Source organism: Heptranchias perlo, chromosome 20, assembly GCF_035084215.1.
Source record: "Heptranchias perlo isolate sHepPer1 chromosome 20, sHepPer1.hap1, whole genome shotgun sequence".
NCBI classification, from domain to species: Eukaryota; Metazoa; Chordata; class Chondrichthyes; order Hexanchiformes; family Hexanchidae; genus Heptranchias; species Heptranchias perlo.
The window spans coordinates 29,046,891-29,118,979 of record NC_090344.1 but is presented as its reverse complement, the minus strand read 5'-3'; the positions used below and the strand labels follow the sequence as shown (position 1 = coordinate 29,118,979).

The window sequence follows — 72,089 nt, the reverse complement described above, 5'->3', positions numbered from 1 at the left end:
TTTAAAAAGTACCTGGACCTGCACCTAAAGTGCTATAAGCTGCATGGCTACGGACCGGGTGCTGGAAGGTGGGATTAGAATGTGCACCTGGTTGTTCTTCGAGCCGACGTGGACACAATGGGCCAAATGGCCTCCTTCTGTGCTGTATCTTTTCTATGGTTCTCTGGTTACCTTATACCCAGTAATACCAGGTTTTGGCTGTTGTCAGAAATAGACCCTTCGTGGTCGTCAATTGTAGGATTTAAACCACTATTTTCAGGATTATAATCTAATCCAATCTAAGAACTGGTTCCTGACAACAAGACCACCACGGTACTGGTATTATGGTTGAAGGCAAAACAGATTTATTAAGCACATCATAATTAGTACAAAAAAGGTGATACTTAAAAAAGAGAAAAAGTCACAGTCTGTTCCTTGAAACCTCGGAAGTATCCCTCCAAGTGACTGCGGCGCGGTCTCTCTCTCTCTCTCTCGCTGTGATCTATTGACTGAAGAGTTCTTTTTTTTCTTGCCAGAATCTTGTGCGCCTTCCTCAGATTTTGAGGTCTCTTCTTATCCCCTTTTTCAGTTTATGAGCAGTTCACTATCACATCCACATCTCTCAGCCTCACCATTATTCATGTCTCTCAACCTTCAGAAGTTACATTCCAAGCATAACTCCTGGTACCATCCGTGCCTTGTTGTTACAGACTGAACAGAACCTTATCTTAGAGTTTACATTGTCAGCCTTCACAGAACCGTTTGTATAAACAGACTTCTATTCACTAGCTTGCGGAGGCTCGAGATAGAGAGGCCTAAGCCGGCGTGACTCCTTGATTTAATTAACCTTCAGTCCCAGTTATCGACATGTCTTTTGGACATTATGCTATTCCAGCACATCCTCCCTTAGTGCCTGTGATTTCCCCATCGTCTGTTACTTCACACTTTAATGTTGTCAGCATTCTATTAGTTTTAACTGCAAACTTGACTATAATAACCATCATGCATCCTTCTCGGCCCACCAGCACTTTCTCATTGAATACACATTGCATGGTTCATACTGTATTAATACACAGTACAGTTTACATTTATAGATACATAGATTCATAGTACATTTCATTCCACTTCTCCTATTGATTATAATTATACTAAATTATATCTGTTAATGGGTTAATCCTTACACATTGTTCTTGTTCTTCCTGACTCTGAACACCATTGTAAAGGAGCCTTCTGTTCCATTCCGAGGAGCTCTGAACCATGGAAGAGAGCAGCTGGGACACATTTCTTACACGCCTCAAGATTAACCCGCATGGTGACTTTGCTGTCAGTGAAGAGAGACGAGAAAGACCAAAGTGCCGTTTGCCCCTCTCAGTGTGGCCCTGAAGGACTGTGTCCAGGCTGAAGTTCAGTTCCCACCGGACGATCCTCCCCCCAGATTGTCCTTTCTGAGTTCCAGCAGGTGATGCGAAACACTCAGGTGGGAAAAACCAAAATCTACAACAAGGTGTTTGAAACTAAGCTGATTTATTTAACATGTATCCAGAAAATTAAACTCCAGCCCAGTTATAGAGGTTATTAACATCAGCAGAAACAAACCCCAACTGTCAGAATGAACATGGTTCAGTCCTGGATGGGATTAACAGCAGAATCCAACCCCTGCAGTCATATGTGAACTCGCTGGTGTCTCAGCACGTGTGATGACTGAGTGAATCCCTTCCCACACACGGAGCAGGTGAACAGTCTCTTCACAATTTGCATGTGTTGAGGTGTCAGCAGTTCATTTCTGCTTTTAAAGCTCTTCTCACAGTCAGTGAATTAACAGGTCACTCAATAGTGTGAACAAGTTGATATCTCAGAAGGTGGGATGAATTAGTGAATCCCTTCCCACACACGGAGCAGGTGAACAGTCTCTCCCCAGTGTGAGTGTGTTGGTGTTTCAGGAGATCATTTGTGCTTTTAAAGCCATTCTCACAGTCAGAACATTTAAAAAAGTCTCTCCCCAGGGTGAGTACGTTGGTGTGTCAGCAGATTCCTTTTGCTTTTAAACCTCAGCTCACAGTCAGAACATTTAAAAGGTCTCTTATCAGTGTGAACTCGCTGGTGTTTCAGCAGGGTGTATGACCGAGTAAATCTCTTCTTACACACAGAGCAGGAGAACGGACTCTCCCCAGTGTGAGTGCGTTGGTGTGTCAGCAGATTAATTTTGCTTTTAAACCTCTTCTCAGACGGAACATTTTAAAGGTGTCTCATCTGAGTGAAGTCGCTGGTGTATCCGCAGGCTGGATGACTGAGTGAATCTCTTCTTACACACGGAGCAGGAGAACGGTCTCTCCCCAGTGTGAACTCGCTGGTGTATCAGCAGGTTGGATGACAGAGTAAATCTCTTCTTACACATGGAGCAGGAGAACGGCCTCTCCCCAGTGTGAACTCGCTGGTGTATCCGCAGGCTGGATGACTGAGTGAATCTCTTCCCACACACAGAGCAAGAGAACGGCCTCTCCCCAGTGTGAACTCGCTGGTGTACCAGCAGGTTGGATGACTGAATGAATCTCTTCCCACACACAGAGCAAGAGAACGGCCTCTCCCCAGTGTGAACTCGCTGGTGTTTCAGCAGGTGGGATGACAGAGTAAATCTCTTCTTACACACAGAGCAAGAGAACGGCCTCTCCCCAGTGTGAGTGTGTTTGTGCGTCAGCAGATTAATTTTGCTATTAAATCTCTTCTCACTGTCAGAACAATTAAAAGGTCTCTCGTCGGAGTGAAGTCGCTGGTGCATCATCAGGTTGGGTGACTGAGTGAATCTCTTCCCACACACAGAGCAGGAGAATGGCCTCTCGCCAGTGTGAACTCGCTGGTGTGCCATCAGGTGGGATGACCTATTAAATCTCTTCTTACACAAGGAACAGGAGAACGGCCTCTCCCCAGTGTGAGCGCTTTGATGTCTCAGCAGATGAGCTTTTCTTTTAAAGCTCCTCTCACAGTCAGAACATTTAAAAGGTCTCTCATCAGTGTGAACTCGCTGATGTCTCAGCAGGTGTGATGACTGAGTGAATCTCTTCCCACACACGGAGCAGGTGAACGGCCTCTCCCCAGTGTGACTGTGTCGATGAGTTTGCAGCTGTGAAGGGGAATTGAATCCCTTCCCACAGTCCCCACATTTCCACGGTTTCTCCGTGGTCCGGGTGTCCTTGTGTCTCTCCAGGTTGGACGATCAGTTGAAGCCTCGTCCACACAGAGAACACGTGTACGGTTTCTCCCCGCTGTGAATTGTGTGATGTTTTTTCAGGCTGTGTAACTGGTTAAAGCTCTTTCCACAGTCAGTGCACTGGAACACTCTCACTCGGGTGTGTGTGTCTTGGTGCTTTTCCACTCACACTGATGTTTGAAATCTTCTCCCAGAGATAGAACAGACAAACATTTCTCCTTCCACATTCAAAGGCCGATGATAGTCATGTCCTGATGAATCGAATGACTCTGTCGGATTTGACGTGATCTTTGGTTTGAGTTTCCCTCTGCAAATCCTCCCGTTCTCATACCCTGTAAAAGGAGGTTATAAATGTTATCACTGTCAGTAGAGGATAGAAATTCAGAACAGACAATTCGAGTTTCTATGGAACATTCTTTCCTCTCTTGTTCCTCCAAAGATGTAAATCCCCATCCCACACACTCTCCCTCCTCCCTGTGCTGAAATCCAAACCCATTGCATCACCTTTCAGTGTCCCTAAACCATGAGCAAAAGGGTGAGAGAGCGTGAGCGAGTGAATGTGAAAGAGGGTGAATGTGAAAGAGGGTGAATGTGAAAGAGGGTGAATGTGAAAGAGGGTGAATGTGAGAGAGTGAATGTGAGAGAGTGAATGAGAGTACAGCAGTGGGCTCGGTGTGTAGAATGAAGTGGGGCAGGTGGAGCATGTTTCAGTGGGGCAGCAGTGATCATAATCTAATTAGGTTTAGAATAGCTACGGAAAAGGACAAGGAACAAACAAATGTGAAAATAATTAAATAGAGGAGGGATAATTTCAGTGAGTTGAAAAGGGATCTTGTCCAGGTGGATTGGAATCAAAAATTGGCAGACAGAACAGTAATTGAATAATGGGAGACCTTCAAGGAGGAGTTGCTTTGGGTACAGCATGGACAGATTCCCACGAGGAGGAATCGAACGGCCTCCAAAGCTGGAGCTCCCTGGATGACGAAAGACATCGAGATCACCATTTCCCCTTCATTTACAGACTCCCCCTGACCGATCACCAGTTCTCCTTCATTTACAGACTCTCCCTGACCGATCACCATTTCTGATTCATTTACAGACGCTCCCTGACCTATTTCCCCATCATTAACAGACTCCCCCTGACCGATCACCAGTTCTCCTTCATTTACAGACTCTCCCTGACCGATCACCAGTTCTCCTACATTTACAGACGCTCCCTGACCTATCACCATTTCTCCTTCATTTACAGACGCTCCCTGCCTCCCTGAGAATTCCCAGTTTACACCGCGCATGCGCGGGGCCGCGGCCTTTTGTTGAGAGTTGGTCCTGAGCGAAACGGGAGAAACCGGAAACCGGCGGGTAGTGAGGGGGGGATAATGTTCACTGTTTTATATTCGGGTCTGGGGCCGCACTCGGGGTTTGTGAAGCCTGAGCCTGGGCCTGAGCCCGGACCCGGGCCCCGGGGTTTATTGATCCTCTTGCTCCGATCCTCTCACCTGCACCGAACGCGCTCCTCCCGCAGCCTCGACTGGCCGCGCATGCTCAGGACACACTGACCAATAATGAGTCAGACTGCACCTGCGCAATGAGATCCACTGATTCAGATAGGACACAATCTGTACCGCGCTGCATGCTGGGCCGTGCAGTCGCCATTGATGATCTTAATATCTGGCCGAAAAGCAAATCGATTGGAAGCAGAGAGAGCGCGTTTGGACCAAGGATTCGAAAATGAACTGAAACCCCAGCCCTTCGTGCCATTCCAACCGGCACAAACACACAGCGTTGACGCGCCCACCCACCCCCCACTTTGGTGAACTCCAGAAATTATTTTTTTCGGTAACTTTTATTAATTTTGTTTTATTAAATGTTGCAACTGACGCGTTCAATTAAGATTTATTTTCCAACTGCACCTCAGTTTGCCAGTCTCACCATTAACCCAGTCCTGGTGATTAAGGAGAGTTCCGGACCAATAGGAGGAGCGTAAATTAAGAGGAATTTCCGAAACTTGTGGGGTGCCGCAGGGATCAGTGCTGGGGCCTCAACTATTTCCAATATATATCAATTACTTGGATGAAGGAACAGAGTGTCTTGTGGCCAAATTTGCTGATGATACAACGATCGGTGGAAAAGCAAGTTGCGATGAGGACACAAAGTGTCTGCGAAGGGATGCTGACAGGTGAAGCGAATGGGCAAAAATTTGGCAGATGGAATATAACGTGGGAAAATGTGAATTCATCCACTTTGGGAGGAAAACATATAAAAAGCAAAATATTATTTGAATGGAGAAATACGACAAAATGCTGCGGTACAGAGGGATCTGGCAGTCCTCTTTCATGAAACACAAAAAATCAACATACAGATGCAGCGGGTAATCCGGAAGGCAAACAGAATATTGGCGTTTATTTCGAGGGGGTTTCATTGTTAAAGCAGGGAAGTCATGCTACAACTGTACAGGGTGCTGCTGAGACAACATCTGGAGTACTGAATACAGTTCTGGTGCCCTATTTTAAGGAAGGGCATACTTGCATTGGAGACTGTTGAGATAAGGTTCACTAGGTTGATTCCGGGAATCAACATAGAGGAAAGATTGAACAGGCTGGGTCTATTCTCATTGGAGTTTAGAAGAATGAGAGGAGATCTTATTGAAACATACAAGATTCTGAGGGGACTCGACAGGGTAGATGCTGAGAGAATGTTACCCCTCATGGGGGAATCAGAAACTAGGGGGCATAGTCTCAGAATAAAGGGTCGCCCTTTAAAGACGGAAATGAGGAGTAATTTCTTCACCCAGAGGGTCGTGAATCTTTGGAATTCTTGACCACAAAAAGCTGTGGACGCTGAGTCATTGAATACATTCAAGGCTGAGTTACACAAATTTTTTATCAGCAAGGGAGTTAAAGGATTTTGGGAAAGGGCGGGAAAATGGAGTTGAGGCAAACATCAGATCAGCCATGATCTCGTTAAATGGCAGAGCAGGCTCGAGGGGCCGAATGGCCTACTCCTGCTCCGATCTCGTGTGGACATTTGGTCTTATGGTAAATTGACAGGAGAGATGATCGGACAGTTGGTCCTCCAGCCAATCGGAGTGTTTGAGGGTCGGGAGTTGTGGCACCGAATGGGCGGGTCTAAGCCCAGATGTCCGTCATTGTCTGAAGCATCATTTTTAAAAAATAATTAATCTTAAGCTCTCGGAGAAAATCGACCTTTCTGTTGTGTCTTGAAATAGATGAAACCAGATAAGGTGGAGCAAACATTTAATCATTTGTTAGAAAAACACATTAATTAAAAAACAGCCAACATTGATTATTTGAGATAATTCAATGCTACTGATGAAGGGAATGTCATGGATGTTGTGTAGATGGATTGTGAAAGATGTTTGATAACATGCCAGACAGGAGGCTTGTTGATAAAATGAATATTCGCTGTATTTGAATGAGTGGGGCAGTGTGGATAGGAAGTTGTTCAAAGGGCAGAAAACAGAGAGTAGTGTTTAATGGATGTTCATCAGACTGGAGGGACGTAAACAGTGGTGTCCCCCAGGGTCAGTGTTGGGACCATTGCTCTTCTCAATATAGAGAATGATCTGAGCTTGGGTATGTGAGACACACGGTGAAAATCTCTAGATGACGCCAAAATTGGCAGCGTGGGGAACTGTGAAGAGGAGTCAGTGACTTCATTGTGACGTCCACAGGTTCGGAAACAGGCAGGTGAAGTTTAATGGAGAGAAATGTGACGTCATACATTTTGAGAGGAACAAAAATGAGATGAAATGTAAACTAAATGGTCAAAGTTTAAAAGTTGAGGAGCAGAGAGACTTAGGGGTGGAAGGTTCTAACCAATGCATTGTCTTATTAATTAACAAGTCTGAGAGTCAGCAACTTTAATGCCTTATTAACAAATATATGAGAAAATTCTCTTTCCTCTACCGTACCAGAGTAAACATGCAAGTTCCCCGTGTACATTAGATGATCCCGCTGGATAGAACCTCAGGCACCCTGAGTTTGATTTCCGGTGTTTCCAGTTCCGACTTCCCTTTACATCATGTTCCCCTCACTTTTATACACTGTATTGATCTAAGTCTCTCACTGGAGCTGGAACTTCCTTAGCCTGTGGTTTACTAAGACACATTGCTTGGTTCCCAGCAGTTATTTTTCTTCAGTAGCGTTCTCATGACCCCTAAACTATATGTGACTCCAGACCCACAGCAATGTGGTTGATTCTTAATTGCCTTCTGAAATGGCCTAGCAAGCCAATCAGTTCTACAATCTCGCTAAAAAAAGTCATAATTAGAATAAAACCGGACGGACGCCCTTGCATCGGACTACTTAGCACTGGACACAACAAAGGCAAACCAAGCCCAGTCTACCCTGCGAAGTTCTCCTCACTAACATCTGGGGACTTGTGCCAAAATTGGGAGAGCTGTCCCACAGACTTGTCAAGCAACAGCCTGACACAGCCATATTCACAGAATCATACCTTTCAGCCAAAGTCCCAGTCTCTTCCACCACCATCCCTGGGTATGTCCAGTCCCACCGGCAGGACAGACCCACCAGAGGTGGCGGTGCAGTGATATTGAGACAAGAGGGAGTGGCCCTGGGTGGTCCTCAACATTGACTCCGGACCCCATGAAATCTCATGGCATCAGGTCAAACATGGGCAAGGAAACCTCCTGCTGATTACCACAGAGAGACTGGGACTTGCACATTCCCCTCAAAGTCACACACCATCCCGACTTGGAAATATATCGCCGTTCCGTCATCGTCGCTGGGTCAAATCCTGGAACTCCCAACCTAACAGCACTGTGGGAGAACCTTCACCACACGGACTGCAGCGGTTCATGAAGGCGGCTCACCCAACACTTCCGCAAGGGCAATTAGGGATGGGCAATAAATGCTGGCCTCGTCAGCGACGCCCACATCCCATGAACGAACATAAAAAACTACGCTGCTTATTGTAAATTAGAATCCTGGAATCAAAGAAATTTACGGCACAGAAAGAGGCCATTCGGCCCATCGTGTCTGTGCTGCTCGACAAACAACTATCCTGCTTAATCCCTCTTTCCAGCTCTTGGTCTGTAGCCTTGTTGATTACGGCACTTCAAGTACATACCCACGTACTCATTAAATGCGATGAAGGTGTCCGCCTCTACCATCCTTTCAGACAGTGAGTTCCAGACCCCACAAACCTTGGGTGAAGGAATTTCTCCTCAGCTCCCCACTAATCCTCCTACCAATCACTTTAAATCTATGCCCCTGGTTACTATCCTCTCTGCTAAGGGAAATGTGTCCTTCCAATCCACACTAGGCCCCTCATAATTTTGTTCACCTCCATTAAATCTGCCCTCAGCCTCCCCTGTTCCAAAGAAAATAACCCCAGCCTATCCAATCGTTTCCCTGAGCTAAACTTTTACAGTCCAGGCAACATCCTTGTAAATCTTTCTTGCCTTGTATAAAATGTCTGCTATTTGAAAGTCGTGATATTGATCAAAGTCTGCGTTAAGTTTTCTTGCCATTTGTGATCTATTACCTGACACTTTAAATGTTGCCGACCTTTAACTGTAGCTCACAGTGTCTGAACAGTCACTGCTATCATTCGCCTTTTATATATCTTCTTGTGCTCCATCTCCTTAACAACACGAGCTGATCACAGCAATGTTTCCTTCAAATGGAATCTCATTGTGAAAAATGCACAATTTCAAAGCGAAGCATCATATGCAAGATTGGTAGGAGATGCGACTGGAGGGAATGGGTCTGGGGCAGTGAGAACTTCTCTTGAGCATTAAGATATTCAGTATCCGAAGAAGCTGGGAGATGAGGTCGTTGTGTCTATTTATCCTGGTATCTGCAAAATCCATCGTCTCTCAATGCGCAGCATCATTCTTCCCCTCTCCTGCTTTCCAGTTAAGGTTTTTTTCTCTTTAAGTCGCAGTATTTGCTTTGAACATCTATTTCACCGGCATCTGGAGGAGCAGAGGAAGCTGGAGATAAAGTAGTGACAGAAACAGAAGGAGATGGCAGGTGATTGCAGAATCTTGTGTGTGTCAATTGCTTCAAGTGAGACATGACACTCCTGCGTTGCCTTGCACCTTTCCCAGGAGCTGCACTGATTCGGTGCGTGCGTTTTGGAAATGGAAACAGTTACACCAGCAGCTTGTGGTAATATTTCCCCTCACTGTCCATTTCATGTCCCTGCCGACCCGCACTTGGTGCTGTCGTTGTCTGAATAAGTCTTTCATGTTCTAACAGTAAATTCCATTTTGTGCGAGCAACTTGTCTAGGGCGAAAGTGACGTGAGTTTCAAAGGGACAAGTCGGAAAGGCAACGTTGGTCTGCTTGCTTGAATGAAAATTGCAGCAGATTCGCTGGTGGTCCAGTGCTGAGGATTCGGCGCACTCACCGCCGCGCCACCATGTTTGATTCCCGATCAGGGAACTTGACTTTCCTGGTGTTGTGCAGAATAGCACCAACCAAATTCCCCCGACTGAGCGCAAAGCTCGCTCCTGATCAACATTAGCAATTTCACCGCTCCTGCCTGAACAGCCAGCAGCCCATCATTCTTCAATTTTACAACCCATAAGAGCGATACACAATGCACCTTCTTGCCTTCTGTAAAATACGTCCTGTTCGAAAGTCGTGCTGTTGATCAAAGTCTACATGAAATGTTCTTGCCATTTCTGTCATGATTTGGAAAAGATCTGCTGCCTGAGACTTTAAATGTTGAAGAACTTTTAACTGTAGATCACAGTGTCCGAACAGTCACTGTTATCATTAGCCTTTTGTGTATCTTCTTTTACTCCATTTCCTGAACAACACCAGCTGATCACAGCATCGTTTTCTTCAAATTGAATCCCAGTGTGAAAAAATGCATAATTTCAAAGCTAAGCAACGTGTGCAAGATTGGAAGGAGAGTGCCAGTGGAGATAATTGGCTTGGATCAGTGATCTCTTGAGCATTAAGACATTCATTATCTGTAAGAAGCACGGAGATGATATTTTTGTCTCGATTTATCAGTGTGGAAAATAAGCAGGGAGTTGAGATCCTTTTGTCCATTCATCCTGCTATCTACAAAATCCTTCGCCTCTCAATGCCCAGCATCTTTCTTTCCAACTCCTTGCTCTGCAGGGAAGTCTTGGTTTCATTAATTCTCCGTGTTTGCAGCAAACATCTAATTCACCTGGCAGATCTGGCCTTGTCTTCCAGTCATCATACGTGCCATCGTGCTGACATCATGTTAGCAACTCAAGGTAAGCTGACTTATGTTCATGGAATGCATTCGAGCCAGTTTTCTAGATCAATATGTCGAGGAACTAACAAGGGAACAGGCTATTTTAGATCTAGTATTGTGTAATGAGACAGGGTTAATCAGTAATCTTATCGTAAATGATCCCATGGGGAAGAGTGATCATAATATGATAGAATTTCAGATTGAGTTTGAGAATGATGTCGTCAAGTCCGAAACTAGGGTCTTAAATTTAAACAACACCAATAACGGAGTTATGAGGGGTGAGTTGGCTGAGACGGTTTGTGAAATTAGATTAAAAATATGATGGTAGATAATCAATGGCGAACATTTAAATAAATAATTCATAATTTCTCAACAAAATTACATTCGCTTGAGGATTAAAAACACCACCGGAAAAGTGGAGAAATTAATAATGGAATTCGGGTAAAAGAGGCTGATATTTTTCCCAAAAAGAGTCGTAAGCCTGAGGATTAGGAGGGTTTTGGAAATCAGCAAAGGATGACCAAGAAATTGCTAAAATGGGAGAATATAGAAAGAGGATAAACCAGCAGGAAATGTAAAAATGAATTGTAAGAGCTTCTACAAGGGAATTAGGCGTTACGGGATCGGGCAGGAAATTGGACATGAATTTAGATTTGAGGTTAGGATCAGATAAGCCATGATCTTATTGAATGGCGGAGCAGGCTCGAGGGGCCGATTGGCCTACTCCTGCTCCTATTTCTTATGTTATTATGTTCTTAAGAATGTTTAAAGGAAGAGATTAGCGTATGTAAACATGGGTCCTTGGAGACAGAGACAGGAGAATTTATATTGGAGAATAAGGAAATGGCAGAGACGTTAAACAAGTATTTTGTATCTGTCGTCATAGTAGAAGACACAAAAATCATACCAGAACTATTGGGGAACCAAGGTTCTAATGAGAGTGAGGAACCTAAAGCAATTAAGATTAGTAATGAAAAAGTACTGGAGGAATTAATGGGACTAAAAGCTGACAAATTCATTGGCCCTGGTGGCCTACATCCAGGGTTTTAAAAGAGGTGGCTGCAGAGATAGTGGATGCATTGGTTTTATCTTCCAGAGTTCCAATGATTCTAGAAAGGTCCCCATGGATTGGAAGGTATCACAAGTAACCCCGCTATTCAAGAAAGGAGGGAGAGAGGAAACAGCGAACGACAAGCCATTTAGCCTGACAATAGTAGGAGGGAAAATGTTAGAATCTATTACTGGGGACTTGATAACAGGACACTTAGAAAATCATAACATGATTAGGCACATGCAACACGGTTTTGTGAAAGGGAAATCGTGTTTGACTACTCTGTTAGAGGTTATGAGGGTGTGGATAGCAGGGTAGATAAGGGAGAACCAGTGGATATAGAATATTTGGATTTTCAAAAGGTAATCGATAAGGTGCCACACAAAAGTTTGTTAGACAAGATTAGGGCTCATGGGATAGTGGGTAATATATTAACATGGATTGAGGATTTGTTGATGTACATAAAATAGAAAGTCAGAATAAACAGGTCATTTTCGGGTTGGCAGGTTGTAACTAGTGGGGTGCCGTGAATATCAGTGCTTGGGCCTCAGATATTTACAATCGATATTAATGACTTAGATGAGGGGACCGAGTGTAATGTATCCAAGTTTGCTGACGATACAAAACTAGGTGGGAAAGTAAGCTGTGAGGAGGACGCAAAGAGGATGCAAAGTGATACAGACAGGTTAAGTGAGTGGGCGAGAAGTTGGCAGATGAATTATAACGTGGGGAAATGTGAGGTTATTCACTTTGGTAGGAAGAATTGAAAAGCAGAATATCTTTTCAAAGGTGAGAGACTGCGAAATGTTGGTATTCAGAGGGATTTGTGTGTCCTTGCACACGGATCACAGAAAGTTAACATGCAGGTGCAGCAAGCAATTAGAAAAGCAAATGGTATGTTGCCCTTTATTGCGAGGTGGTTGGATTACAAAGATAAGGAAGCCTTGCTGTAATTATATAGGGTTTGGTGAGACCGCATCTGGAGTACTGTGTACAGTTTTGATCTCCTTACCTGCGGAACGATACACTTGCCTTCGAGTGGGTGTAACAAAGGTTCACTCGATTGATTCCTGGGATGAGAGGGTTGTCTTGTGAGGAGAGATTGAGTAGAGTGGGCTATATTCTCTGCAGTTTTCAATAATCAGGTGATCTCATTGAAACATATAAAATTCTTAGAGGGCTTGACAGGGTAGATGCTGGGATGCTGTTTCCCCTTGCTGGAGAGTCTAGAGCTAATGGTGATAATCTCAAGATAAGGGGCCGGCCATTCAGTACAGAGATGAGGAATAATTTATTCACTGAGAAGGTTGTGAACTGTTGGAATTCTCTACCCCAGAGGGCTGTGGATGCTGAGCCATTGAATAGATTCAAAACTGAGATGGATAGAATGTTGGACACGAAGGAACTCAAGGGATATGGGGACAGGTCGGGAAAGTGAAGTTGAGGTCGAAGATCAGCGATTACCTTATCAAATTGGCGAATCAGGCTCGAGGGACTGTGTGGCCAACTCTTGCTCCTTTCGGTCCGCTGGAAAAGCAGATCTTGCCAGCTGTTTTAAAACTTTTAGCCTGAACAGGGACTTGAACCCTGGACCCTCAGATCACTACCGTCTTTAAAAGTCTGATGCTCTACCGACTGAGCTATCCAGGCTCGCTGCTTAATTAATTTCCATCATACAGATTCATGGTAGGACTCAGAATTATCCCTGTCGATGTCCAATTCGGGTGAGGATCCCTTTTCTCCAATTTTCAGCAACGTGTTGAGGAGAATCCTTGTTTCTGTTGAACATGATGTCAGAAACATGGACAGTGAACTCGTGATTTTGCAATTCTTCTTGTTTGTACAAAATGTCTTGTCATTCGTTAGCAGCAATTTAAAAAAAAACACCTTACCCAATGGCTCAAAAGCTAAACTTGTTCCACACGGGAGCTGGAAAATGCCTCTCGACATTTCAGCCGATCAACAATTGAAAGCTGAATAATTTCACCCGTCACACCGTGACACCAGGCAGCAGATTTGCCTCCCGAATTTTCCCTACACGACACTTCAAACCGATGAATGCCTGCTTCACGGAAAGAAGAATTGTGTTTTTGGTTCTTTTGATTTAAAGATGTCGTGCCGGCCGCTTTACCATTTCAGCTGTCGCCAATCGCCCCCTCTCCCTCCCATAAACAAATAAACTCTCACCTGCTGTTGCAAGACGGGAGACCAGAGGTGCCTCAGTGCCCACATGGGGACATGAAGAAGTCGATTCGTTATGGAACCGGTTGCACCTTGAACTCCAGTCAAAATGTTTGGAAGGTTCAACTATTGACATGGCGCTGGAACTCACAATCTCGGCATTTCTCGAGAGTATAATTATTGTAGAAATAACGCGCGCTGACCGATTGCGCCACTGGAGCCGCGCACGGTCTGTGTCACCAGTGCTCCCATCAAACAGCTTCATCCTCGGTCTCTCAATTATCGCTTCGTGATCTTTCCCACACAGAAGCCTCCAACCAAGAGGCGATTCGTTAAACATCCGCAGTGACATTTAAAAGCCGTGGCATCTGAAACAAAACCCCAGACGATAAGAACTTTTAATTATATTATTATTATTAACTTAAGGACAATTATTTTCATGCTACTTTGAGGATTTGGGGAAATTGGGAGCTGAAACTAAGAATCTCTCTCTGAGCTGTCGTTGATTGAAGAGATGGGCGTTATTTCATTTGGAATCCGAGACACGGAACTTTCTGATGCAGAAGTGTGTCAGAAGATTGTGGTTAGTGGCAGTTGCCGGGGAGATCGAGAGGAGAGGGAGAAAAGTCAAAGTCACAGCTGTGACAGCTCAAGTGCTCCGCTTATCTGTAATATTTAGAAAGTCATGTACAGTACAGGACAAACCAGTTTGGTATCGGTTATCAAAAATACTAAAAGTCCCGGGTTCAAAGGTGGATTTGTGAAGAGGGAACGAATTTAAACGCCAGACCGAAATCATTCCCCATGAATCTGAAGCGTCTTGCGGAAAACGGCAGTGCGAACTGTTATGTTCGTGTCATGACTTGAAAGACCCTCCAATTACCGACAGTATCTTTGAACGAGTTGTGCAGCCACACCGCGATTGAAGCCGCTTTGCATTCGTCAAACGTATACGTGACGATATTGAGAGTGATAAGGGACTTTTTCAATTATTTGAAATCTCACCATGTGACCCGAAGATTGACCGCAGAATCGAGTTTTTCCATGAAGTCCTGAATTGAAGGGAAAGGCGCTACAAACAAGTCGGAGAAATGAAGAGCGGAAAATGTGGATGAAACTTGCACGAGTGAAAATCCCTGTATGTTGGAAGACTCAGTCCCCAGTGGTGGAGAGGATTGGTATTTCAAGCTGTCTCACAGCTCACACACACACCATTGGCTCATTTAATCACCTTCAACAACTCGATGACATCATCACTTAATCTTCGATACACAAGGAAATACAAACCTTGTCTGTGCAACCTGTCCGCATTACTTAAATATTTTAGCCCCGGTATCATTCTGGTGAATCTGCGCTGCACCCCCTCCAAGGCCAATATATCCTCCCTGAGGTGTGGTGCCTAGAACTGAATGCAGTACTCGAAATGTGGTCTCAGCAGAGTTTATATAACTGTAACATAGCATACAGCCCTTTGAATTCCAGCTCCCTTTAAGATAAAGGCCAACATTCCATTAGCCTTTTGGGTTATTTTTTTAAATGTCCACTGACTTTTAGTGATTTCTGCACTTGGACCCGAAAACATCTTTCCTCCTCCACAGTTCCTAGCTTATCATCAGTTAGAAAATATTCTCACCTATCTTGCTTATGTCCAAAGTTCATACTTCCCCATATTGAAAGATTGAACAGACTGGGGCTCTTTTCCATAGGAAAGAGAAGGCTGAGGGCTGAGCTGATATCGGACTTCAAGATTATGCAAGGGTTTGATAGGTCAGATGTAGATAAGGTGTTTGAACTTTTGGTGGTGAGGATTCCAAAACTTGGGGCCATAAATAAAAGTGTGTCACTAATTAATCCAATATGGCATTCAAGGGAACCATATTTACCCAGAGACTCGTTAGAATGTGCAACTCGCTACCTCACGAAGTAGTTAAGACGAATCGCATGGATGCGTTTACGGGGAAGCTAGATAAACACATGGAGGAGAAAGGAATAAAGGAATAAAAGGGTTTGCTCATAAGGTTAGATGAAGAGGGGTTGGAGGAGGTTCGTCTGCAGCATAAACACCGGCATAGTCTAATTGGGCCGAATTGTCCGTTTCTGAGATGTACATTCTATGTAATTCTATGTAAGCTCCATCTGCCACAGTTTTACCAACTCACTTAACCTATCAATTTCTCGTATAAGTTTATGCTCCGACCTGCACTACTCACTGTGCCTCCTAACTTGGTGTCGTCGACAAACTTGGATATGCGGCTCTCATTCATTCATCTACGTCATTTATGCATATAGTAAAAAGCTGATGGCCCGGTACAGATCCCTGGGGGACACCACTAATCACATCCTCTCAATTTGAGCACAGATCCATTATCCATACTCTCTGTCTCCTACCTCCCAACCAACTCCCTACCCATGTCAATGGGTTGCTTTAATTTCCGTGTGCTCCCATTTGTGTTAACAGTCTCTTATGTGCCACTCTATCGAATGCCTCTGGAAGTCAATATACATATAACACCCAGAGACACTCCATTATCTACCACGTTATTATATCTTCAAAAAGTTCAACTTGTTTCGTTGGACTTGACTTCGTCTTTACAAATCCACGCTGGCTCTCTCTGATCAATTCATGTGTATCCAAGTGCTCAGTCATTCTTTCCCTAATAACAGATACTGGTAACTTCCCCACAACAGACGCCAGAATAATAGGTCTGTAATTTTCTACTTTATCTCTCCTCCCCTTCCTAAATAATGGAGTGACATTGCCAATTTTTCAATCCATGGAACAATTCCTGATTCAAGAGAGTTTTGAACGATCATGACGAAAGCATGTACAATTTCCTCACCGATTCCTTTTAATCCCCTGGGATGGTAACCATCAGGTCCTGGAGATTTGTTTATCTTTAATCCAATTACTTTCACCATTACCATTATTTTACTTGCACATAATCCCCTTGATTTATTTTCAGTTTTCCTCGTGTCTCTGGGATATTATCCTCATCCTTTTCTTTGAGTGTTTAGCAAGTCTGCCATTTCCTGATTTTCAATTACAATATCGCCCCCGTCCGTCTTTCAAGGGCCCACATAACTCTAAGTCACCCTTCTTTCACTTTGTATACTGTTAATACCGTGAGAGTTGTCCGTATTTTCCTTCACAAGTTTTTCTCGTTTTCCCTTTTTGCATCTCTTAAGATTTTTTTAAATTTCAGCACCACGATAAACAACACTTCGCTGTGAAATTTGCTTCATTCGTTCTTCAGTGTCAGAGCGAGAATTGTCTGATCCTCTAATTTATTTAATGTAACAAACAAACACAAGCAAACATATCCATCGGATGGATATGTTTGACACACGCTCTGATGGACACACGCTCTGTGTGTCCATCAGAGCGTAACAACGCTCTGATGGACACACAGAGATAAACACAGCCTGAAACGGAGTCAGTATCGGGATTCACAGGGAAACGGGCAAGCGAAACAGACAAAGATGGAACAGTCTGAACCCCCAACAGAATGTGACGTGTGGTTGATAGATATTAATGAGAGGAGGTGAACACCAATGCCAGGAATTGACTCCATGGCTTAGTTGGTTAAAGCGCTTATCTAATAAACAGGAGATCCTGGGTTCAATTCCCAGCGGCGCGTTTATGTAATTTATAATGTTTAGTGAATCTGACAAGCGAAAACATGCAGTGCGGTGTTTGTCCTTGTTCAGAGCCCAACACAGAACTGATCAGAATGTCGCTTCAAAAATGCTCCTTCATTTTTCAGATCGACCTCTCATGGAATGTGACAGCAACACGTCAATGGAAGGACACGTTCTTGTCTCTGGGCTGGTTGAGGTCGGGGTATAATTCTCAATTCGAGAGTCATAGCACGGAGAAGCCTGAATTTAACCCCAGACGTTTGATCTTGACCTGCGGTTCAAACTTTTGCAAAGAGGGGAAAGATGTCCCCAAATCACTCCACCTGAATCTCAAGCACCTTCGGAAGAAGTTCAGTTCAAACAATCAGGACTTTAAAGGCACGTCAATGATCTGCACTTTCATTGAACGAGCTTTACTTACAATTGCATTCGACCTTGAAACCGCTCTGGGCTTTCATCTCACTGAGGCAGAATGTGTCCGCTTTGTATCTGTGAGCATGTCGGTGATGAGGTTCGCTTTGATATTGGTCGCTTTCAAATTTTAAAATTTCACCAAGCCTCAGGGAAAAGAAACCGAGAATCGAATTGTCCCTGTAAGTGATGAATTGAAGGGATTGGTGCTCCAAGCAGATCTGGAAAATGCGCAGTGCAGTCGATCAGGAGTTCCAAATCCACCCTCTCGCCACTGGGCGATCATATTAACTGAACTTTACTCTGGCCCAGTGTCACCGCGCTGAAATCGAGTATTTTTCCGGCAAGTTTCTCTTAACTTCATAGTTGCTGATTTAAGAGTGAAGACCGGCTCGTTGGATTTTCACTCCTGCAAGCTTCAATCATTCATTTTGGACTGACAGTAGACAAATGTTATATTGGTCACTGCAACCTCAAAGATGAGCTGAGTGAATTATTGGTTCAGTCGGTAAATTCTTCACCTGTCTCGTGGTGCTATCGTTTGACGCGAAGGTTTGATGGTTTGAGCCCTAATTTTATTTTCCCTCAGGATTCATCACCTCAAAGTTCCAGGGTTTCAATGTGTGTTTTGTCTGCAAGAAAATGTACCGTGATGATTGCCGGCTGAGCAGGGCTGATATTCCACCATTTTCCCTGTGGTCGGAGAGCAGGCACGTCAATCAGATAAAGGAATGGAACATTGGCTTCACGGAAATCACAATTCATAACCCCATTTATTTTAAGCGGGTTTATTTTAAATGAGTTAACGCCTGCCTTAAATGGTCGACTCAGGACTGTCACACAAAGAGGTTAAATCTTCAGAGAATAATTACCACAGTCATTTTTAGACTGGATGCCGCACGGCCACTTTGCTGTCAGTGAAGAGAGACGGGAAAGACCAAAGTGCCGTTTGCCCCTCTCAGTGTGGCCCTGAAGGACTGTCTCCAGGTTGAAGTTCTGTTCCCACCGGACGATCCTGCCCCCAGATTGTCCTTTCTGAGCTCCGGTCAGGTGATGCTCAACACTCAGGTGGGAAAGACCAAAATCTACAACAAGATGTTTAAAACAAAGCTGATTTATTCAACAGATATCCAGAAAATTAATAACCCCTATAACTGGGCTGGAGTTTAACATCAGAAGAAACAAACCCGAAATGTCAGAATGAAAATGGTTCAGTTCTGGATGGGATTAACATCAGAATCCAACTCCTGCAGTCACGTTTGAACTCCCTGGTGACTCAGCACGTGTGATGACTGAGTGATTCCCTTCCCACACACGGAATCATGGAATCATAGAAAGTTACAGAACAGAAGGAAGCCATTCGGCCTATCGTGCCTGTGCCGGCCGAAAAAGAGCTATCCAACTTAATCCCACTTTCCAACACTTGGTCCATAGCTCTGTCGGTTTCGTCACTTCAAATGCACATCCACGTACTTTTTAAATGAGTTGAGGTTTTCTGCCTCGACCACTCTTTCAAACAGTGAGTTCCAGACCCCTAACAACCTGTCCGCTTTTCTGTATCCTGTTATTTTTTCACTGCTATCCGGAAGTCTATAAACAACTCCCACCAAAGTCTTGTATTCTATTCTGTTACTCATTTCTACGCAAAGCCTTTCCACTGCGTGCTCACTTTTACTGATATCTCTTCTTTCCAATGCAGTAATAGTATCCCTCATCAATATCGCTACTCCACCGCCTTTTCCAATGTCCCCATCCTTTCCAAACGGCTTATAACTTGAAATATTTATCTCACAGTCATGCCCAGTTTGTCGTCAGGTCTCAGTGATGAGCACTACGTCATGCACTATCAGCTTAATTTAAGCTTCTAATTCACTTGTTTTATTTCTTATGCTACGTACATTAGTGTATAGAACATTTAATTGGGCATTAGAACTTGTCGGACCTTTATGCCCTGATGTTGTGTTTAACATACTTGCTAAATAAGGTTGGTGAGCTGCAGACACAAGTGGTAACATGGGATTATGTTATATTGTCAATAATGGAGACCTGGCTCAAACAAGCGGAGGAGTGGCCACTTAGATATTCCAGGCTACAACGTATTCAGGAAAGGCAGGGCAAAAAAGGAGGGGGGCGGGGCTAGAGGGGAGCAGGCACTATTGATCAAAACTACTGTTACAGCGGTAGAAAGGGTCGCCCTGCTTAAGGGTTCAAAGGCAGAATCTATTTGTTTAGAATTAAGGAACAATTGAGGAGCTATTACGCTGCTGGATGCATTCTATAGGGGACTAAATTGTGGGAAGGAGATAGAGGAGCAAATTGGCAGGTAAATTGGAGAAAGATGCAATACTTTTAGAGTAGTGATAAAAGGGAACTTCATTTATCCGAATATAGACTGGGAAATAGCAGTGTAAAAGTCAAAGAGGGCGAGAAATTCCTGAAATGTGTACAAGAGAAATTTCTTAATCCGTATGTTTTCAGCCCAACGAGGAAGGAAGCAGTGTTGGATTTATTTAGGGGAAAGAAGTGGGGCAAGTGGAGCATGATTCTCTGGGGGAGCATTTGCAGTAGGTTTAGTGTAGTTATGGAAAATGCAAGGAAAAATCAGGTATGAAAATACTCAACTGGGAAGAGCGAATTTCAGCGAGTTGAAAAGGGATCGGGTCCAGGTGGATTGGAATCAAAAATTGGCAGGGAAAACAGTAAATGAGCAATGGGAGGCTTTGAGTGAGGAGATAGTTCGGTACAGACTGGACACATTCTGACTCGGGGAAAGGTTGGGCATGGAAAACTCGAGCTCCCTGGATGACAACAGAGTATTTGAGACAGCATTTTGTACATTCTGAACACCAATGTCCGGACAGGTGTGCCCGCGGTTATCAACCACAACCTCGTCACCTGCACGCTGACAGATAAAAAGCGGCCACATTCTGCTTCAGTGAGATGAAATCCGAGAGCGGTTTCAAGGTCAATTGCAATTACAAGTAGAATGCATTCAGAGGACGTGAGATCAATGAGATACCTCCAAACACCCTGCCAGTTTGAACAGCAGCTCAAGATCAAAAGTCTGGGTGGGGGGGGGGGGGGTGGAAATGAGGGCTCGTCCGGGATCTCTCACATATTTCAAACAACAAACCCGAAGCGAGAATCATACCCTGAGACCAACGAGCCCGCTAAAAAATAAAGCAACAAGTAGTAGTTTCTGAGTATCAGCGGCCACTTTCCCCAAATCTCCCTTCAAGTACCGTAGCAAAAATGTGTCCGTACATTAGTGAAGAATCATAAAGCCAATTTCTGCTCTGTTGGTTTTTGTTTCGGGCTCCTGACGCTGATAAAGATGATTGGGGACAGTTGATGAGTTCTGGTTGTAAGGGCGCAGATACTCCGGTGTGAGGGTGCAGATACTCCGGTGTGAGGGCGCAGATACTCCGGTGTGAGGGCGCAGATACTCCGGTGTGAGGGCGCAGATACTCCGGTGTGAGGGTGCAGATGCTCGGATTTAACGGTGCAGATACTCCGGTGTAATGGTGCAGATGTTCCGGTGTAAGGGTGCAAATACTCGGATTGAAAGGTGCAGATACTCCGGTGTAATGGTGCAGATATTCCGGTGGAAAGGTGCAAATACTCGGATTTCAGGGTGCAGATACTCGGATGCAGGGATTTGTTGCCGCGACTGAAATGCGGCTTAGAACTGTTGTTATTATCCAAGGCAGCGCTGCAGGATCCTTTCATGATCTCTCACAAATCAACTGAAACCCATCGGAATGTGAATACAATTTTGCGTTTCCAAAATTAAAGGGAGTGACATTCATTGTGGAAACAGTCTGGTGTCTCTCACTGCAGAAATATCCATGTCAGAGTGAAGCGGCTCTCCTGCAACTTTCGAACCTTGTGTGTCAAGAAGAATTCAGATTTCCGCGAAGCCAATCACAGGTTAAATGGTGGAAGATCGGCCGTGCTCAGCTGGCCATCGAAACCGGGCATTAGTTTTGCAGCCAAAACAAACATCAGAAACCAGGAAATGCGAGACCATGAAGATAAAAGTTTCCCCACCGTCCCTGGGAGGGATCGAACCACCAACCTTTCGGTTATGCGCTAACCGATTGCGCCACAGAGACAGCACACGTTTGTTGTTGGAACTACTGATTCAACGAACTAAAAATTCAGGTTGCAGCGATCAAAATAAATTCTCTCCACGATCAGTTCACTTTTCCAAAATAAAGTGTGTGAAGTTTGCACGACCGAAAATCTGTGCTCTATTATTCCTGAACATTAAACTCACCTTGCCATTAAACACCTGTTTGTTGAAAGACTCCGTCCCCTCGTGGTCGAGAGGATTGATTTCTCGAGCTGTGATTCGCCATTCTCTATTCCAGTAATATTCAGTTTGCTGAAAATGAGATGAGATGAAATGAGCAGGTCCGACGAGCAGGTCTGTGACACGACTCGGTGTTTACAAAGATGTCTCTTGCACTTACAGTGAAGCGGACGGCAGTTTTCACTCTTAAACCAGTAACTATGATGTTCAGAAAAAGTGTGGCCGAGAAATACTCGATTTCAGCGCGGTGACACTGGGTCAGAGGAAAGTTCAGTTCATGCGATTGCCGAGTGGCGAGAAGGTGGATTTGGAACTCCTGTGCGGCTGCACTGCGAGTTGTCCAGATCTGCTTGGAGCGATATTCACTTGAATTCATCACTGGCAGGGACAATTTGATTCCAAGTTTCTTTTTCTCTGCTGCTTGGTGAGATTTCAAAAGTTGTAAACGACCCACACCGACCCCAAACTCGTCACTTCCACTCTGACAGATGGAACGCGGTCACACTCTTCACTTCAGTGAGATGAAAGCCGGGAGCGATTTCACGGTCGAATGCAATGGCGAACAAAACTCATTCCAAGAAAGTGCAGGTCATTGAGGTGCCTTTAAAGTCCTGATTGTTTGCACTGAACTTCTTCCCAAAGCGTTTGAGATTCACGTGGAGCGATTTGGGGACTTCTTTTCCCTCTTTGCAAAACGTTCAACCGCAGGTCAAGATCAAAAGTCGAGGGCAGAATGAGACGCCTTCCTGAAATTTGAGAACCAGGGAAGCAGACTTGAGTGCAAGGTTCTGTTTATTGAGAAAAAGCAGATAAAATATTCATTCCGGAACGATCCAGAATCCGATCAGCTCGAAAAGTAACGGTTACCCCGTGATTTGAACACGCAGCCTTCAGGTGACGCAACAAGTCATGAAGATTGAAGCAGGAAGTTGAAAAGTGGGAATTGATAGATTCAGTGAGTGGGTAAAACTGCGGCAAATATACTTCAATGTGGGGGAGAGCGAGGTCATCCACTTTAAATCTAAGAAAGATAAATCAGAATGTTGTCTAAATGGTGAGAATCTGGGAACTGTGGAGGAGCAGAGAGATTTAGGGGTCCAAGTACAGAAAGCGCTACCAACTAGCGTACAGTACAGAAATTAATTAAAATGTCTAATGGACCGTCAGTACGGCCGGTTAACTCAATTGCTTAGAGTGTGTTGTAACGCCTTAATCACGGATTCGCTTCTGATAATTTACTTTATTTATTTCGGCTTTTTATAACTTTTAAAATCGAAGCTTTACAAAAAAATATATAAAGACAGATTCGAGGGGACAGTTTTTTGAATAACATCCATTCTCACTTTGCCCCTGGACCGGAGAAACACGTCTTTCTTTTTATTCTTTTTTTTTTGGCAACTGACCCTGTGGCGCAATGGCTCGTGTGTTGGACTTCTACTTGTTTTGTTTGATAAGCCATTCAAAGGTTGTGGATTCGAGTTGCAACGGCGTTGGATTTTAGTTCTGGAGCTGGGAAGTGAAATTTTGCAGCAAAACCGCAACAGGATCATTAATGTCCGTCAAGGATGTGAAACTGCCCCCGACACTTCATCTTACACAAGTGGCTCCAGTCTCACCCGAATTCATGATTCTTAAACCACTCTGAGCTGGATTGGTGAAACTCTCTCAAGAAGGAGACTCATCGCCTGCTCAGACCGAAAGTCAATCTGCTGGACTTCCGGCTCTGTCAGACTGCATGTTCCTTCAGACAGGTTTCCAACTGGACACATGCATCCTGCTGCCGTGTGAGCATTGGTGCTTCAGGGGTAGAATTCTTGCTTGCAGTAATTCTATTCCTGTAAAACTAGCTCCTGAAGTGTAAGATGGAAAGTATCCTGGCTGAGCGGCCTCTGGTGCTGGTTTAAAGCTCCAGTTAAATCCCACGATTTGAAGATGGATCAAAATCATAGTTTGTTTCTGCAAAACCGCAGCCTCCCTCCTGTAAACAAGTAATACTAAACATCTCATCTGCTATTGCAACCGCGTAGTCCGGAGGAACCACATGGCAATTCAGATAATTAAATGAATTTTGGAACACACCAATTGTACCTTCAACTCCGGTCGAAATGTTCACAAGGAAAAGGATTGTTGGATCTTGCTGAGATTCGAATTAAAAACCCGGCATTTCCTGAGCCTGTAACTAATATAAGGAGTGATTGCGCCGCGAGAGCCCGGTCACTCTGATCACCTGTCCCACTCTGCTGGAAAGAATCTGAAGGTGAGATTTCCTTACCTGTGGAAACGTGTCCTGTCCCCGTGATGAAAATAATATCTGCACTTTCACTTTCAGCTTCTTTCACATCCTCTGCTCCATCGCACTGCAATCGGGATTTCTGTGAACAGGTCAAAATGGATAATTGCAGAAATTCTGTCAGTGGTAAAATTAGAATCGAGAAATGCACCAAACATTGAAACCAGTGATTTAAACCACGAGCTCAGACTTCCACAAAACAAGGCCTGTCTTTAAAGGTCTGTTTAATGATCAAATAAATTAATTGAAGCCATTTGACCGCATTTGCCTAGTGCTGGGGTTGTTCGCCTTAGAGCAGAGAAGGTTCAGAGGAGATTTGATAGGAGTGTTCAAAGTCATGAAGAGTTTAGATAAAGTAAACAAAGAGAAGCTGTTTTAATTGGCGGAATGGTCGGGAACCAGAGGACACAGATTTGAGGTGATTGCAAAAGAACAAAAGGCGATATGAGGAAAAACTTAATTTCGCAGCGAGTAGCTCTGATCTGGAATGCGCTGTTTGAAATGGTGGTGGAATCAGATTGAATCGTGACTTAAAAAAGGAATTTCAAGGGGAAAAATACAGAGCACCGGGAAAAGGCCGGGGAATGGGACTAATTGGATGGCTCTTATAAAAAGCCGCCACAGGCTCGATGAGCCGAATTGCCTCCATCTGTGCTGTAACCATTCTATGATTCGATGGACAGAAGCGGTCTGAATGAATGGGCGATCGGTTGTGGGTAACAGGGAAATTTTCGACTGTTTGTCCGGTTGTGTTACTGACGGCTCCTTGTTCTCGGATTATGGTTTTCATTTTGGCGTTTCACTGTTTGATATGTGAGAGGTCCCCACTTCAAATCCCAGAACCCTCCTGTTTCACTATTTCCAGTGAGGATTCACTCATTTCTTTCTCACATCTTTTCAGCGTTGCAGAAAGCAGGATTGATTTAATTCTCGAGCATATTTGAGGACAAGGGGTCGGAATGCAGCCGGTTTATCGACGCAACACACATGGAGAAAGTAAAATGTCTCACGGCGGTTTGCAGATTGAAACTGAAGGTGAATTTATCCCAATTCAGGCGATCTCAGAGGTGCAGAATAAAAATGCTCCTTAATTGGTCGGGAATATGAACCCTGTTCCCCCGCGTGGTAAGTGCAAATTCTACCAGTGAAACAGCAACGTTTGTATGGAATCGGGCTCTCTGTGTCCAGTTGGAAACCTGTTTGAAACGACATATAATTTCACAAATCTCCTCTGAGTACCTTGCGCATTCTGATTTACAGCCCTGCATTACGAGCACTCGCTGCTTGTGATGGCCGAGTGGTTCAGCCGTTACATCTAAAACTCGACAGGGTCTTTCGGTGAAACATTGGAATCCTGCTCACGGCGCCATTTTTTACAGTTTTGTTCAATGCTCAAATAAATATGAACTGGAGATAACGGGCCTCATTTCCTTCTCTCAGACAGATCCTCCACCGCGGCAGAGCCTTTTAATTGGGAGCCCAATGGTCTCTTGCAAAACTTCAAGGTGCTTGAAGGAAACTTCACAATAATCCACAACTGGAGTATTGTGTCCAATTCTGGGCACCGCACTTTAAGAAGGATGTGAAGGCCTGTGGGGTGGCGCAGAAAAGATTTACTGGAACGGTTTCAGGGATGAAGGACTTCAGTGACGTGTATAGACTGGAGAAGCTGGGCTTATTCTCCTTAGGGCAGGAAGGTTGAGAGGAGATTTGATAGAAGTGTTCAAAATCATGACGGGTTTAGATAAAGTAAATAAAGAGAAACTGCTCCCGTTGGCGGAATGGTCGCGAACCAGAGGACACAGATTTACGGTGGTTGACAAAAGAACCAAAGGCGATATAAGGAAAAACGTTTTAAATCAGCGAGTAGTTATAATCTGGAATGCATCGCCTGAAAGGGTGGTGGAAGCAGATTTAATCGTGGCTCTCTAAAAGGAATTGGATAAGTATTTGAAGGAAAAATATTTGTGGGTCTACAGGGAAAGAACGGGGGAATGGGACGAACTGGATTGCTCTTAAAGAGAGCCGGGGAAGGCTCAATGGGCCGAATGGCCTCCTTCTGTGCAGTAACGATTCTATGAATGTATGATTCCATCTCTCTCAAGCTTCATTTCAAATTCTGCTAACTTGATAATCAAGCTTTTTTTCTATACTTAGATCTCTCTATCTCTCCCTGTCTCTGTCCCTCTCTGTTTTCCCCTGATGGACTTCTCAGGCTTCGTTGAACGGCCAAAGCTCATCGAACCTGCGACACCAGCAGAGAACGGTAAAGATCGAAAGACTGAGACGGTCGGAAAAGTAAAGGACCAACCCAGATGATGAATTCGTAGCCAATGTCCACATATTGATGTCTCTTCGTCCTCATAGTGAAAACATCAGTACTTTTAGCCCAGTATAAAAACAAAGTCTTGTATTTATAAAGCGCTTTTCACGACCTCAAGACTTCCCAAAGCGCTTTACAGCCAATGAAGTATTTTTGAAGTGTGGTCACTGTTATACTTGTGGGAGAGTGGATAATCTGCGGATGCCGAGACAGACAACAATGTAGCTTGAGAGCAATTAATTCTGCAAAGTCTCACTTGATAATACAACTCGCACATTCGAAACGAATGTGGTAAATAGAGGCTAATATTGTTGATATGAAATAGTTAATGTACGTCTTCACATTGCCGTACATCGGAATAGAAAAAAGTGATAGGATGTAGAGAATGGTGGCCGATCGGCTCTGGGTGGCACAGAATTCTGCATTGGTTGCACCCCTCTGTTATCAGTGGCTCGTTGTTCTTCGGGTATGATTCTCGCTTTGGGGATTTGCTGATTGTTATGTGAGAGATCCCAGACCAGCCATGCGGTGTTACCATTTTTAGTTCAAAATCACTAATTGGCTTCTCACGTCTTGTCAGCGGTGTGGTCGGCAGGATTGTCTTAATTCCAGTGCATGGAGGACAGAATGCAGAGGTTCTGTCGACGACAACACATATGGAGAAAGGAAAATATCACAAGATGGTGTTCAAATTGAAGCTGAATGTCAACGTATCCCAATTCACGTGACCTCATGAATGAAGATTGAAAAATGCTCCTCTATTGAGCGGTGATCGAACCCGCGCCTCCCGCGCAGAAAGCAAGAATTTGATCACTGAAATAACAAAGTCCGCACAGCAGCCGGCGGCATGCGCTCAGTTCGAAACCTGTCGAAAAGAACATACAGTCTCAGAGTTCTCCTGTCATAACCTTCTTCATTCTCTTCTGCAGCGGTGTCGGATTTGTCGCTTGCAGCAGCGATGACCCAATGATTAAGGCGTTAGACTTGCAATGTGATTTTCCAACCCAGCTTCGACGCAACACACGTGGAGAATGGAAAATGTCTCAAATGGTGCGCAGATTTAAGCTGAGGGCGAATGTCGCACAATTCACGCGATCTTATGAATGGAGAATGAAAATAATCCTAAACGAACCGGAAATCGAACCCCGGTTTCTCAAGTGATAAATGAGAATTCTATCACCGAGACAGCAAAGTCAGCACATTAACAAACTGTTAGTTTCCAGTTGGAAACCTGTCTGAGAGAACAAAGTGTCACAGATCTCGTGTGATAACCCTCCGCATTCCGATTTATAGCTGTGCATCATCGATGTTTGCAGCTGCGATGGCCGAGTGGTTAAGGCGTTGGACTTGAAATCCAATGGGGTTTGCCCTGCACAGGTTCGAATCCTGTTCACAGCGCTACTTTTTAAAGTTTGTTCAGTGTTCAAATTAATATGAACTTGAACGAACGGACCTTGTTCGCTCCCTCAGAGAGGTGCTCCATCGCCAACGACGCTTTTAACTCGGAGCCCAATGATCTCTTGCAAAATTGCAAGACACGTGAAGGAATCTCTCCCAAGCTCCATTCTAAGTTCTGCTCGTTCGCAGAACTTGACATTTATACAATTTATTTCTGTGTTTTAATCTCTCCCTGTCTCTGTCTCTTGACTTTGCCTGTTTTCTCCTGATGGACTTCTCAGGCATCGTGAACAGCGAAGAATGATGGAACCTGCAACACCAGCAGAGAAGGGTAAAGATGGAAAGACTGAGACGGTAGGAAAAGAAAAGGTGCAACCCAGCTGATGAATTCGTAATTAATGTCCACACATTTATGTTTCTTCCCCTCACAATGAAAAAATCAGCAATTTGAGTACAGTACACTTATGATAGAGTGTATAATATGCGGATGTTGAGACCGACAATCGAACCTTTGCCGTGGTGATGAAAGCGCCGAATCCTAAACACTAAACCCCAAGGAAACGCTGAAAATTCTTTGCTGCGAACAAGCAGATCAACGCGGCCTTCCCTACTTGGCCCTTTGTAATTCAGGTCATTTCCCTGCCAGACAAACTGCTCGCACAAAATGGCATTTTCTGTTCGAAATAATATCGCGACAGAGGTGATGTTCAGGCAATGACATCACCAAGTGCAAGTAGGCATGTACATGAAATGGAAAGTGAGGTAAAATACGACCACAAGCTGCTGATGGACATGTTTCCATTTCCAAAATTCACGCACTGAATGCAGCTCCTTGGAAAACTGCAAGGCCACGCAGGTCCATCATGAATCGTTTGAAGCAACTGGCAGTTTAAAGTGGCATCTCCTGCTGCTTCTGTGGGGAGTGAGAGAGAGGCACTGTCGGTATTTGCGTGCAGTTTGATTTTGCACAGAACTGCACAGAGAAACAGCAAATATACCGGGGCTGTGAGATGTTCTATATTATTCATATTTAGCCACAGGAATATCCGCAGTCAGAAGCTGAAAAGGAGAGATAAGAGGCCTGAAAATAAACACAGAGCTGAATGAATCATGAAAGAGCGAAAGAAAAACTAATGTCATCAGTTCCACTTTGTCTCGTGCGCAATCTTGGGAGCTCCCCAATGGCCTGGTGGTGAGAATTCGGTCCTCTCACCGCCGCGAGGTTCGATTCCCAGTTAGGGAATTAACTTTAAAAAGAGTTATGAACTTATTAAATTAATTACATGAAGCTAATTAAATCCTGTTCGTAGTTGAATTCTTGTTTGAATCACCATGAATCAATCGATAACTTTCTATTTCAGACTGAAGGCGATGTTGACGTGGTGACCGAGAGACAATCAAAACTTTAATACGATTTTTATGCTTTGAATGTGATGATTTTTTTTCATTTTATAGACTGCATCTTAAGAGTGGGATTAAAAACGCAGTGGAGTCGTTGTTAAATTTAACATTAACTGGCAATTGTCGCTCTTTATCACAGGAGCGCCCGAACTGGTTCTCCGATCAAGATGAAAGTGACGCAACGAGGAACATCTGATACAACACGAAAGGCATCGAGCTATGACAAAAATCCCCACCGTTTTGCTTTTCCAAAATAAAGGGTGTGAAATTTATTCTCTGAACATAGGAACAGTCTGGTCTCACTCACTACAGAAATCTCCATGTCACAGCGAACCAGCTCTCCTGCTGCGAATGCGGCCTCCCTTCGGGCCTTTCGGGGGCTTGTCTGTCAAGGAGAATTGTAATCACCGTGAAGCCAATGTTCCATTCCTTTATAAGATTCATGTGCCTGATTCCCGACCGCAGGGTGAATGGTGGAATATCAGCCCTGCTCAGCTGGCAATGATTCCGGTACATTTTCTTGATTCCAAAACATGCGTTGAAACCCTGGAACTTTGAGGCGATGAATCCTGAGGAAAAATAAAATAAGGGCTCGAACCATCAAACTTTCACGCGAACGGATAACACCGCCGAGAACAGGTGAAGAGATCACCTGCTAAACCAATAATTCGCTGGGCTAAACTTTGAGATTGCAGCGACCAATATAAAAACTGTCTACAGTCAGTGAAAAATGAATGATTGAAGCTTGTAGGAGTTAAAATCCAACCAGCGAGTCTTCACTCTTAAACCAGCAACTATGAAGAAAAACATGCCGGAGAAATACTCGATTTCAGTGCGGCGACACTGGGCCAGAGTAAAGTTCATTCAATTTTATTGCCGAGTGGCTGGAGGGTGGATTTGGAACTCCTGACCGATTGCACCACGCATTTTCCAGATCTGCTTGGATCAACAATCACTTCAGTTCATCACTTAGAGGGACAATTCGATTCTTGGTTTCTTTTTCCTGACGATTGATGAAATTTTACAAATTGGAAGCGATCAATATCAAAGCTAAACACGTCACAGACATGCTCACAGATACAAAGCGGCCACACTCTGCTTCAGTGAGATGAAAGTCAAGAGCGATTTCACGGTCGAATGTAATGGCTCACAAAATTCATTCAACGGAAGTTCAGGTCGTTGAGGTGCCTTTAAAGTCCTGATTGTTTCTATTAAACTTCTTCCCAAAGCGTTTCAGATTCACGTGGGACGATTTGGGGACGTTATTTCTTTTTATGCAAAAGTTTCAACTGCAGTTCAAGATCAAAATTCCTGGGACCACAGTTGTTCACAAATTGTCGGCGCTGGGACCACTGCTGTTCACAATTTATCGGTTCTGGGACCACTGTTGTTTACAATTGATCAGTGGTGGGACCAGTGTTGTTCACAATTTATCAGTGGTGGGACCACTGTTGTTCAAAATTTACATTCATGATTTGGACACGGGAATCGGAAGTACAATTCCAAAATTAGGGATGACACCTAATTGCGAGCTGTAGTTAATACAAAGGAAAAATGAGAAAAATAAGGACGACATTAACAACTTTGCAGAATGGGCGTGTAAATGGCAAATTAATAACAATATTTGTTGTGCACTCCTTTGCCTTTTTGCCCCCCCACAACTCACTCACACTTCTTCAGATTGAATTGTATTTGCCACTTTTCTATCCACCGTTCCGCTCTATCTATATCTTCCTGCAGTCGACAGCTTTCCTCCTCACTATCAACCACAGGACCAATTTTTGTATCATCTGCACATTTCTTAATCATGCCCCCTGCATTTAAGTCTAAATCGATGATCTGTACCATGAAAAGCAGGGACCTATTACGAAGCCGCATGGAACCCCACTCGAAACAGCCTTCCAGTCACAAAAGCACCCGTCGACCACAACCGCTTGCTTCCTGCCACTCAGCCAATTTTGGATTTAACTTGCCAATGTCCCTTGGATGCAATGGGCATTTACATTTTTGACCAATCTGCCCTGTAGAACTTTGTCAAAAGCCTCGCTAAAACCCATGTAGACTACATCAATCGCGATACCCTCATCGATCCTCCTTGATATCTCCTCAAGTAATTCAATTCAAACGACCTTCCCTTAACAAATCCACACTGACTGTCCTTGATTAATCCGTGCATTTCGAAATGACGATTAATACTTTCCCTCAGAATTGTGCTAAATAATTTACCCACCATCGAGTTTAGGCTGACTGGCCTGTATTTACTCGATCGATCCCTTTCTCCCTTTTTAAACAATGGTACAACTTTAGCAATCCTCAAATCCTCCAGCACGACACCTTTTGCCAGGGTGGATTGGAAAATGATGGTCAGAGCCTCCGCTATTTCCTTCCTTGCTTCTGTTAACATCCTGGGATATATTTCATCCGGGTCTGGAGATTCAGGTGGAGCGATTTGAAGACTTATTTTTCCTATTTGCAAACGTTTGTACCGCAGGTCAAGATCACAATTCGAGGTCCAAATTTGGACGAGTTCCGACTTTGAACCTCAAATCGTGAATTATACCCCGACCCCAACGAGCCCAGAAACAAGAACGTGTCCTTAAATTAACGTGTGACAGACACATTCCATGAGAGGTCTGTCTGTGGAATGAAAGGGCGTATTTGAACAGTCATCTTGCGATCCGTTTCCTCCTGAAACCTGAACAAAGACAAATACCACATTGTTGTTTTGTCGCTTAATTCCACAAATTAGGTAAAATAATAAGCTGCACAAGGAACTGCTGGGAGTTGAACCCAGGATGTCCTGTTCACTAAACAGATGCTTTAACCAATTAAGCCACAGCGCTAATTGATGATGCAACCGCCCCACCTCGTCTCACTAATATCTATCAGAGACACTTCACTATTGGGGGTTCAGGCCGTTTTCTCTCTGTCCATTTCGCTTGTCCGTTTACCTGTGCATTCCGACACTGACTGGATTTCTCGCTGTGTTTATCTTTGTGCATCCATCAGTGCGTTGTTACACGGATGATTATGTGTGATTGTATTTGTTACGTTAAATAAATTAGGGCTTCAGACAATTCTCGCTCTGACATTGGAGAACTATTGAGCCGAACTTTACAGCGAAGTGTTGTTTACTGTGGTGCTGAAACTAAAAAATCCCAAGAGAAGCAAAAAGGGAAAAGGAGAAAAACTTGTGAGGGAAAATGAGGACAACTCTCAAGGTTTTTACAAGTATATTAAGAGAAAGAAGGGAGGCTTAGTGTAATGTGGGCCGCTTGAAGACAGATGGAGGTGATATTGTAATTGAAAATCAGGAAATGGCAGAGTTGCTAAATTTTTACTTTGCATCGGTCGTCACAAAAATGAATGAGGCTAAAAGCAGAGACACGAGGAAAACTGTTAATAAATCAAGGGGATTCGTATAAGTAAAATAATGGCATTGGAGAAAATAATCAGGCTGAAGATACACAAATCTCCAGGGCCTGATGGTCACCATTCCAGATGATTAAAAGGAACAGGTGAGGAAATTTAGTCATGATCGATCAAAACTCTCTTGATTGAGGAATTGTTATTTAACGAAGCGCATCTGATTGGAAGCTTCTGTTTGAGAAAGATCTCGAAGTGCTAATTGAGAGACCGAAAATGAAGCTGTTTGGCAGGAGTGCTGATACCGTCCGTTGTTCGCTGCTCTCGTATTGTACAATTGTTAAGCGTGCGTTACTTATTTATAGCAGTATGGGCTCCAGAAATGACCAGGTTGTGAGTTCGAGCGTCTTCTAAAACAATCAAACCTTTTACACCGAACATTTTGATCGGAGTTCAAGGTACAAATGGTATCTTCCATAACGCATCTTGTTAACAACCAGTCGTTTTTACAATACGCTCTTGTGGCACAAACGTATGGAGGTCAACAATCGACTTCTTAGTTTTCCCATGTGGGCATTTGCGTTCCTCTGGCCTACCGTCTTGCAATAGCAGGTGCCAGTTTAGTTGTTCATAGCGGGAGAGGGGGCTTTTAGCGGCAGCTCATATGGCAAAGGGGCCGGTACGAGATTTTTAAATCTAAAGAACCAAACAAACAATTCTTCTTTTCTTTAAGCCGATATTCATCGGTTGGAAGTTTCGTGTGGGGAAAATTTGGAAGAGAAATATGCTGCCTGGTTTCACTGTGTCACGGGTGAAATTATTCAGCTTACAGATGTTAATACGCTGAAAGGTCGAGAGGCCTTTTCCAACACCCGTGTGAGACAAGTTCAGCTTTTGAGCCTCTGGGTAAAGTGCTATTTTAATTGCTGCTAACGAATGACAAGACATTTGGCACAAACAAGAAGAATTGTAAACTCACGAGTTCACTGTTCATGTTTCTTACATCTTGTTCAACAGAAACAAGGATTCTCCTCAACACGTTGCTGAGAATTTTATCAAACGGACCTCACGCTCGTTCGACGGCTGCAGGGATAATTCAGAGATCTCCCATGAATATGTACGATGGGAGCTTATGTAGTATCGAGCCTGGGTAGCTCAGTCGGTAGAGTATCAGACTTTTAAAGTGGGCAGTGAGCTGATGGTCCAACGTTTAACTCCCTGTCCAGGCTCCAGATTTCGGAACAGCTGGCAAGCTGTGACTTTGTAGGGGGATCTGAGATGTGTTGTCAAAGTTTCGATCGTATCTTGTTTCCCAGGGATGGGCAGTAATGCGCTGTCTGAGGCGGTTCCCGATCAGGAATTCAACTTTACTGTATTAGTTCACTGTATTAATTTCGCAAAACTCATTAAACTCTGTAAAAAAGACGAATACTTGTTCAAATCGCCATTGATCAACCAGTAACTTTCTATTTCCGGCTGAAAGAAATGTTAACTTTTTTATGCGTTAATTCACCAGGCCGAATTTAGGGAGTTCAGAGGGGAAGTGAAAAAGGAAATGAGAGGCAAAGAGAAATATGACTATAGACTGACAGCCAACATAAAAGTGAATCCAAAAGACTTCGACAGGCATGTGAACAGTAAACGGGTAGTCAGAGGAGGGGTGAGGCCGATTCGGCACGATAAAGGAGGTCTACTCACGGAGGCAGAGGGGATGGCCTGGGTACCAAATGAGTACTTTGCATCTGTCTTTACCAAGAAGATGCTGCCAGAGTCTCAGCAAAGGAAGTTATCGTTGAGATACTGGATGGTCTAAAAATTGATAAGGAAGAGGCACTTGAACGGCTGGCTGTACTTAAAGTAGATAAGCCACCCGGTCCGGATGGGATGCATGCTCGGTTGCTGAGGGAAGTAAGGGTGGAAATTGCTGAGGTACTGGCCATAATCTACCAACATCCTTAGATATGTGGGTGGTGCCAGAGGACTGGAAAATTGCAAAGGTTACACCCTTGTCCAAAAAAGGGTGTACGATTAAACCCAGCAACTATCGGCCAGTCAGTTTAACCTCAGTGGTGGGGAAACGTTTGGAAACGATAACCCGGGACAGAATTAACAGCCACTTGGACGAGGGTGGATTGATTAGGGAAAGGCAGCACGGATTTGTTAAAGGCAAATCGTGGTTAACTGACCTGTTAGAGTTTTTTGATGAGGTAACAGAGAGGACAGATGAGGGCAATTTAGTTGATGTGGTGTTTGTGGACTTTCAAAATGTGTCTGCCAAAGTGCCGCATGGTGGGCTTCTCATCAAGATTGCGGCCCATGGAATAAACGGGGCAGAAACAACATAAGTGCAGAATTGACGAACAGCAGGAATCAGATTACTGGTGAACTGTTGTTTTTCGAACTGGCGAGAGGTGTCCAGTGGCGTTCCCCAGGGATCAGTGCTGGGACCACTGCTTTTCTTGATATATATTAATGACTTGGACTTGAGTGCACAGAGCACAATTTCAAAATTTGCAGATGAAACAAAACTTGGAAGGGTAGTAAACAGTGATAAGGATAGTGATAGACTTCAAAGGATATTGACAGGCTGGTGGCATGGGCGGAGACGGGGCAGATGAAATTTAACGCAAAAAAATGCGAAGTGATACATTTCGGTCGGAACAACGAGGAGAGGCAAAATAAACTCCAGGACACAAATGTAAAAGCGGTAGAGGAACAAAGAGGAGTTTATGTGTACAAATCGTTGAATGTGGCAGGGCAGGTTGAGAAAGCGGTTAAAAAGCATACGGGATCCTGGGCTTTAGAAATAGATGTATAGAGTACAAAAGTACAAAAGTATAGAAGTCAGGATGAAACTTTATAACACACTGGTTCGAACACAACTGAAATTTTGTGTGGGGTTCTGGACACCGCACTTCAGGAAAGATGTGAAGGCCTTCGAGGGGGTGCAGAAAAAAATACTATCATAATTCCAGGGATAAGGGACTTTACTTACGTGGATAGACCGGAGAATCTGAGGTTGTTCTCCTTGGAACAGAGACGGTTTTGTAGAGATTTGATAGAGGTATTAAAAATCATGAAGGATCTCGGCATGGAAGATGGAGAGAAACTGTTCCCATTGGCGGAAGGGTCAAGAACCAGAGGACATAGATTTAAAGTGATTGGCAAAATAACCAAAGGTGACATGAGGAAAAACTTTTTTACACAGCGAGAGGTTCGGATCTCGAATGCACTGCCCGAGGGTGTGATGGAGGCAGATTCAATCATGGCCTTCAAAGGGGAGCTGGATAAGTACTTGAAAGGGAAAAAAATGCAGGGCTTCGGGGAAAGGCAGGGGAGTGGTTCTAGCTGGATTGCTCTTGCAGAGATCTCGCACGGACTCGATGGCGCGAATGGCCTCTTTCCGTGCTGTAAGCTTTCTATGATTCAATTCTATGTGTAGGTTGCAATGCAAAGGGAACAGAGCGTGCCATAAATCGGCACGACTCTCAGTATCCTCACAAGCAATGTATTTTAAGAGCAACTAATTCTGAAACGTCTTACTTGATAACTCAAGTCGTGCACTCGAAAGCAATTTGGTGAAGGGAGACTAATATTGGTGAATGGAAATAGTTGGTGCACAACTTGATATTGCTGTCCACCCGAATAGAAAACGAGATTGAATGGATCGAAGTGGTCTGAAAGGATGGTCGATCGGCTGTGAGACGCAACCAACTTTTACACTGGCTGCACAGTTGAAATAACAGCGGCTCGTTGGTCTAGGGGTATGATTCTCGCTTAGGGAGTTTCATTGAGTGATATGCGAGAGGTCCCGGGTTCAAATCCCGGACGAGCCCTCATGTGTTTCTCCTTTTAGTGAAAAGTCACCAATTGTCTTCTCACATCTTTTCAGTTTTGCTGTTGGTGGAACTGAATTATGTCCAGAGGATGTTTGAGCTCCAGTGGACTGAATGCCGAAGTTTCGTCGACGCAACACACATGAAGCAAATAAAATGTCTCAAGAAGATGAGGAGATTGAAACTGAATTTGGATTTTTCCCAATTCAGGCGGATATTAGATGACGGGATAGAAAGCCACATATCCAAGTTTGCCGATGACACCAAGATGGGCAGCATTGTGAGCAGTGCAGATGAAAGCATAAAATTACAGAGAGGCATTAATATAATAAATGAATGTGCAAAATTGTGGCAAATCAAGTGTGAGGTCATCTGCTTTGTACCTAAAAGGATAAATCAGAGTACTTTCGAAATGGTGAAAAGCTCGAAACAGTGGAGGTCCAAAAAGACTTTGGTGTCCATGAACATACATCATTAAAATGTCATGGACAGGTCCAAAAAATAATCAAAAAGGTTAACGGAATGTTGGTCTTTATATCCAGAGGACTAGAATACAAGGGGATAGGCATTATGATACAGCTATACAAAGCTCTGGTTGGACCACACCTGGAGTATTGCCTTCGGTTCTGGGCAACGCACCTTAGGAAGGATATATTGGCTATGAAGGGAGTGCAGCGTCGATTTACTAGAATGTTACCTGGACTTCGCAGTTTAAATTATGCGGAGAGATTACATAAACTCGGGTTTGCCTCGAATTCAGTAGATTAAGTGCTAATTTGATCGAACATTTCAAAATGTTAAGGGGAACTGATGGGGTAAACAGAAAAAAAAGATTTCCGCCCGTCAGCGTGTCTCGGACTCGGGGACGCAGCCTAAATATTAGGGTCAGGACTTTCAGGAGTGAAGTTGGGAAACACCTCTGCAAGCAAAGGGAGGTAGAAGTTTGGAACTCTCTTCCACGAACGGCAGTTGATGCGAGCTCAATTGTTAATTGATAGATTTTTGTTAACCAAAGGCATTAATGGACATGGGAATAAGGCGATAATATGCAGTTCGGTTACATATCAACCAGGATCTCACTGAATTGCGCATAAGGCTCGAGGGGCGAAATAGTATACTTTTGCTCTTCAGTTCCTCATTGTTACAGAATAATCCTGCATTGTATCGGGAATCGAACCAAGGTCTCCAGCGTAACAAGTAAGAATTCGACCCCAAGCACCATCAATGCGCGCGTTTGTAACAGCAGCATGTGTCCATTTGGAATCCGATCTGAATGAACATGCCGTTTACAGCTGCGGTGGCCGAGTGTTTAAAGCGTTGGACTCAAAATTCAATTGAGGTTTTGCTGCCCAGGTTTGAATTCTGCTCGCAGAGCTCTTGTTTAAAGATCCCTTCAGTGCTGAAATAGATTAATTGACCGCATTTATCTCTCTCCCAGAATGAGAGATTCTCCAGCTTTTAACTTGTGTCCAATCTTCTCTTGCAAGATTTCAAGACCCAAGAAGGAATCTCTCCCAATCTGTAACTTAAATTCTGCTAGTTTGCAAAACCTGACATTTAAACCCTTTATTTTCTTTGCCTGCATCTCTCCATCTCTCCATGTCTCCGTCTCTTGTCTCTCTGTATTGTCCACAATGGACTTCTCAGGCTTCCTTGAACGGTGATGGCTGATCTAACCTGCAACAATAGCAGAGAAGGGTAAAGAAAAAAAAGACTGAGGAAGTAGGAAAAGGAAGGGTGCAACCCAGCTGTTAAATTCGTAGCTAATGTTTCCACATTCGTGGCTCTTCGTTCTCATAGTGAATGAAAGCAGCAATTTGAGTAAAGTGTACTTATGGTGGAGTGTAAACTATGACGATGCCGAGACAGACGACAATGTCGTTTCAGAGTAATTCATTCTGTAAAGTGTTACTTGATAATACAAGTCGTACATTCAAAACTAATTTGATAAAGAGAGACGAATATTGTTGATCTGAAATAATTAGTTTAGAACCTGATATTGCTCTACATTGTATATCGTACAAGAAAGCGAGTTTGGATGGCCATGGTGTTCTGAAAGGATGGCGGATCGGCTGCGTAGCAGCGAAATTTTACAGTGACTGCACGGCTCTGTTACCAGTTGGACTTTGGGTCTGATTCTCGCTCAGGGAGTTTCACTGGTACAAATCCCGGTATGAGCCCCCTTGCGTCCCCATTTTTCGTCAAAAACCACCAATTGGCTTCTCACGTCTTTGAAGCAAGTGCAGAAGGCAGGTTTGACTTATCTCCAGCCGAGCATGTTTGAACACCAGAGGACAGAATGCAGAGGGTTTGTCCACGAAAGACACGTAGACGAAATGAAGATAATCTTTCAAGAAGTTGTGCAGATTGAAGCCGGCACATGAATTTATCCCAATTCAGGCGATCTCATGGGTACAGATACAAAAGGTAAAGGAAGCTGCATTGGCCTGGAACCAAACCCCTGGTTTCCCGTCGGCAGGCGAGGGTTCTACACTCAACCACCAATCCACACACGGCTGCAGGCTGCACGTGTAGCGTTGGATACAAGTCTGGAACATGCAGTCTGGCAGAGTTCCTGTGATGAGCCTGCGCAGTCTACAACCGCGTGCTATCTGTGGGTGACCAAACGAGTGGGTCAAGCATGGTCTTGAAATTCACTGAGATTCGAAATCACTTCAAACCGCCACTGTAAAATGGTCAAATAAATAAGAGCTGTAGTTACCAGGCAGCGTTTACTTTTTTCAGAAATAAAGTTATAATCCAGCCCGATGTTCACCTCTAAGATTTCACGACATTCGACGAATTTCCTTGAAGCTGCAGCTTAAATTCTGCTCAATCACAGAATTGGAGATTTATACTATTTTTCTTTGCATGTATCTATCTATCTCTGTCTGCGTTTCTTCACTTTCGGTGTTGCTCCCTAATGGACTTATCAGGCTTCCTTCAACGGCCAGGTCTGGAAACCCGGGATGGGAAAAGGCTGTCGGATCTTCGTCCAATTGTTGGATTTCGACGGGATGAGTTTTGCTATTTTCCGTCTCCGTTTCCGGAAAATATAAACCCAGACGGGATTTCCCATGCTCGGGTCCCGTCACCTTGGGGTATTGGTAATCAACCCGATCTATCACTCGGTCTTAATATCTGTATTCTCATTGCTAAACAATAAAATTACAGTTATTTTCAGGACACATTTTAGAAATTAACACATAACAGACTTATTCGAAAACTAGAAGCACGTGGGATTAAAGGGCCAGTGGTAACGTGGGCAAGTAATTGGCTGAGGGATAGGAGGCAGAGATTCGTGGTGAACGGATGTTTTTCTGACTGGGGAGAAATATGCAATGAAATCCCCCAGGGGTCGGTATTAGGACTATTGCTTTTCTTGTTATATATAAATTACTTGGATGTGGGAATAAGGGGTACAATTTCGAAGTTTGCGGATGATATAAAAGTTGGCAACGTAGTAAGTAATGAGCAAGATAATAGCAGACTTCAGGAGGACACAGACAGACTTGTGAAATGGGCGGTCACGTGACAGATTTAACGCCGATCAGTGTGAAGTGATGTACTTTTGGATGAAGAACATGGAGAGGCATTATCATCTAAATGGAACAATTTATGGGGGGTTCGAAGTGCAGAGGGAACTGGGAGTTCATATACATAAAACAGGTTAAGTTGATAAGGCGGTTAAGAAAGCGTATGGGATATTTGGCTTTGTAAATAGGGGCATTGAATACAAAAAAAGGAAATCATACTAATCCTTACAAATCATTGTTTAGGCCTCAGCTGAAGTGTATTGTACAGATCTGGGCACCACACTTTTGGATGAAAAGACAGTGAAGAGGATTCAGAGCAGGTTGGCCTGGATGATACCAGTGATGAGGGAGTTCAGTTATTTGGAGAGATTGGAGAAGCTGGGATTGTTCTCCTTACAGCAGAGATGGTTAACGGGAGAGCTAACAGAGATATTCAAAATAGTGAGGGGTTTTGAAAGAGCAAGTAGGGAGAAACTGTTTCCTCTGGTAAGTGGGTCGGTAACCGGAGATCACAGATTTAAAATAATTGGGAAAAGAACTAGAGCGGTATTGAGGAGAATTATTTTCACACAGAAGGTTGTTGAGATCAGGAACGCACTTCCTGAAATGGTGGTGGAAGCAGATTCCATAGGATCATTCAAAAGGCAATTGGACATAATTGAAGAGGTCTAATTTGCAGGGTTATGGGAAAATCTGGGGTGTGGGTCTAATTTGGAATGGTCTTCGAAAAAGCCGACACTGGCACGACGGCCGAATGGCCTCCTTCTGTGCTGTAAGATTCTATGATTCTATGATTCTATGATTACCATCTGAATCATTGCAATTGAAGCTATTCATTGTTGAGCAACCAAGAAAATTATAACGTGATATTCGGCTTCTCCATTCGCTTATGAATATCGCAGATTATAATGTCCAGGCGGGGGTGGGTCTGAATGGGGGATAGAGTGTGGAGATTGGAATGGAAGCCCAGCAGAATGAACTTGGTCTCATCAGTATTAGTTATGTTTCCTACCAGTTGCCCGAAGCAGGAGGTGAAAATTCGTCTCGAGAGAGGATCGTCATTTCAGTTCAGAAGGAAAAATGGATCAAGAAAATCGGTTAAAACGCACACAGAATGATCCGGGACTTACAGCACATCCCTTTTAAACAGACACAGACACGAAATGATCCGGACCTAATCATAATTATGGTACACACGTTGACCATAAGATTTACTCTTTTTACAATGACGCCAATGGACAATCTGATATTTCGCGACCTTACAATCTCAACACCTTCCTGGAAGGAACTGTTGCTGATTTCAGCAAACAATGCAAAATCCTCCGTCTGCCGTTTCGAGAAGGATGGGACTTCCACTAAACCTTCTGGGTGGACTGAATGAGTGAAACAATAACGACGAGGATGGGATTCGAACCCACGCGTGCAGAGCACAATGGATTAGCAGTCCATCGCCTTAACCTCTCGGCCACCTCGTCACATGCAAAAATACGTGAAAGCCCCTTTATTCAAAATGAAAATACTGAAATAAAAACTGTAAATGTGTATCTCCTCAGCAGGTCGAGACAGAGTTAACGTTTCAGGTCGATGACCATCACACGAGTATTCCAACTCACTGAAATGGCGCCTTGTCGATGGTTGAACGGCTTTAGGGAATTAGAAGGTGAGTCACTTGGCGCAGAATATCCAGCCTCTGACATGCACTTGCAGCCACAGTATTTATGCGGCTGGTCCAGTTAAGTTTCTGGTTAATGGTAACGACAGTTATGTTGATGGTGGTGGATTCGGCGATGTTAATACCGAATCCCCACAGAAGAGATTTACTGTAAAGATTCCAGGGATGAGGCGCATAAGTTTCATGAATAGGTTGGAGAAGCTGGGGTTGTTCTGCTTGGAACAGAGACGGTTCCGAGGAGATTTGATGGAGGTATTCAAAATCATGAAGGTTCCAGACAGAGTAGATAGAGAGAAACTGTTCCTATTGTCGGAAGGTTCAAGGACCAGAGAACATCGAGTTAAGGTGTGTTGCAAAAGAACCAAAGGTGACATGAGGAAAAACTTTTCCACACAGCGAGTGTTTAGGATCTGGAATGTACCGCCCGAGAGGGTGATGGAGGCAGATTCAATCATGGTCTTCAATAAGGAACTGGATAAGTATTTGAAACGAAAGAAAATACAGGGCTACAGGGATCGGGTGGGGGAGTGGGTCTGTCTGGATTGAACTTGCAGACAGTCCGCACGGACTCGATGTGCCGAATTGCATCTTTTCGTGCTGTGACCTTTCTCTGATTCTATTCTATTTGTGGGAGGCGATGCGAAGCGAACGGAGCGCGACGTAAATCGACCTGCTCATGTACATTCCCTGATAATAAATGCTACTGTGATGCAAAGAAGAAATTCATAATTATGGTGCATATCTTTTATATTATACTGACTATAAGAGGTACTCGGTTCACCAGGGCGCCATTGTGCACATTGATTGACACTTCACCGAGATCACACCTTACAGTCCCAACACCTCCGTCTATGAAACAGTTGGGTGGCAATCCAGACTTTGCTGAATTGTGCAAACAGGTGTAAACCAGCAATGCGGAAAAGCACTTCTTATTAAAGAAGGGTTTTTGGTGAGGCTGCCAAAATGAAAAACTCTACAAATTATGGCAGCAGTAAGATTCAAGCTCACATAATTCAGAGATGGAAGCCAGCATCTTAGACAGCGAAGTTACTCACGCACATGGCAAATCCTTCAGATCTGATGATTCATGTCATAGATCTGAAACGTTCCCTCTGGTTCTTTCTCCACAGGTGCTGCCTGACCTGCTCAGCGTTTTCAGCATTTTCTGTTTTCATTTTTGTGATTTCTCAATGGCTGTTTTCCTGAAAACACCCAATTTGACCCAAGGACGCAGCTCGCACTTCACTTTCCTCACGCGCTTTAAAGTCTGCCGTTTCCGAACAAAATCCCTTCCGCGCCGGACATTCAAAGGACCTTTCGCTCACGGCCAATCTCCTGTAATCGACACCTTTTCACCATTGCCGCTCTTTTCATTTCTCCTCATTCCTTTTCAATCGGACATTTCCACAGACCCATTAAGATCAAGCGGAACATTTCCGACCTTCCTGCACCGCTCAGATTGCCAAAAGTGCACCTTTCAGCCGTCATTCGCAGCTGTGGAGCGCCGCCCGTCTCTCCCGCACATCAACTGCTCGGGGAAAAGCGCCAACGAGCATGAAAACAAAACTCAGTTCTTCAGTTAACATCCCGCGTATCACAAGATACCCCATGGAAATTTCACGGAAAAGTATGCGCTGTCCTTCCGAATGCCAGCCCTGCTTTCTTTGAGCTTGTCTCTGGAGCAGATGGAAATGTATCGACTGGTTTCAAGGCACAAATGGACATTGATGCGAACGGGACATGTGCCCCCGAGAAACAGCGGTCGATGCAGTGCAAACTTAAAGGTGTAAGAATGTGAAAGTGAGTGTTAGAGTAGGCAAGGCCGCAGAAAAGTGTCAATGAAATAGACCATGATTGTGGAAGGAAAAAAATCTGGAAGAAGCGCCGGTTCTGAATTATGGATCTTTCAGCAGAGAAACATGAGAGAACAAAGACAGGACACAGACAAAGGTGCTGGAGGCAGAAAGAAAAAGAATGAAATAATAGAAATGAAAAGAGAGTGAAAGAAAGGATAGGATGTAAGGCGATGAAAGAAAGAAAGAGAGAAAGAAATAAGGGAGCGAGAAAATCAAGCGTGCAATACTCAACCCGCAAACGGGCGCTGCTCCCAATCGGCTACACTTCGCCCCACAGAACCTCATCCCATTCACACCATCCTACAATACACTGTCAATGCTGTGCAGTGAAACAGAGAATTTAAAGGTATAAAGACACTCACATCGTCCTACAATACACTGTCAATACCTGTGTAGAGAGCCAGAGGGTTTAAAGGTACAGAGACACTCACACACCGTCCTACGATACACTTTAAATACACGTGCAGTGAGACGGCGAGTTTAAAGGTACAGAGATACTCACCTTTTTTTTTCAAAAGTAGCACATCCCAGAAATAAGAGAGAGCGTGGGTCAGTCTCCCTCTCCTGGTGTAGCTGAGGCTTGTCAGCCAACAGTCCCCTCCTCCCAGTATTGGCTGTGGAGGAAGTACAGTGTAGATTTAATGGAATACCTTCAGTCTGACCGAGGTTAGGCTGACTGGCCACAAATTACTCGATCTACCCCTTTCTCCCTTTTAAACAACGGTACATCTTTAGCGGTCCTCCAATCCTCCGGCATCACACCTGTAACCAGGGAGGATTGGAAAACGATGGTCAGAGCCTCCGCTATTTCCTTCCTTGCTTCTATTAACATCCTGGGATATATTTCATTCGGGCCAGGGGATTCAGGTGGAGTGATTTCGGGCTTTCATTTTCCAGTTTGCAAACGTTTGTACCGCAGGTCAAGATCACAAATCTCGGTCCAAATTAGGACTACTTCCGGGTTTAAACTTCAAATCGTGAATTATCCCCCGACCCCAATGAGACTGGAAAGAAGAACGTGTCCTGAAATGAACATGTTACAGACACATTCTATGAGAGTTCTGTCAGAATAATGAAAGGGCGTTTTTGAGCAGTCATCTTGATATCTGTTTCCGACTGAAACCTGAAGAAGTACAAACACCACAGTGTTATTTTGTCGCTTAATTCCACAAATTAGGTAAAAATAATATGTTGTATAAGGTACTGCTGGGAATTGAACCCAGGATCGCCTTTTCACAAGACAGATGCTTTAACCAACTAAGCCACAGCGCCAATTGATTGCAGACTGCCCACACCTCCTCTCACTAACATCTATCAACGACACGTTATTGTCTGTTCGGGGTTCAGACCGTTTTATTTTGTCTCTTTCGCTTGTCCGTTCACCTGTGCATCCCGATACTTCCTACATTTCTCGCTGTGTTCATCTTTGTGTATCCATCAGTGCGTTGATACACCGATGATTATGTGTGCTTGTGTTTGTTATATCAACTAAATTCGGGGATCAGACAATTCTCTCTCTGACAGTAAAGAACTATTGAGCCGAACTTTAGAGCAAAGTATTATTTATTGCGGTGCTGAAAATAAAAACCGGAAGAGGAACAATCAGGGAAAAGAGAAAAACCTTTGAGGGAAAATGAGGACAACAATCAAGGTTTTTACCAGTACTTTAAGAGAAAGAAGGGTGACTAAGAGTAATGTGAGCCCCTTAAAGACAGATGGAGGTGATATTGTCATTGAATATCAGGAAATGGCAGAATTGCGAAATATTTACTTCACAGAACAAAATGAAGCTAACATACCAGAGACACGAGGACAACTGTAAATAAATCATGGGGATTCAGTATAAGTAAAATCATGGCAATGGAGAAAATAATTAGAATAAAGATAGACAAATCTCCAGGACCTGATCGTTACCACCCGAGGGGACTAAGAGGAATAGGCGAGGAAATGGCACATGTTTTAGTCATGATCGTTCAAACTCTCTTGATTCAGGAATTGTTCCTTTGATTGAAACATTGTCAATGTCACTCCATTATTTAGGATGGGTAGGAGAGATGAAGTTGGAAATTATAGACCCATTAGTCTGACGTCTGTTGTGGGGAAGTTACCAGTATCCATTATTAGGGAAAGAATGCCTGAGCACTTGGACAAATATGAAGTAATCAGACAGAACCAGCATGGATTTGTAAAGGGTAAGTCTAGTCCAACAAAGCTAGTTGAACTTTTTGAAGATATATCTAACGTGGTAGATAATGGAATGTCTATGGGTGTTATATAATATTGAATTCCAGAGGGATTCGATAAGGAACTACAGAAGAGACTGTTAACATAAATGGGAGTGCGTAGAATTTAAAGCAACCTATTGAAACGGGTAGGGAGTTGGTTAGAAGGTGGGAGACAGAGACCCGGTGTATAAATGACGTAGACGACGGAATAGACTGCCGTATATCCACGTTTGTCGCTGACACCAAGTTAGGTGTCACACTGAGTCGTGTAAATGGAAGCATAAAGTTGCAAAGGGAAATTGAAAGATTAAGGGAGTTGGCAAAATTGTGGCAGATGGAGTTACATAGAATTACAAAGAATGTACATCACGGAAAAAGGCAATTCGGCCCAACTAGATTATGCCGGTGTTTATGCTGAAGACACGCCTCCGCCATCCCCTCTTCATCTAACCGTATGAGCAAACCCTTATAATCCTTTCTCCTCCATGTGTTTATCTAGCTTCGCCGTAAACGAATCCATGCTATTCGCCTAAACTACTCCTTGTGGGAGCGAATTGCACATTCTAACGGCTCTCTGGGTGAATGTGTTCCTCTTGAATGCCATATTGAATTAAATAGTGAATACCTGATGTTCATGGCTCCAATGATTTGGAGTCCTCACCTCCGCAAGTGCAAACACCTTATCTACGTCGAACCTATCAAACCCTTGCATAATCTTAAAGTCCTAGATCAGGTCACCCCCGAGTCTTCTCTTTTCTATACAGAAGAGCCCCAGTCTGTTCAAACTTTCAAAATGGGCAAGTGTGAGCTCATTTACTTTGGACCGAAGCAAGATAGATCAGAGTATTTTCTAAATGGTGAGAAGCTAGGAACTGTGGAGGAGCAGAGATATTCAGGGGTCCAAGTACAGAAATCGCTCAAAGCCAGTGGAATGGGAGAAAAAATAATTTAAATGTCTCATGGGATGTTGGCCTTTATTTCAAGGAAGCCGATATTCAAAGGGGGGAAGTATGTGACAGATAGAAATCCCTGCTGAGAAACAATTTAAAGTATTGCTTTCAGTTCTGGGCACCACATCTCAGGAAGGAAATGTTGGCCTTGGAGGGGGTGCAGCGCAGATTCACCAGAATGATACCGGGGCTAAAATGGTTAAATTATGAAGCAGGTTATGCGGAGGTCGGTCCTCATTTTTCTCTTATGAATCCGGCCACAACCGTTTTCTGTTGACGGGAGCGCGTCCAACTCTAAGTCAGTCAGAATCGGATGCAAATCACATCACGGGCACAGCGGCTCTGGGACTGACGACTGGTTTAGCATTGAGTTTTTTTATGGGATAGGCTGTACATTGTTTGTATAATAATAATATTAATAAGTTGGATACAATGAAGGTTTTTTCCGTTGTTTCCCGTTTCCACCCTCACCAATTTTATGTAGTAACAGGTAACAATGTTTAAGGGATGTGATGTACAGTGTTGGAAGTATCAGTGTAATTTAACTTGATACATTGAAGAATCTCTTGTCTATCCCAGGCTCTTACCTCAGGTTTAGACCCTCAGCTAGTTTAAAATCGGTGACTCACTGATATCAATAAACCAGTAACAACCCCGAAACCTCAGCGGGTATATTTGTTCCGATACTTAGTGACGGTCCCAATTTGCATTGAAATTCCAATCAACAAATCCCAGAGGCTGTTTCGGGTTTGACAAACTGTGAAATAGATTGTTTTAAACGCCGAAAAAAGGGGAAACCTGGTGGTTGATATCAAGTTTTATACATTATCTCTGATCTGATTGGTGCGCCTTTCCCTTCAATTCACGACTTACAGGAAAAACTCGATTTTACAGTCAATTTTCGGGTCATGACGTATGGTAATATTTCAAATATTTGATATCGACCTTTATCAATCCCAATATCGTCACCTACACGTTTGACAAATGCAAAGCGGCTTCAATCACGGTTTTGCTGACACAACTCGTTCAAAGATACTGTCGGTAATTCGAGGGTCTTTCAAGTCATGACACGAACGTCACAGTTCGCGCTGCCGTTTTCCGCAAGACGCTTCAGATTCATGGGGAATGATTTCGGTCTGGCGGTTAAATCCGTTCCCTCTTCACAAATCCGCGATTGACCACGTGTCTTTTAGTATTTTTGATAACCGATACCAAATCGGCTTGCTCTGTACTGTACATTACTTTTTAAATATTACAGCTAAGCAGAGCACTAGAGATGTCACAGCTGTGACTTTGACTTTTCTCCCTCTCGTCTCGATCTCACCGGCAACTGTCACGAACCACAATCTTCTATCACACTTCTCCATCAGAAAGTTCCGAGCCTCGGTTTTCAAATGAAATAACTCCCATCTCTTCAATCAACGACAGCCCAGGGAGAGTTTCCCAATTTCGTCTCACACTTTCCCCAAATACTCCTTAAAGTACCATCAAAAATTGTCCCTAAGTTAATAATAATATAATTAAAGGCTCTTATCGTCTGGGGTTTTGTTTCAGATTCCACGGCTTTTAAAGGTCACTGCGGATATTTATCGAAGCGCATCTTGATTGGAGGCTTCTTGGAGAAATTGGAGAAAGATCTCGAAGCTCTTGAAGCGCAAGTGGTCAGCGTGCGGCACTTTTATCAGCTTCAGAAATGCCCAGGTTGTGAGTTTCAGCCTCACCGAGAACAGACGAACATTTTACTCCGAACATTTTGACCGGAGTTCAAGGTACATCTGGTCTGTTCCATATCGCATCTACTTCTTAGTGTTCCCATGTGGGCACTTAGGTTCCTCTGGCCTACCGTCTTACAACAGTCGGTGCGAGTTTAATTGTTTACGGTGGGAGGGGGGGGGCGATTAGCGTCAGCTGATGCCGCAAAGGCGCCGGTACGAAATCTTTAAATCTGAAGAACCAAACACACAATTCTTCTTTTCGTGAAGCCGATATTCATCGGTTGGAAGTTTCGTGTGGGGAAAATTTGGAAGGGAAATATTCTGCCTGGTGTCACTGTGTAACGGGTGAAATTATTCAGCTTACAGATGATAATACGCTGATAGATCGAGAGGCCTTTTCTAACTCCCGTGTGGGACAAGATTAGCTTTTGAGCCACTGGGTAAAGTGTTATTTTAATTGGTGCAAACGAATGACAAGACATTTGGCACAAACAGGAAGAATTGTAAACTCACGAATTCGCTGTCTGTTTCTGACATCATGTTCAACAGAAACAAGGATTCTCCTCAACACGTTACTGAAAATTTTATAAAAGGGATTTCACCCCAGTTCGACGTCAACGAGGGATAATTCAGAGTCCTACCATAAATCTGTATAATGGATCTTTTTCTAATATTGAGTCTGGGTAGCTCAGTCGGTGGACGATCAGACTTCTATAAGCGGCCAGTGATTTGAGTGTGCAGAGTTCAAATCCTTGTTCAGACAATAAACATTGAAACAGCTGGCAAGTTCTGTGTTTGCAGCGAAGCAAGAACACTGCGGGACAGATGATGCCTGCGATGTGTGGTGAAAGCTTCGGTGGTATATTGTCCCCCAGGGGTGGGCAGTATTGCGCTGTCTGAGGCGGCATTTGCAGCTTTCCGACAGCAACCTGTGATTGGAGGGAGCGGGGCCGGACAGGCGGCCTGAATGTCGTTGCTGTCGTGCACTCAATCCGGGAGCTGGGGAACATCGAACTTCGAAAAACTGATGTGTTTGTTGCCGCGGCTGCAATGCTGTTTCGAACTGTAGTTATTAACCGAGGCCGCTCTTCAGGGTCCTTGAATGGTCTCTCACAAATCAACTAAAACCAGTCGCAATGAGGAGCTTTGAGAGGGAAATTCTGCACAGTCAGGGCAGGAAACTGGAGTGAAGGAGAGACATTTTCGGTATCTGTGTCGAACTGAACAGAGAAAGGAAAATATACCGGTTTTGTATTTTATTCATATTTCACCACAGAGTGAATTCTTGCGTTTTTTCATATTTATTGGTTTTTTGTGGATAACGTTTTGAAAATGTTTCCGCTCGGTTTCGAACCGGGGACCTTTCGCGTGTGAGGCGAACGTGATAACCACTACACTACGGAAACTCTGCTGTGCAAATACTTATAGGAAATGCTGGGAAGATAGTTGCCGTCTACAAATGTTCTCAGTGCTGGGAGACGGGCCGGTTCCCCTTCAGGAAATTAACTTTTACGAAATAGTTTGCTGTATTAATTTCGCAAAAATCATTCAACTAAGTATAAAGACGAAAATTTGTTCAAATCGCCATTCATCAACCAATAACTTTCTGTTTCCGACTGACCGAAATCCAACATGTTTTTCATTCATTCATTCACCAGGCTGAATATGGAAAGTTCAGAGGGGAAGTGAAAAAGAAAATAAGAGGGGCAAAGAGAGAGTGTGAGAATAGACTGGCGGCCAATATAAAAGGGAATCCAAAAGTCTTCTACAGGCATGTAAACATTAAACGGGCAGTCGGAGCCCTACTCTGATTAAGGTCCATAAAAGAAAACGATTCATGGAGGCAGAGGAGATGGCCGAGATACTAAATGAATACTTTTCATACGTCTTTACCAAGGAAGAAGATGCTGCCAGAGTCTCAGTAAAGGAAAATATGGTTGAGATACTGGATGGGCTAAACATTGATAAAGAAGAGGTACTTGGAAGGCCAGCTGTACTTAAAGTAGATATGTCAACCGGCCGGATGGGATGCATCGTCGGCTGCTGAGGGAAGTAAGGGTGGAAATAGCAGAGCTGCTGGCTATAATCTTCCAAACATCTATAAATACGGGGGAGGTGCCAGAGGACTGGAGAATTGCAAATGTTACATCCTTGTTCAAAAAAGGGTGTCAGGATAAAGCCAGCATCTATATGCCAGTCACTTTAACCTCAATGGTGGGGAAACTTTTAGAAACGATCATCCGGGACAGAATTAACAGTCACTTGGACGACTGAGGCTTGATTAGGAAAGCCGGCATGGGTTTGTTGAAGGCAAATCGTCTTTAACTAACTTGATAGAGTTTTTTGATGAGTTAACAGAGAGGGTTGATGAAGCAACGGAGTTGATGCGGTGCATACAGACTTTCAGAAGGTGTTTGATAAAGTTTCGCAGGATAGGCTTATCAGTAAGATTGAGGTCCATGGATTAAAGGGGGCAGTAGAAACATGGATACAGAATTGGATAAGGGACAGGAAGCAGAAAGTAGTGGTGATTGGTTGTTTTTTGGACTGGAGGGAGGTGTACAGTATTGTTCCCCAGGGGTCAATGCTGAGACCACTGCTTTTCTTGATTTATATTAATGACTTGGACTTGGGTGTACAGGGCACAATTTCAAAATTTGCAGATGACACAAACTTGGAAGGGTAGTAAACAGTGTGAAGGATGGTGACAGACTTCAAGAGGTTATAGATTGGCCGGTGGCATTGGCGGACACGTGGCAGATGAAATTTAACGCAAAGAAATGCGAAATGATACATTTCGGTAGGAAGAACCAGGAGAGGCAATATAAACTAGAGGGTACAACTCCAAAATGGGTACAGGCCCAGAGAGATCTGGTGGTTTATGTGCACAAATCGTTGAAGACTTCAGAACAGGTTGAGAAAGCGGTTGAAAAGGAAATTGGATCCTGGACTTCATAAATAGAGGCGTCGAGTAACAAGCTATGGAAGTCATGATGAACCATTATAAAACACTGTTTCGGCAACAACTGGACTATTGTGTCCGGTTCTGTGCACCGCATTTCAGGAAAGATGTGAAGGCCTTACAGAGGGTGCAGGAGAGATATACTAGAATGATTGCAGGGATGAGTGACTTTAGTTACTTGGACAGACTGGAGAAGCTGGGGTTGTTCTCGTTGGAACAAAGAAGGTTGCGGGGAGATTTGATAGAGGTATTCAAAATCATGATAGGTCTAGACAGAGCAGATAGAGAGAAACTGTTCCCAATGGTAGGAGAGTCGAGAATCAGAGGACATAGATTTCAGGTGATTAGCAAAGGAACCAAAGCTGACATGAGGAAAAACTTTTTTTAAACAGCGAATGGTTAGGATCTGGATTGCACTGCCCGAGGGGGTGGTGAAGGCAGATTCAAAGGAAACTAGATAAGTGCTTGAAGGGAAAAAAATTGCAGGGCGACAGGAAAAGGAAGGGAGAGTGGGAATAGCTGGATTACGATTGCATGGAGTCGAATGGCGTCCTTCCGTGCTGTAAAATTTCTACGATTTCTATGGGATGTGAGCATCGCTGGCAAGGACAGCATTTATTGGCCATCCCTAATTGTGCTTGAGAAGGTGGTGGTGATTCAGCTCCTTGAACCGCTGCAGTCCGTGTGGATGAAGGTTCTCCCACAGTGCTGTAAGGCAGGGAGTTCCAGGATTTTGACCCAGCGACGATGAAGGAACGGAGATATATTTCCAAGACAGGATGGTGTGTGACTTGGAGGGGAACATGCAGGCGGTGTTGTTCCTATGTGCCATATGCCCTTGACTTTCTAGGTGATAGAGGTCGCGGGTTTGTCGAAGAAGTCTTGCAAATTGCTGCAGTGCATCCTGTAGATGGTACACACTGCACCCACGGTGCGCTGGTGGTGAAGGGAGTGAATGTTTAGGGTGGTGGATGGGGTGCCAATCAAGCGGGCTGCTTTGTCCTGGATGGTGTCGAGCTTCTTGATTGAAGCTGGAGCTGCACACATCCAGGCAAGTGAAGGGTATTCCATCACACTCCTGACTTGTACATTGTAGATAGTATAAAGACTTTGGGGAGTCAGGTGATGAGTCACTCGCCGCACAATACCCGGCCTCTGACCTGCTCTTGTCGCCACAGTATTTATCTGGCTGGTCCAGTTCAGTTTCTGGTCAATGGTGAGCCCCAGGCTGTTGATGGCGGGGAATTCGGCGATGATAATGCCGTTGAATGTCAAGGGGAGTTGGTTGGACTCTCTCTTGTTAGAGTTGGTCATTGCTTGGCACTTGAATGTTACTTGCCACTCATCAGCCCAAGGCTGATTGTTGTCCAGGTTTTGCTGCACGCGGGCTCGGACTGCTTCATTATTTGAAGGATGGCGAATGGACCTGAACACTGTGCAATCATCAGCGAACATCCCCATTTCTGACCTTATGATGGAGGAAAGGCTATTGATAAAGCAGCTGAAGATGGTTGGGTCTAGGACACTGCCCTGAGGAACTCCTGCAGTGATGTCCTGGGGCGGAGATGATTTGCCTCCAACAACCACTACCATCTTCCTTGGTGCCAGGTAAGATTCCAGCCACTGGAGAGTTTCCCCCCTGATTCCCGTTGACTTCCAATTTCCTAGGGCTCCTTGAAGACACATCGGTCAAAGGGTGCCTTGATGTCAAGGGCAGTTACTCTCACCTCACCTCCGGAATTTAGCTCTTTTGTCCATGTTTGGACCAAGACTGTAATGAGGTCTGGAGCCGAGTGATCGTGGCGAAACCCAAACTGAGCATCGGTGAGCAGGTTATTGGTAAGTGAGTGCCGCTTGATAGCACTGTCGACGACACCTTCCATCACTTTGCTGATGATTGAGTGTAGACTGATGGGGCGGTAATTTGCCGGATTGGATTTGTCCACCCTTTTGTGAACAGGACATCCCTGAGCAATGTTCCACTTTGTTGGCTTTCCACCTTGGTTACCAAGTGACAGTCTAAACTTTAATGAGTTTGTTGTGTTTTTCCTGTGTTGAATTGTCACCCGTTCTCATTTAAAGGCGGTATTTTAGGACTTGGTTAAAAAATGTTTCGTGCTCGTGATGCATGGGATCTGGTGCAGACTTTGTTAAATTCCCCACCTTAGTAATACAGAAGGGCAACGTCTGCTCCAGTCTATCATACAACCCCAACTAGTGCCGCCTCAGTTAAAGTACATTAACTAGTGCCCCCCACTCTTGTATAACCTCAAGTGAGTACATACAAAGAGTGTGTGTTTGTTTGACTGTGATGTTTATGCAACAGCAGCCGCCATTCTTTCCGTTGCTATGGAAATTTTGTTAGAGACGAAAATCGAATCCCACCCTGACAGTCCTGAAGCATCAATGTCCGGACTCAGTGCACTCGGCCATGCTCTATGTCAGTGTTGTCCAAGAGAAATTGCTGACTAGCCGCAAATGTGGCTATGGTGGCATTGTCTCAGTCACATGAACGAATTTTAGCAGAAAACATCTTGCACGCGCACAATATGCAGTGAGATGTACTTCACCTGTGTATATTTCATAACAAACATCTCCCATCATTCAGTAACCGAGGAAGTAAAGGACTCACAACGATCAAAAACATTCGCACACTCTGCTTTTCACCATTTTATCAACAACACACAAAATTATTTAAGTCCACATGCGAATATGAGTATTGAGATCACAGGCCTAAAGGCCGTGTCCATGACTCATTTTAATTTAATAATTGCAATTGCAATTAGCCACATCTGGATTCCCATTTAGCCAGATGAGGCTCGTGGCTCAGGTATTGGAACAACTGGTCAATACCACAATGGACTGATTCCACGGGCCGTGTTCGACTGACCCCAAACACTAGACATTCTGACAACAAATAAAAACAAACCTGCCGTGGACGGATGTCGGGTTGGTTTACTGGAAGCAGCAAATCAACTGGGCAGAAAAATCACCTCCATCCTCAGGCACAAGAAAAAAATCGTACAAGCAAAGGACTGAATGTGAAGATTGATGATTCAAAACCACACCACCAGGCGAAACTGCGATCTGAATACAGCGACCTCAACCGCTGGCTCATCCTGACTCCAGAATCTCGAGTTTACTGACCCCGATTTTCTCAGTGAGGCCCAATGGCAGTTTCACTCTCTCTGGTTCTCGCTAAATCCTGCTGGAAGGCCGAGTGATCAGTTTATAAACTCGCCGGAGTTTCCTCTGCCTGTGCTCGGTGTATGGGGAAGTTTGGTCGGGCCGTGGTATCCAGTTTCCCAGGGAGGGGCAATAATGTTCGGTCTGAGACTGCATTCGCTGCTTTCCATCGGCAGCGGGTCATTGGAGGGAGCAGGGCCGGACAGGCGGCCTGAATGGTGCTGCTGTCACGGCCTCACTCACTCCGGTTGCTGGGGAATAACAAAAAACTGATGGGATTGTTGCTGCATCTGAGATGCGGCTTAGAACTGCTGTTGTTCACGGAGGCAGCGCTGCAGGATCCTTTAATGATCCCTCACAAATCAACTGAAACCTGTCGGAATGTGAATACCATTTTACTTTTCCAAAGTAAGGGGAGTGACAGTCATTGCGGAAAAATGGGAAACAGTTTGCATCTCGCATCACTGCAGAAATATCCACGTCACAGCGAGACAGCTCTCCGGCAAACAGTGAGTCTCCTCTTCGGACCTGGTCTGTCAAGAAGAATTCTGATTACCTTTAAGCCAATCTCGGATTTTATATTTATTGTTCGTGTGCCTGCTCTCCGACCGCAGGCGAAATGTTGGAATATCAGCCGTGCTCAGCTGGTAGCAGCACTTTAGAAACCCGGCAATGCGAGACAACGAATGTTAAGGTAACAGTCACCCTCTGTGAGTGGAATTGAACCACCAACCATTATTAATTAACAGGAACCAATTGCGCGAAAGAAACACGACGTCTTGCGCACTGAAACATTAATTCACCGAGCGAAAGCTTCAGCTTGCAGCGATCAATGTAACAGCTGTCTTACCATCAGTTTACTTTTCAAAAATAAAGGGTGTGCAGTTTGCACGAGTGAAAATCTGTGCTGTCTCATTTCTGAACTTCAAACTCCCCTTTCCCCTAAATGCCTGTATGTTGGAAGACTCAGTCACCCAGTGACAGACTGCATTGATTTTTCGAACTGTGATTCACCACCCTCTATTTTAGTAATGTTCAGGTTTTTGTTTTCGTTCATGGGATGTGGGCGTCGCTGGCGAGGCTGGCGTTTATTGCCCATCCCTAATTGACCTTGACAAGGTGGTGGTGAGCCGCCTTCTTGAACCGCTGCAGTCCATGTGGTGAAGGTTCTCCCACAGTGCTGTTCGGAAGGGAGTTCCAGGATTTTGACCCAGCGACGATGAAGGAACGGCGATATATTTCCAAGTCGGGATTGTGTGTGACTTGGAGGGGAACGTGCAGGTGGTGTTGTTCCCATGTGCCTGCTGCTCTTGTCCTTCGAGGTGGTAGAGGTCGCGGATTTGGGAGGTGCTTTCGAAGAAGCCTTGGCGAGTTGCTGCAGTGCATCCTGTGGATGGTACACACTGCAGCCACAGTGCGCCGGTGGTGAAGGGAGTGAATGTTTCGGGTGGTGGATTGGGTGCCAACCAAGCGGGCTGCTTTATCTTGGATGGTGTCGAGCTTTTTGAGTGTTGTTGGAGCTGCACTCATCCAAGCAAGTGGAGAGTATTCCATCACACTTCTGACTTGTGACTTGTAGATGGTGGAAAGGCTTTGGGGAGTCAGGGGGTGAGTCACTCGCTGCAGAATACCCAGCCTCTGTCCTGCTCTCGTAGATTTGCTGGAAATGAGATGAGTTGAAATGAGCAGGCCCAACGAGCCGGTGTCTGACACTACGCGGTGTCTGCAAAGTTGTCTCTTGCACTTACAGTGAAACGGACGGCAGTTTTCTCTTTTAAACCAGTGGTTATGATGTTAAGAAAAAAATGTGCCCGAGAAGGACTGGATTTCAGCGGGTGACTCTGGGCCAGAGTAAAGTTCAGTTAAAATTTGTGATTGCCGAGTGGCTGGACGGTGGATTTGGAACTCCTGTGCGGCTGCACTGCGCGCTGTCCAGATCTGCTTGGATCGATATTCCCTTCAACTCATCACTAACAGGGACAGTTCGACTCTATGTTTCTTTTCCCCGGCGCTTGGTGATATTTCAAAAATTGGATAAGACCCGTGCTTAGCCCAACCTCGTCACTTACACGCTGACAGATACAAAGCGGCCATTCTCTGCTTCAGTGAGATGAAAGCCGAGAGCAGTTTCACGATCGAATGTAATGGCGAACAAAACTCATTCAAAACAAGTGCAAGTCACTGAGGTGCCTTTAAAGTTCTGATTGTTTGCACTGAACTTCTTCCCAAAGCGTTTGAGATTCACGTGGGGCGATTTGGAGACTTCTTTTCATTTTATGCAAAAGTTTCAACTGCAGTTCAAGGTCAAAAGCCCTGGGACCACTGTTGTTCACAATTTATCGGTGCTGGGACCACTGTTGTTCACAATTTATCGGTGCTGGGACCACTGTTGTTCACAATTTATCGGTGCTGGGACCACTGTTGTTCACAATTTATAGCTGCTGGGACCACTGTTGTTCACAATTTATCGTTGCTGGGACCACTGTTGTTCACAATTTATCGGTGCTGGGATCGTTTTTGTTCACAATTTAACTGGACTGGGACCATTGTTATTCACAATTTATCGGTGCTGTGACCACTGTTGTTCAAAATTTACATTAATGATTTGGACACGGAAATCGGAAGTAGAATTTCAAAATTTGCGGACGACATCTAATTGGGAGCTGTAGTTAATACAAACGCAAAATGCGAAAAATACAGGAAGACATTAGTGAACTTACAGAATGGGCGTGTAAATGGCAGATTAATTTCAATATAGATAAGTGTGAGGGGGTGTATTTTGGTAGGAAGAATAAGTAGGCCACGTACTGCTGGATAATAAGAGTCTACATGGAGGAGAGGAGCAAAGGGATTGATGGGTACAGATGGACAAATCATTAAAAGTCACGACACAGGTTAATAAGGCTATGAGAAAGCAAACTAAGCACTGGGGTTCATTTCTAGAGGGATAGTATTGAAAAACTGAGAAGTTATATTAAACTAGTATAGAACCTAGTTTAGACAACATTTGGAGTATTGGGCACAGTACTGGTCTCCATATTATAAGAAGGATACAGAGCCATTGGGGAAGGTGCAATAAGATTCACAAGGATGATACCAGGACTGAGAGGATATACTTATCAGGAAAAGCTGAACAGACTAAGACTCTTTTTACTAGAAAGGAGAAGGCCGAGGTGTGAACTGATAGAAGTAATGAAGATAATGAAAGGGTTTGATGGGGCAGACGTAGATAAAATCTTTCCACTTGCCTTGTGGGGTTGTCCAAAACTAGTGATCATAAGTATAAGATAGTCACTAATAAATCCAATGGGGAATTCAGGATGAACTTCTTCACCCAGAGTGTGGTCGGAATGTGGAGCACGCTAGCACAAAGAGTAGTTGAGGCAAACAGCACAGATATATTTAAAGGGAAACTAGTTAAGCACACGAAGGAGAAAGGAATAGAAAGATATACTGATCAGGTTAGATGTGGAAGGGTGAGAGGAGGCTCGTGTGGTGCATTAACGCCAGCATTGACAAGTTGGTCCGAATGGCCTGTGTCGGTGCTGTGGACTCCATGCAACAGTCGAGGGCAGAAAGAAACACGTCCCTGAAACTGGGGAACTCGGGAGACAGACATCAGAGCAGGGTTCTGTATAATTAGAATGAGCAAATAAAACATTCATTCTGGAACATCCAGAATCCGATCAGCTCTAAAAGCAACTGTTAGCCCCGCGTGATTTGAACACGCAGCTTTCCTGTGACACAATAAGTAATGTGGATGGAAGCAGGAAGTTGAAAAGTGACGTTGATAGATTAAGAGAGTGGGCCAAACTGCGGCAAATAGAGTTCAATGTGGGAAAGTGCGAGGTCATCCACTTTGGTACTAAGAAAGATAGATCAGAGTATTTTCCAAATGGCGAGAAGCTAGGAATTGTGGAGGAGTAGACAAATTTAAGGGTCCATGGACATAAACCACTGCCAACGAGCGTACAGGTACAAAACATAATTCAAATCAATAACGGAGTATTAGAAAGGGTCGTTAGCTCACCTGGTTAGTCCGAATCGCGGGTTTGATCCCCGTACGGGCCATCAGAAGCTCACTGTATTTGTATCCGTTTTTTGCAACTCTTAAAATCCAACATTTACAAGCAAATCCACACTCCGAGTCAAGGGAATTTTCTGGTTTACATCCATTGCATCTTTGCCCCTGGAGCGGAAAAAAACAGATCCTTCTTTTGACTTGTCTTCCTCTGGTTTGCAGATAAACGTTTAACTCGCGGCCTGTTCCCATTAATGGTCAGAAGCAGTAACAGACAGACAGAGGGGGTCTGACCGCCCCGATATCTGGAAAAGGCAACAGTTTAGGACAAATGCATCAAATCAAATGGTCACCTGGAACCGGGGGAGACAAAACCAAGAGAAAAAGGCAGAGGGGAATAGAGAAATAAAAGCTAAAGGAATATGATCGAACTTTATCCCAAACTTGATTCCTTTCGATTCCATCCCCAATCCTCCAGTGGCGGATTTAAAATTTCACTGCAAATGAACGCAGGAATCGACCCAAATCTGGTTCTGGGGAATGAGGTGGGCCAAGTGGAGCAAATGTCAATGGGGGAACATTTAGGGAACAGCGATCATAGTGTCATAAGGTTTAGAATCCATAAGGTTTATGGAAAAGAAGAAGGAGCAATCTGGAGTAAAATTAGTTAATTGAGGAGGGCCAATTTCAATGGGTTGAGAACGCGTCTGGCCAGGGTAAATTGGAATCAAAGATTGACATGGAAAACTGTAATTGAACAATGGGCGGCCTTTAAAGAACTGATGGTTCAGGTACAGTCTAGACACATTCCAACGAGGGTGGAAAGTAGGGCAAATAAAGCCAGAGCTCTCTGGATGACGAAAGAGATAGAGAGTAAAGTGAAACAGAAAAAAAGAGGCGTAGGACAGATGCCAGGTTGATAATACAATTGAGAACCGGGCTGAATGCAGAGAGTTCAGAGGGGAAGTGATAAGGGAAAAAAGGGGCATGGAGAGAGTCTGAGTATAGACTGGTGGTTAACATAAAAGGGCATCCAAAAGTCTTCTTTTTGGCACATGAACAGTAAACGGGTAGGAAGAGGAGGGGTGGGACTGATTAGGGACCAAAAAGGAGAGCTACGCATGGAGGCAAAGGGCATGGCTGTGGTACGAAATGAGTACGTTGCATTTGTCTTTACCAAGGAAGAAGATGCTGCCAAGTTGCAGTGAAAGAAGTAGTTGAGATACGAGATGGGCTATAAATTGATAAAGAGGAGGTATTCGGAAGGCCAGCAGTATTTAAAGTACATCAGTCACCTGGTCCGGATGGGATGCATCCTAGTTTGCTGAGGGAATTAGGGGTGGAAATTGTGGAGGTACTGGCCATAATCTTCCAACCACCCAATACGGGGGTGGTGCCAGAGGACAGGAGAATTGCAAATATTGCGCCCTTGTTCAAAAAGGCGTGTATGGATAAATCCAGGAACTACAGGCCAGTAAGTTTAACCTCGGTGAAGGGGAAACTTTTAGAAACGATAATCCGAGACAAAGTTAATCGTCACTTGGACAAGTGTGGGTTAATTAAGGAAAGCAGCACGGATTTGTTGAAGGCAAATCGTGTTTAACTAACTTGATTGAGTTTTTTGTTGAGGTAAGAGAGATTCGATGAGGGCAATGTGGTTGACATGGTATATATGGACAAGCAAAAGCCGTTTGATAAAGTGTTGCATAATAGGCTTGTCATCAAAGTTGAAGCCCATAGAATAAAAGGGGCAGTGGAAGTACGAAATTGGCTAAGTCACTGGAAACAGAGAGCAGTGGTGAATGGTTGTTTATCAGACTGGAGGGAGGTGTACAGTCGTGTTCCCCACGGGTCGGTACTCGGACCACTGCTTTTCTAGATATATATAATGAATTGGACTTTGGTGTAAAGGGCACAATTTCAAAATTTGCCGATGACACAAAGCTTGGAAGTGTAATGAACAGTGAAGAGGATAGTGATAGGACAAGACAGGCTGGTGGAATGGGCGGACACATGGCAGGTCAAATTTAACGCGGAGAAAAACGAAGCGATACATTTTGGTAGGAAAAACGAGGAGAGGCGAATTAAACTAAAGGGCTTAATTCTAAAAGAGCTGTAGGAACCGAGAAATCTGGGGGTATGTGTGATCAAATCTTTAAAAGTGGCAGCGCAGATTGAGAAAACGGTTTTAAAAAGCACATGGGATCCTGTGCTTCACAAATTGAGGCAAAGAGAACAAAAACAAGGAGGTTACGATGAGCTTTTATAAAACACTGGTTCGGCCACAACTGCAGTATTGTGTCCAGTTGTGGGCACCGCACTTTGGGACGGGTGTGAAGGCCTTAGAGAGGGTGCAGAAAAGATTTATTAGAATTGTTCCAGGGATGAAGGACTTCAGTTACATGGATAGACTGGAGAAGCTGGGGTTGTTGTTCTTAGAGCAGAGAATGTTGAGAGGAGATTTCATCGATGTATTTAAAATCATGAAGGGTCTAGACAGAGGAGATAGAGAGAAACTGCTCCCATGGGCGGAAGGGTCAAGAACCAAAGGACAAAGATTTATGGTGATTGCAAAAGAATGAAAGTCGACATGAGGAAAAACGCTTTTACACAGCGAGTGGTTAAGGCCTGGAATTCACTGCCTGAGTGAGTGCTGGAGGCAGATTCAATCGTGGCTTTCAAAGGGAATTGGATAAGTACTTGAAGGGAAAAAATGCAGGGCTACGGGTAAACTGCGGGGGAGTGTGACGAGCTGGATTGCTCTAGCAGAGTTCCGGCATGGACTCGATGGGCCGAATGGCCTCCTTCTGTGCTGTAACCATTCTAGGATTGAAAGAAGCAGAAATTAAATAACTCAAACTGCCGAAACCCGAGATCTTTGGACCTTCAGTCAAACGCCCTCCCAAATGAACTATTTCCACCCCACTGTTAATTGATCTTTGTGCCCTTATGTTGGAAGAACATAAAACCCCAGGGGGAATTGCCCCTCCCGGTCATTCCGCACTTCATGTATAAACATCGCACTCATATATACACACCCACAGTTCATATATAAACATCACACTCATATATACACACCCATAGTTCATTTCTAAACATCGCACTCATATATACTCACCCATAGTTCATAAATAAACATCGCACTCATATATACTCACCCATAATTCATATATAAACATCGCACTCATATATACTCACCCATAGTTCATATATAAACATCGCACTCATATATACACACCCACAGTTCATATATAAACATCACACTCATATATACACACCCATAGTTCATTTCTAAACATCGCACTCATATATACTCACCCATAGTTCATAAATAAACATCGCACTCATATATACTCACCCATAATTCATATATAAACATCACACTCATATATACTCACCCATAGTTCATATATAAACATCGCATTCATATATACACACCCACAGTTCATATATAAACATCGCATTCATATATACACACCCATAGTTCATATATAAACATCGCACTCATATATACACACCCACAGTTCATATAGAAACATCGCACTCATATATACACACCCACAGTTCATATATAAACATCGCATTCATATATACTCACCCATAGTTCATATATAAACATCGCATTCATATATACACACCCACAGTTCATATATAAACATCGCATTCATATATACACACCCATAGTTCATATATAAACATCGCAGTTATATATACACACCCACAGTTCATATATAAACATCACACTCATATATACACACCCATAGTTCATATATAAACATCACACTCATATATACACACCCACAGTTCATATATAAACATCGCACTCATATATACTCACCCATAGTTCATATATAAACATCGCACTCATATATACACACTCATAGTTCATATATAAACATCGCACTCATATATACGCACCTACAGTTCATATATAAATATCGCACTCATATGTACTCACCCACAGTTCATACATAAACATCGCACTCATATATATACACCCACAGTTCATATATAAACATCACACTCATACCTACACTCCCACAGTTTATAAAAGAACAGCGCATTCCTACTCCACACCCAGTTTATATGTATCCAATGTCCTGTTTATAGTTCTCACCAAAGTCTGAACACTGAAAGTTTAACTGTTTTCCAGATACTGTACGTCCTACTTTGTATTTTCAGCATCGGATTTCCTGCAGACCGGCAAAGGGAGCGGAATAGCGGTCCTGCCGGTGAATGCTGCTTTTAACGAACGTCTCGGCGTCCAGGAGCTAGCGGGGATTGGAAAGCTCTTGTGTCACACGAAGTGTCTGAACGGCCCGTGGACACCTGAAGATCATCAGCGCGGTGTCTCCACCTCGTGCTGCAATGTTCGTGTGTCAGACATCAAACGAAAAGGCGGCTTGTTGGAAAACGTTGTGGTCACAGTTTCTTTTTGTAATTGAACCTAAATCTTTCAAGATGGAATGTTTTCTTTGATGCTTCACCACAAACAATATCTTATGACGAAATTTGATTCTTCGTTCCCCAGTGTCAGCGATAAAATTGCATGAACCCGAGCCAGGTAGGAGTCGAACCTACAATCTTCTGATCCGTAGTCAGACGCGTTATCCATTGCGCCACTGGCCCATGTGATGACCGTTAGTGTATTTTATTTAATTTTTCATTAAATCTACCGACAGGTTGACACAGAGATGAACACAGCGAAACAGACAAGAGAAATAGAAACGAAACAAACGGCCTCAAACTCCAACACACAGTGGCGAGTATCTGACAGGTATCAGTGAGAGGAGATGGTGAATTTGCAGCTTGATTTGGCTCCGTGGCTTCGCTGCTCAAAGTGCCTGTTTCGTCGGGTCCTTTATTGACTTAAGCCTCCGATGTGATATTTGCCCAATTTGTGAGTTAAGCAACGAAATAACATTTAAAAAAATAATATTTGTATTCGTTTCGGAGTCAACAAGGAAAGGATTCCAGAACTGCAGTGCGGAAGTGCTCCTTCATTGTACAGACGGACCTCTCATACAATGTGTCCGAAACACGTTTCGAGGATACTGTTCCAGAGGGCTGATTTCACAAACTACTTTAGTTACAACCAGCAACCCATCTCCATTAAAAGTTGCGAAGCGATACTCGTTTCAGAGCAGTTTTCGCTGTTCAGCTTTTGTAAAATTAGTAGAAACTCATTTTGAACACATCTTAGTATTAATGAGAATATCAGGCACATGACAATTGGAATGGAACCGTCTCTTGCAATAAGTACAAAGTGTAATCGATTACAAAGTGAAAAAGCCAATCCAATCTCTCAGTCTCTCTCTGTCACTTTCTCGGTGAGTGAACGTAAACCAGCAGAAGAAGCTTAAACAAAGAACTGAGCAGTTTTGTTTGTTTCCTTTTCCTTCGGGCGAGTACAGTTGAAGAGAATGATTTCTGTTTCCTGCTGGACAAATAACTGGAATGAGCAGTGTATCCGGTTCCCATGGTACCCAGTGAAACATCCACGTTTCGATCTCCCATTTACACTGATACCTTCCTTCCTTACTAATTATAGGAAACTTTTGGTAAGGTTCAATCACACTTCAGAAGTCCAGAAGCGCAAAGGAACGTAGACGTCTCATGGTGACGTCACCGACAGGCGAGGGAGGTTTGCAGGTTTACCTGGAGCTGTAAATGTATAAACTCCTTCCAATGTACAAACTCCCCTCACCAACAGCAATTCAATTCTAACTGATCTGAGACTTTGATCATTTATGGTGATTATACTTTGTGGAGTTAAAGCAGCAGTAAAATCCGTTATGTGTTATACACATAGCCGTTCAGTCAATATAAAACATTGTCATCCGACTTACCATGTGCAATGCCACACGGGGTGCCTCCAGCAGTTGTTCTCCCGGTCACACATCCGGCATCACCTCTCGGTCTCACACTTCAGAGTCACTCCTGAATATAAACACATTTCTGCTTCAGACTTTTACCTGAAGGTCAACAAATCACAAGTCAAGATGGAGGGAACAAACAAATCACATATTTAAGATCGTTAACGGATAGAAATTCACCATAAATGACTGAAAAAAATGAAGCAAACGGATCAAGATGAACAATTATCAAAAGGTAACAATTAAAGAAAGGAGAAATGGAACCGATCAAATCGCTCCAAATAGTTTTTGAAAAATCCTTTTGGTTTTCATCTTAGGTTCTCTGTTAAGTTGGGGACGGACATCTAGAAATATTTTTCGCACCATCATAAAGACAATTAGAATACAAATTTCACAAAGTCGGCCTTAATCTTACTTATACGATCGCATGTTATGTGTTTGTAAAACCTGCAATTATTTTACCATTCTTTAAGTTTAGAGGGATACTCTGAATATATGTTCTACATTGAAACGTAAGTGGATTAATAAAATAAAATGAGGAAATTTGTTTAAGAACATGAAGAGCTGCTTTCCCATGTTGGATATCGAGATATATTTATTTACACAACTGTCATTTGTGAAATGATGGAATGTATTTATTTCTATATCTGTACAGGTAAGGAAATCCCCACTGGATAATTTCCAGGAACCAGCCAAATAATAAATTAGTTTGTCAATTCCAAAGCACCCGTTGGGATTTGCTGATTGAAAATTTGAATGAAAATCGAGACCATCACAAAGCATTGGAACAAATATACCCGCTGAGGTTTCGGGGTTGTAACTTTTTTATTTATATCACTGAGTAACCTATTCTAAACAGGGTGAAGCTACAAATCTAATGATCAGAGTCTGGGTTAGAGAAAGAATAGATGAAAGTATCAAATTTAATTACACTGATTCCACAAACGCTGCACACCACATCACTTAAACATTGTTAACTGTTTCCACATAAAACTGGAGAGGATGTAAATAGAAAGTAACAGAAAAAAAGCTCATTAATGTCTCAAACTTAATTTTGATATTGTTGCACAAACACTGAACATCCCATCACTAAAACACTGTCCTGATCTAAAATCTATCAGCAGGACCCTGAGCCACAGTGAAAATGCTGTGATTTCAACCTGGTTCAAAACACGCATCCTTCTGATGTGGAGGCAGACGCGACTGTTCTTGCACCAGGACCACAACAAGCGGCTGGAGCCGGATCCATTGGAGGGTGATCCGTGCAGACTGCCGCCGCGGCTCTCGGAATGTGAGAGGCGGAAGGAGGAGCAGCATGGCCGCCTCAACCACAGCACAGGATCCCCGCTCTCCCACATAATGCATAACTGACTCTGTGGCGCAATGGGTAGCGTGTTGGACTTCTACTTAATAATTGGAGGAGATATTCAAAGGTTGTGGGTTTGAGTCCCACCAGAGTTGAATTTTAGTTTCGGGAGCTGGGAAGTAAAATTTTGCAGCAAAACCGCAACAGGATCATCAATGTCCGTCAAGGATGGGAAACTGCACCCGACACTTCATCTCACACAAGTGGCTCCAGTCACACCCGAATTTATTATTCTAAATCCACTCTGAGCTGGATTGGGGAAACACTCTCAAGGAGGAGACTCATCCTCTGCTCAGACCGAATGTCAATCTGCTGGACTTCCGGCTCTATCAGACTGCATGTTCCTTCAGACAGGTTTCTAACTGGACACATTCATCCTGCTGCCGTGCGAGCATTGGTGCTTGAGGGGTAGAATTCTTGTTTGCAGTAATTCTATTCTTGTAAAACTACTCCTGCAGTGCAGGATGGAAAGTATCCTGGCTGAGCGGTCTGAGGTGCTGGTTTGAAGCTCCAGTTTGATCCCACGATTTATAGATGGATCAAAATCGTAGTTTGAGTCTCCAAAACCGCAACCTCCCTCCTGTAAACAACTTACTTGACTTCGTCCTCACCAATCTACCTGTCGCAAATGCATCTGTCCATGACAGTATTGGTAGGAGTGACCACCGCACAGTCCTTGTGGAGACCAAGTCCCGTCTTCGAACTGAGGAGACCATCCAACATGTTGTGTGGCACGACCACCGTGCTAAATGGGATAGATTCAGAATAGATCTGGCAGCTCAAAGCTGGGCATCCATGAGGCGCTGTGGGCCATCCGCAGCAGCAGATTTGTATTCCAGCACAATCTGTAACCTCATGGCCCGGCATATTCCTCACTCTATCATTACCAACATGCCAGGAGATCAACCTTGGTTCAATGAGGAGTGTAGAAGAGCATGCCAAGAGCAGCACCAGGCGTACCTAAAAATGAGGTGCCAACTTGGTGAAGCTACAACTCAGGACTACATACGTGCAAAACAGCGGAAGCAACATGCTATAGACAGAGCTAAGCGATTCCACAACCAGCGGATCAGATCAAAGCTCTGCAGTCCTGCCACATCCAGTCGTGAATGGTGGTGGACAATTAAACAACTAACGGGAGGAGGAGGCTCTGCAAACATCCCCATCCTCAATGATGGCGGAGTCCAGCACGTGAGTGCAAAAGACAAGGCTGAAGCATTTGCAACCATCTTCAGCCAGAAGTGCCGAGTGGATAATCCATCTCAGCCTCCTCCCGATATCCCCACCATGACGGAAGCCAGTCTTCAGCCAATTCGATTCACTCCACGTGATATCAAGAAACGGCTGAGTGCACTGGATGCAGCAAAGGCTATGGGCCCCGACAACATCCCAGCTGTAATGCTGAAGATTTTTGCTCCAGAACTAGCTGCGCCTCCAGTCAAGCTGTTCCAGTACAGCTACAAGACTGGCATCTACCCGACAATGTGGAAAATTGCCCTGGTATGTCCTTTCCACAAAAAGCAGGACAAATCCAATCCGGTCAATTACCGCCCCATCAGTCCACTCTCAATCATCAGCAAAGTGATGGAAGGTGTCGTCGACAGTGCTATCAAGCAGCACTTACTCACCAATAACCTGCTCACCGTTGCTCAGTTTGGGTTCCGCCAGGACCACTCGGCTCCAGACCTCATTACAGCTTTGGCCCAAACATGGACAAAAGAGCTGAATTCCAGAGGTGAGGTGAGAGTGACTGCCCTTGACATCAAGGCGGCATTTGACCGAGTGTGGCACCAAGGAGCCCGAGTAAAATTGAAGTCAATGGGAATCAGGGGGAAAACTCTCCAGTGGCTGGAGTCATACCTAACGCAAAGGAAGATGGTAGTGGTTGTTGGAGGCCCATCATCTCAGCCCCAGGACATTGCTGCAGGAGTTCCTCAAGGCAGTGTCCTAGGGCCAACCATCTTCAGCTGCTTCATCAATGACCTTCCCGCCATCATAAGGTCAGAAATGGGGATGTTCGCTGATGATTGCACAGTGTTCACTTCCGTTTGCAACCCCTCAAATAATGAAGCAGTCCGTTCCCGCATGCAGCAAGACCTGGACAACATCCAGGCTTGGGCTCAAAACTGGCAATTAACATTCGCGCCAGACAAATGCCAGGCAATGACCATCTCCAACAAGAGAGAGTCTAAGCACCTCCCCTTGACATTCAACGGCATTACCATCGCCGAATCCCCCACCATCAACATCCTGGGGGTCACCATTGACCAGAAACTTAACTGGACCAGCCATATAAATACTGTGGCTACGAGAGCAGGTCAAAGGCTGGGTATTCTGCAGCAAGTGACTCACCTCCTGACTTCCCAAAGCCTTTCCACCATCCACAAGGCACAAGTCAGGAGTGTGATGGACTACTCTCCACTTGCTTGGATGAGTGCAGCTCCAACAACACTCAAGAAGCTCGACACCATCCAAGATAAAGCAGCCCGCTTGATTGGCACCCTATCCACCACACTTAACAGTCACTGCCTTCACCACCGGCGCACTGTGGCTGCAGTGTGTTCCATCCACAGGATGCACTGCATCAACTCGCCAAGGCTTCTTCGACAGCACCTCCCAAACCCGCGACCTTTACCACCTAGAAGGACTACAGTAGCAGGCACATGGGAATAACACCACCTGCACGTTCCCCTCCAAGTCCCAACTTGGAAATATATCGCCGTTCCTTCATCGTCGCTGGGTCAAAATCCTGGAACTCCCTTCCTAACAGCACTGTGGGAGACCCGTCACCACACGGACTGCAGCGGTTCAAGAAGGCGGCTCACCACCGTCTTCTCAAGGGCAATTAGGAATTGGCAATAAATGCCGGCCTCGCCAGCGACGCCCACATCCCATGAACGAATAAAAAAATACTAAACTTTGCAACAGAGTAGTCCGGAGGAACCACATGTCAATTCAAATAAGTAGATGCATTTTGGAGCACACCAATTGTACCTTCAACTCTGGTCGAAATGTTCACAAGCAAAAGGATTGTTTGACTTAGCTGAGACTCGAATTAACAATCTCGCCATTTCCCGATCATGTACTGTTATATAAGGACCGCGCACTGACTGATTGCGCCGCGAGAGTCCGGTCACTTTGATCACCTGTCCCACTCTGCTGGAAAGAATCTTAAGTGTAAGAGGCCCTTACCTGTGGAAACGTGTCCAGTCACTGTGATCAAACTAATATCTGCACTTTCACTTTCAGCTTTTTTCACATCATCTGCTCCATCGCACCACAAGCGGGTTTTCTGCGAACAGGGCAAAATGAACATTGCCAGAAATTCTATCAGTAAACGGATTGGAACCCAGCGCCCACGCAGCGATTAGATTTATTGTCTTAAAGCAACGAGCTTTGTTCGCAAATCGCCTTGCCAGTCTTTCACGTTTTGTTTAATGCCCAAATAAATAAATTGGAGCAAATTGACCGCATTTACACCGTGCTGGGGTTGTTCTGCTTAGAATAGAGAAGGTTCAGAGGAGATTTGATAGAAGTGTTCAAAGTCATGAAGGGTTTAGATAAAGTTAATAAAGAGAAGCTGTTCCCATTGACGGAAGTGTCGGGAACAAGAGGACACAGATTTGAGGTGATTGGCAAACGAACCAAAGGCGACAGGATGAAAATCTTTTTTACGCAGCGAATAGTTATGATCTGGAATGCGCTGCCCGAAAGGCTGGTGGAAGCAGATTCAATCGTGGCTTTCAAAAAGAATTTGATAAATACTTGAAGGGGAAAATGCAGGGCCACGGGGAAAGGGACGGGGAATGGGACCAATGGGATTGTTCTTACAAAAGGCAGGTAAGGAATTGATGGGTCGAATGGCCTCCTTCTGTGGTGTGTTCGTTCCATGATCAATATTATTTTACAAACAGTGAATGGACCATCCCTGAAAGACTGTCCCGCGATAAAACAGAGTGTCAGTGAAACGTTGCGAAAATGCAATGACCCCGACGTGATTCGAACACGCATCCTTCTGATCTGGAGTCAGACGCGCTGCCGTTGCGCCACGAGGTCCACAGCAAGTAGCTGGATCCGGATCCATAGGAGGGAGATCGGTACCAACCGCAACAGGGACTCGAAGAGGCGGAAGCAGCAACAGCAACAGCGCAGGAGCCCCGTTCTCGAATCCAGCCGTTACCAGCGGAGAGCTGCCAGTCCCGGCCTGAGCCCTGTCTGGGAGCCGCCTGCCATTCTTTCTTCACAGAACGGGACCGATCCAGTTTCAGCTCACACACAAGCTCAGGAATCCCACTCCTGACAGATTCACTTATTTTAACCTTTTTTAGATTCAGTGAATTGGGATTTAATTCAATCCTCATCTGCCCTCCGCTCTGTCAGTTCAGGACTTTATTTAAACCGATATTGGAGCTCTGTTTTACAGGGTGCCGCCTGTTCATGCATTTCTCAGTCCCACTACAAACACTGATTGCTGCTAACTTCTGCTTAATACAAAGTGCTCAGGAACGAGGGAATTTCTCCTGGGTACTGAGTTAGAGTTAAGGAACAATAGAGGTGCGATTACACTACTTGGTGTATTCTATTGGCCAACAGCTGGTGGGACGGATATCGAGGAACAAATTTGCAGGGAAATTACAGAGAGGTGCAAAAGCCATCGAGTATTAATAACCGGGGATTTCCAATATCCTCATGTAGACTGAGATAACAATAATACAAGGCACAAAGAAGGGGAAGAATTTTTGAAATGTGTTCAGGATAACATTCTCGAGCAGTACGTTTCTGGCCCACTGAGGAAGGAGGCATTGCTGGGCTTGGTTCACATGAATGAGGCGGGCCAAGTGGAGCAAGTGTCAGTGGGGGAGCATTTAGGGAGCAGCGATCAGTTTCATAAGGATTAGAATAGCTATGGAGATGGACTCTGTCAACTCTAAAGTAAAAATACTCAATTGGAGGAGGGCCAATTTCAGTGGGATGAGAACAGATCTGGCCCCGGTAAATTGGAATCCAACATTGTATGACAAAACTATAATTGGACAGTGGGCGGCTTTTAAAAAGATGATTCGGGTAGAGAGAAGGTACGTTCCAACGAGGTAGAAAGGTAGGGGAAATAAAGCCAGAGCTCCATGGATAATAAGAGAGATAGAGAGTAAGATGAAGGGTGAAAAAGTGGCGTATGACAGGTGTCAGGTTGATAACACAAGTGCCAACCAGAGACAATAGAGAAAGATCAGAGGGGAAGTGAAAAAGGAAATAAGAGGGGCAAAGAGAGAGCAAAAGAAAGCGGAAAACATAAAAGGGAATCAAAAAGTCTTCTACAGACAAGTTAACAGTAAACGGGTAGTAAGAGGAGGGTTGGGGACGATTCGGGACCATCAAGGAGATCTACTCATGGAGGCAGTGGGCATGGCAGAGGTACTAAATGATTACTTTGCATTGGTCTTTACCAAGGAAGAAGATGCTGCCAGATTCTAGGCAAAGTAAGATATAGTTAAGATACTGGATGGGCTGAAAAATGAGAAAGAAGAGGTACTAGAAAGGCTTGCTGTACTTAAAATAGATAAGTCAACTGGTCCGGATGTGATGCAACCTAGGATGCTGAGGGAAGTAAAGGGGAAAATTGCAGAGGTACTGGCCATAATCTTCCAGACATCCTTAGATATGAGGATGGTGCCAGAGGACTGGAGAATTGCAAAGGTTACAACCTTGTTCAAAAAAAGGGTGTAAAGATAAACCCAGCAACGATAGGTCAGTCAGTTTAACCTCGGTGATGGGGAAAGTTTTGGAAATGATAATCCGGGACAGAATGAACAGTCACTTGGACGAGTGTGGATTGATTAGGGAATGCCAGCACGGATTTGTTAAAAGCAAATCGTGTTTTACCAACTTGATAAAGTGTTTGATGAGGTAACAGAGAGGGTAGATGAGGTCAATGCAGTTGACGTGGTGTATATGGACTTTCAAAAAGCGTTTGATCAAGTGTCACGTGGTAGGCTATTGATCAAGATTGCAGCCCATGGAACACAGGGGGCAAAAACAATCTGGTTACAGAACTGGCTAAATGACAGGAAACAGAGTGTTGTGGTGAACGGTTGTTTTTCGGACTGG

General features: G+C 44.2%; 9 non-coding genes and 1 pseudogene across 9 annotated transcripts; 3 read left to right on the top strand and 7 right to left on the bottom strand.

The window, feature by feature from the left end:
• Positions 1-1,839: 1,839 nt before the first annotated feature.
• LOC137335670 (zinc finger protein ZFP2-like) lies at positions 1,840-3,328 on the bottom strand (annotated as a pseudogene).
• A 9,696-nt stretch (positions 3,329-13,024) lies between these two features.
• trnak-uuu (transfer RNA lysine (anticodon UUU)) lies at positions 13,025-13,109 on the bottom strand. The gene is given in 2 exon segments: positions 13,025-13,060; positions 13,073-13,109. It is a non-coding gene; the product is annotated as a tRNA-Lys (tRNA).
• A 14,824-nt stretch (positions 13,110-27,933) lies between these two features.
• Positions 27,934-28,016, top strand: trnas-uga (transfer RNA serine (anticodon UGA)). Its single transcript has one exon. It is a non-coding gene; the product is annotated as a tRNA-Ser (tRNA).
• An 8,514-nt stretch (positions 28,017-36,530) lies between these two features.
• trnap-agg (transfer RNA proline (anticodon AGG)) lies at positions 36,531-36,619 on the top strand. The gene is given in 2 exon segments: positions 36,531-36,566; positions 36,584-36,619. It is a non-coding gene; the product is annotated as a tRNA-Pro (tRNA).
• Positions 36,620-41,548: 4,929 nt separating this feature from the next.
• Positions 41,549-41,630, bottom strand: trnas-gcu (transfer RNA serine (anticodon GCU)). Its single transcript has one exon. It is a non-coding gene; the product is annotated as a tRNA-Ser (tRNA).
• A 3,251-nt stretch (positions 41,631-44,881) lies between these two features.
• Positions 44,882-44,955, bottom strand: trnat-ugu (transfer RNA threonine (anticodon UGU)). The gene has a single exon. It is a non-coding gene; the product is annotated as a tRNA-Thr (tRNA).
• Positions 44,956-49,906: 4,951 nt separating this feature from the next.
• Positions 49,907-49,979, bottom strand: trnav-cac (transfer RNA valine (anticodon CAC)). Its single transcript has one exon. It is a non-coding gene; the product is annotated as a tRNA-Val (tRNA).
• A 13,319-nt stretch (positions 49,980-63,298) lies between these two features.
• Positions 63,299-63,371, bottom strand: trnar-acg (transfer RNA arginine (anticodon ACG)). Its single transcript has one exon. It is a non-coding gene; the product is annotated as a tRNA-Arg (tRNA).
• A 2,616-nt stretch (positions 63,372-65,987) lies between these two features.
• On the top strand, positions 65,988-66,079 carry trnar-ucu (transfer RNA arginine (anticodon UCU)). The gene is given in 2 exon segments: positions 65,988-66,024; positions 66,044-66,079. It is a non-coding gene; the product is annotated as a tRNA-Arg (tRNA).
• Positions 66,080-69,968: 3,889 nt separating this feature from the next.
• Positions 69,969-70,040, bottom strand: trnaw-cca (transfer RNA tryptophan (anticodon CCA)). The gene has a single exon. It is a non-coding gene; the product is annotated as a tRNA-Trp (tRNA).
• Positions 70,041-72,089: the final 2,049 nt, after the last annotated feature.